The sequence below is a fragment of the Lactuca virosa genome, chromosome 5, assembly GCF_052849685.1.
Source record: "Lactuca virosa cultivar CGN04683 chromosome 5, Lactuca_virosa_CGN04683_v6, whole genome shotgun sequence".
Taxonomy (NCBI): domain Eukaryota; kingdom Viridiplantae; phylum Streptophyta; class Magnoliopsida; order Asterales; family Asteraceae; genus Lactuca; species Lactuca virosa.
The window spans coordinates 237,826,122-237,887,069 of NC_136430.1; the positions used below are offsets into that span (position 1 = coordinate 237,826,122).

Genomic DNA, 60,948 nt, shown 5'->3' on the forward strand with positions numbered 1-60,948 from the left:
ATTTTAGGGAACGCAAAAATGCGTGTCCTCTATCCTTCATTTTTTTTAACGGACGTTATTTTTAGGACACACAAAATATAAGTATCATAAATCACTACGCGTCATTGTTTGCATGTCATTAAAGGGCAGTTCTCTTGTAGTGATTTATGCAAAATATTCCGACGACCTGTCATCGGCATAGGTTTTGAGAAACCATGCACGTAAATACTTTAACATTTTGGTGTCGACAAGTCGTCGGCATAGATACCCAGGTCAAACAAAGTTGGTCAACCAAAGTTGGTGAACTCCGACGACTTGTGTCATCGACATAGATGTTTCGGCATATGGGACAATTCTTGTAGTATACAATTGAAATTTTATGTAGGAAAGATCAAAAAAAGTTCTTTTATGTAGGTTTTACACTCTAATTGCTGCCAACTGCATTATTTAAAAATTCATATAAATACGTGAGAAATATACCAAAATAAATAGAAGTACGTAAAATAACATATAAGTTCATGTAAATATGTAAAGATATATAAATACACGAAAAATATACCAAAATACATTAAAGTATATAAAAATTCTTAAAATTTCATATAAATACATAAAAAATACATTTATATATTTAAAATATATAAAAACGTAAAAGAAAAAAAAATAAAAAAACGTAAAAAAACACTAAATAAAAAAACTTTAAAAAGTACATAACTACATAAATATATATATTTAAATACATAAATAGTACATATACATTCATAAAAATACGTAGTACACAAATTTTGAGAACATTTATAAAAAAATCTCATTATTTAGGAAGAGTTAACAATTTGGTCTCATTACTTGTTGAATATGTTAAAAATGGTTAAAATAATGAAATTAGTTGTTTTTTTGGGTATTTCTATTAAAAAGATTGGGTTTTAATTGTTAATTTTTCCAAAAAAAAAATAAGATTTTCTACATATTTCTGTACATATAATCTTAAAATGGATCAAAAATAAGTTTGCACCAAAGATAGTCAATCGGCCTTTCTTCAAGTTTCCCCATAAAAGGCAATATGTTTATTAGCTTATTGTCTGTTGAATAGTGACGTAAACTTGTAGGTAAAGAAATAACATACATTCAGTGATATTGATAATTAAGGATTCAAATGCACATAAATGTTTTAGAAATACATTGAAAACATGAAGACGGAAAGAGAGATTCTTGTGGGAAATAAAAAATCTTTATTAATCACATAATCAACATAGATAAGTAAGTTACATCAGGAGTAAGTACATAGTTATAGGTTGAAACCATCGCTCCCCTTCATACAAACGACACACCCTTTCAATGTAACGGGAATGACATCTTTCTACTACGAATGTTAAGAAACTTATGTAACTGCCATAATCACTTCCAACTTGTAACTTCCGTTAGCAAGAACCGTTACTACATTGAGGCAAGCTTTACATCTTCAGCAATAAATAGAGGGAACTTGTGTGCATGAAATAAAGAGAAAACTCTTCAGAAACATGAGGTCTTCTACAATTCATTATTTTTTTGCCTTTTGTCATTTTAACATACCCAATTGCTTCAATAGCATTTTCATGTCCGTTTACTACAAAATGGAATGTTAGTGTTATTAGTGCTCTCCGTGAAGATCTTGTTGTTCACATAAAATCAGGAGATGATGATCTTGGGAACCATACCATTCCATATGTAGGAAATTACTCCTGGTCTTTCTGTGAAAAGGTTGGTGGTCACACTCCTGGTGGGGTTCAAAATTTCAGAGCTTAGATTTGTTTAACAAAGCCATTTCTGACAAATTAATTTTAAATGCGGATCCTGAACATTGTTACTGGTTTGTAAAACCTGAAGGGTTTTTTGTAAATAATATTCCAAGTGGAGGTGGGCAGTTCATTAAAGGTTGGGACTAAAACAAATATATTTCATCTTTTTCTTATTGTAGCTTGATACAATATATGATAAAAAAATTTATTGATGACATTAGTATGCTATGTATGTGTTTATTTCTTCTGTCAGCACATCTGCAAATGTTTACAAATATGCTTTCTTAGTTACAATTGTGCAAGTTCACAAATACTTTATAAAAAATGTTTGAATAGTAAAACAAAATCCTCCGTGTCATTGGTTTGCCACCCGGTCTACCAGGTAAAAATGTTGAACTTAGTGTCATGGGCGGCTGTCCACCTGGCGTGGTTGGCAAGTAAACGCTTGAAGCATTGCCTGACTTTCCATCCTGCATAAATAAACGAGTTTTGCATATATTTTAAAAAATCCATAAAATAATATATACATGTGTAAATAAACGAGTTTTGCATGTATGTGTACAAGTGTGTGATCAAATAAATGAATGTGAGTGATAGGTGGAACATATTGCTCTTTGACATGTGTGGTGGGACTAGTGTACTCGGTTCCATTTCCATTTTCCATGGTTACACCAGATGAGCCAGATGACGAAACTACCCCTTGAAAACTCCCTAAAACTTGTGGTTGGGTTCCAACAGCCTTTTTCCCTCTTCGACTAGTTTTCTAAGCAGATTTGTGACTGTAGGAAGAAACTTCATGGATAAAGACAGAATTCCTGGAAGCTGTAAGCATAAAAAAAGGTATAAGAAACAGGAAAATGAATAAATAATAAATAAATAAATTGTGAACTAAGTGGGACAAATTGTGAAGTATGTTGCTATTATATGACTTTATGATTCGATATATTTAGATGGAATGGAACTCACCATGTCATTGCTAAATAAATTCACCGGATTTGTCTAGTTGGACCCACAAAGCTTTGAAAAGAAGATAACCCACAAAAATAACAAGCAGCCATAATGGATTCCTGCAAAACAAGACAATGTGTATTGTGAATTTTGGATTTGAGTATTAACAAGTTACTTAGAAAGACAAGAAAACAAACAAACCTTAAAAGTGTCATAAACTCGTTAAATCCTAGGATGAACATAACAGCTATTGCCCATGGAGGTGGTAACATATTGTTATTTCGGTTATTAGCTTCCTGAAGAATTTTAGGTAAGCCACAAACTAAAGCAAATAACAAAAATTAAAATAACTGTCCTTTCATAATATTTTCAAAGAAATTGGGATGTGTCAAAGGGACTGGAATTTAAAGGAGTTGATTTTTTTTTTTAAATAAAAATGCTCTCACATGTTCGGATAATTCATGAGTAAAAAAAGAAACGCATACAGAGAGGCGATAGGCGTTTTATGCTTACCTGTTTTTTCAGCATCTGAGCTGCATTCAATTCATAAGTTAATTGTGCATCTACTTTGGAGTGCATAGCAGCTAGCTCCTCAGGTGTTGCATTGGCCATCTTCTCACCAATCTCTGCCATCTCATCTGGTCGAGTTGACTTCAACTGTTCTCCAGCATGCCTCAAGTCCTCAACTTTCATGTATTTCATGTTATCTGTCGCCATTCTTATCAATTCCGGATTCGACATCATCTGCAATCACCATTTTCAATACCACAAAAACAATCACTATTAAGGAGATTAATGGGTATCAACACAAGCATTTTCTAACATACAAAAATGTGTGTCCAATAGAGTTCAAAAATAAGAATATTGATGTAGAAAACTAAGCCAACCAACATTGCTTAGTGCTTACACAAACAAGTTTATAACCTAAATCTAAAAAGCAAGTTAATATCATAAAAATTAATAATTAAGTAAGTTCATACTTTGTAATACAACACTATGTAAAGAAGAAGAATAATACATATAAAAGTAATCATTAATAATTAAACATAAAACTATCAATTTGTCGACATCATTTGGGAACTTGACTTGAGTAATCGATTAGGAATTTAGGATTTAGGGACAGAGAAAAGCTAAATATTTTAAATAAGAAAGTAAGGTAATTGACAATAGAACCAAATATGAAGTATGTAGATTCAATTAAAAAGTCATGATCAAATATAAGTTTCCAATCCCCCATCCGGCCTGTCATCGCCATTATGATATGTTAGATATGTTGCATGGCCCACAACAATTCTTAAAGATTGATCTACACAACGCTTATCACCAACTCCATGACCAGAAAAACATGGTGGATCAGTCAACACTAAAGACACAGCATTAACTTTGAATATTATTGACTACAACGGATATCATTCTCTCAACTGCAAAACTAATGCTTCGTGTTTTCTGACTTGATGTTTGTGGAAATCAGTGTGGTCCTGAAATGGCGCTCGATGCATACAGGTGATTGGTTTTGTAAAGGAAGGAGTTTTCTCCTTGAATATAGGACAATATTCTCCTAACAACCCGATAGACCTTAAGTAGAGAATACCCTTCTCGGACATAAAAACGCTTTGACTTTCACAAACACTCCAACTTAAAAGTTGTAGAGAACTGATGGCAACAAGAAGCCTTCATGTTTTAATTTATTGATCTTGGTTGGCTGGAGAAACTGCTAGACTAATGCAGTTAGGCTGAAAGACAATGTCTCAATGCAATTGAAAATAAATATTAATATTATTCTTCAATTCTTTTCAGCATATAATACGATTTGGGTACATTTGTAAATAAATATATATATACCTTTTCAATGTATGACCTCACCATTTTTACAATATCTTGCACAATGCTATTAGATTGCCCCTCTACATATATCACATAGGTGAAAATAGATTACATAAACCACTAATCAAAGACAGAAGTTAACCAAAATTGCAAAATATTATAAATGGTGTAATTGTGTAAACTTACCAACAACTATTTTTGTCAAGCCAGGAAGATCAATGTGGGTAAAGTTCACAACTATAAAAGATCAGAAATTCAGACATAATAGATTGATTAGTAACTTATTATGTTTTCTAAAATTTGATGTTCATGAAACATCTTTTGTTTATAATTATATCATACCATTTGGAGAATAGATAATGAGATATATAGGAACAGATGAAATCTATTTGGTACAACCTGTCACTCTGTCAGTTTCATCAGCAATCTCCTTCCTCACAGCAGCTAAAAAAGTATATAAACTTTTATGTAGGTTTTACACTCTAATTGCTGCCAACTGCATTATTTAAAAATTCATATAAATACGTGAAAAATATACCAAAATAAATAAAAGTACGTAAAAAAACTTAAAAGTTCGTATAAATATGTAAAGATATATAAATACACGAAAAATATACCAAAATACATTAAAGTATATAAAATTCTTAAAAATTTCATATAAATACATAAAAATACATTTATACATTTAAAATATATAAAAACGTAAAAGAAAAAAAATTAAAAAAACGTAAAAAAAACTACATAAAAAAACTTTAAAAAGTACATAACTACATAAATATATATTTAAATACGTAAATAGTACTTATAAATTCATAAAAATACGTACACAAATTTTGAAAACATTTATAAAAAAATCTCATTATTTAGGAAGAGTTAACAATTTGTTCACATGATTTGTTGAATATGTTAAAAATGGTTAAGATAATGAAATTAGTTGTTTTTTTGGGTATTTCTATTAAAAAGATTGGGTTTTAATTGTTAATTTTTCGAAGAAAAAAAAAGATTTTTCTACATATTTCCGTACATATAATCTCAAAACGGATCAAAATTAAGTTTACACCAAAGATAGTCAATCGGCCTTTCTTCAAGTTTCCCCATAAAAGGCAATATGTTTATTAGCTTATTGTCTGTTGAATAGTGACGTAAACTTGTAGGTAAAGAAATAACATACATTTAGTGAGTAATTGATATTGATAATTAAGGATTCAAATGCACATAAATGTTTTAGAAATACATTGAAAACATGAAGACGGAAAGAGAGATTCTTGTGGGAAATAAAAAATCTTTATTAATCACATAATCAACATAGATAAGTAAGTTACATCAGGAGTAAGTACATAGTTATAGGTTGAAACCATCGCTCCCCTTCATACAAACGACAAACCCTTTCAATGTAACGGCAATGACATCTTTCTACTACGAATGTTAAGAAACTTATGTAACTGCCTTAATAACTTCCAACTTGTAACTTCCGTTAGCAAGAACCGTTACTCCATTGAGGCAAGCTTACATCTTCAGCAATAAATAGAGGGAACTTGTGTGCATGAAATAGAGAGAAAACTCTTCAGAAACATGAGGTCTTCTACAATTCATAATTTTTTTGCCTTTCTCATTTTAACATACCCAATTGCTTCAATAGCATTTTCATGTCCGTTTACTACAAAATGGAATGTTAGCGTTATTAGTGCTCTCCGTGAAGATCTTGTTGTTCACATAAAATCAGGAGATGATGATCTTGGGAACCATACCATTCCATATGTAGGAAATTACTCCTGGTCTTTTTGTGAAAAGGTTGGTGGTCACACTCTTTTTTATGGTTACTTCTGGTGGGGTTCAAAATTTCAGAGCTTAGATTTGTTTAACAATGCCATTTCTGACAAATTAATTTTAAATTCGGATCCTGAACATTGTTACTGGTTTGTAAAACCTAAAGGGTTTTTTGTAAATAATATTCCAAGTGGAGGTCGGCAGTTCATTAAAGGTTGGAACTAGAACAAATATATGTCATCTTTTTCCTATTGTAGCTTGATACAATATATGATAAAAAAAAATTAATTGATGACATTAGTATGCTATGTATGTGTTTATTTCTTCTGTCAGCACATCCGCAAATGTTTACAAGGATGCTTTATTAGTTACACTTAAGCAAGTTCAAAAATACTTTATAACAAATGTTTGAATAGTAAAACAAATTAGATCGATGAAAGTGGACCTATTGAACTGGAACCGGACCCGGAAACCAGAATTGCAGGATTTGAAGACCCGAAAACTGGAACGATACCGGGGAACTTCGGTTCCGGGTATCGGACCGAATAAAATTGGTATGGAACCGGTTGACACTGGAAATAGGTAATTGGAACCGGTTACAGGTTCACGCTCAGATGGACCCGAAAACCTAAAAAATGAAATTGATTTGCTAGTCTGTTTTAACCAAACTAAGTCATTAAATAGTTCAATTCCTTTAATTATATATCTCTCTGTACTAATAAAAGAATAGTTTTTTTTATATGTGTCGCCATATTAGACATTTTATTTAATGTCATGCACTTGTCAATCTATTGATTCTTCATTTTAAATTTTAATTTTTAAATTTCTCACTCTAATTACATTAAATTAATAAAATTAGAATAAAAAATAAAATAAAACTAATAAAAATTATAAAGTAGTATAAATTCACATATTCATTTGAATTAACGATTATAATTTTATATAACTAAAAAGATATCTCATAATTAATAATTTATTTAAAATAATTTATGTAAAATAAATATTTAATAATTTTGAGTTTTTTACTGTAGAAGTTTAATTAATTTTGTAACCATGATTATATGTGTTATAAACTACTATTGTTATATATGTGGGGAAACACATTACTAGTTTTTTATATGATTTACATAATTATTATCATACTTTCTTCTTCTATTATGAAAACCTCGTTCATAATGCAAAGCACATATGTTTGTTCGTAAGTGGCATAAGATTTGCTATATTTGACTTCGAGGCATGTTTTTTTTGTCCTAAAATGCACCTCCTGAATTAAACAACTTTGTATTGTTTTTCTGGAACAAAAATATTTCCCTTTGACGGTAGCCAAAAGTATGGCTAAAAAAACTTTAAAGTACATTTTTTAAAAAATTATCTTGAGAACAAAATGAGGGGTGAAGTTTTTTGGTGTGTGTGTGTATATATATATATATATATATATATATATATATATATATATATATATATATATATATATATATATATATATATATATATATATATATATATAGAGAGAGAGAGAGAGAGGGGGGGGGGGGAATGATCATTTGAGAACTCATAGTTTCCCGAAAACCTGAAAACTAAAGGTGGAACGTTAGATCAAAATTAAGTCATTAAGAACATGATCGTCATGTTACCAATGTCATTTATTGTTTATTTTTTGTGTTATAAGAAATATTAATAAAAAAGTTTACAAATTAACATTATAGAACAAATTTTCGAAATTTTTTTATAAAAAAAAATGGTTTTCGATATTTTAAAAAATGCAGATTTTTATTTTTTATTTTTAAACGAATTTAAAAAAAATGATTTTTTTTTTAAAAGCTGTAGTTTTTTTTTAATTTTAAAAACAACAAAAAAATGTATAAAATCTGGAATATTTTTTAAAAAAAAATATATCATTTTTTAACCAAAAAAATCAACGTTTCAGGTGTATATATGCATATTTTTTTTCAAGTAAATATATTCATATTCATATACTATAATGTTCGTAATTAAATCATAAAAAGAATCATTTTATTTACTAATCTCTAAACACAATATTACAAGTAATTTATTCGATACACAATAAAATAAAAAAAACAAAAAATGATACAAAGATTCAAAGTGTTATCATTTCTTCGTTTCAAGACTTCCATATTTTCTTCAATTTATCACTTTTCACATCTTCAATATTTTCCACAAATTCTTCCAAATCTAAAAGAAAATAAAAAATAATAATAAGAACACTCACAAAAATGTATGTGTGCACATATACATAATTCATATGTGATTTACATGTGAATCATATGTACTTCATATGTGATTCACTTGTGATTTATATGTGAATCATATGTAATTCATATGTGATTCACTTGTGATTTTCATGTGATTCACTTGTGATTTATATTTGAATCATACGTAATTCATATGTGATTCACTCGTGATTTACATGTGAATTACATATAATTTACTTGTGATTTACATTTGAATCATATGTGATTTACTTGTGATTTACATGTGATTCACTTGTATGTGATTAACATATGAATCACAGGCGATTCACATATGAATTACATGTGATTTACATGTTAATCACATGTGATTTACATGTGAATCACATATAATTCATATGTGAATCACATATAATTTATATGTGAATTACATGTGAATCACATGTAATTCATATGTGATTTACATGTGAATCACATGTAATTCATATGTGAATCACATGTAATTCATATGTGATTTACATGTGAATCACATGTAATTCATATGTGATTTACATGTGATTTACATGTAAATCACATTAATTCATATGTGAATTACATGTGATTCATATGTGAATTACATGTGATTTATATGTGAATCACATGTAATTTATATGTGAGTTACATGTGATTTACATGTGAATCACATCTAATTCATATGTGATTTACTTGTGATTTACATGTGAATTACATGTAAATCATATGTGATTCACTTGTGATTTACATGTGAATTACATGTGATTCATATGTGAATTACATGTGAATCACATATAATTCATATGTGATTTACATGTGAATTACATGTGATTCATATGTAAATTACATGTGTTTCACTTGTTATTACAATGTGAATCACATGTAATTCATATGTGATTTACTTGTGATTTACATGTGACAAGATATTTATGTATTTTTCTTGTTGTGATTGTTGAATTACCTGGTATATTATAATACTTTAGTGTAGTGTACTTTTCTACACCGGTCATGGTTCCAAGTTCCAACACATCTAATTAGAAAACATGCCATGTCAAAATTGTAAATAGAATCATGATTATCTATTAAAACCATATGTGAGAATTTGTAGTTGATATTTACCTCCACTTTGATCTTCTCCAAATTTGGACAGTTGTTGGTCACACATAGAACAAAGTAAAGCTCAAGGAAACACACATTAAGATCAAGTGGGGTAGTGAAATTCTTGTTCAAACCAAAAGTAATGACGTTTGGTTTGCATAATTTTTTTGAAAGGGATTGGAATGTGTCAAAGAAATTGAATTCTCTCACTTATTTGAATGGAATGTAACGTTGGAATCCCTAGTTAAAGGATTTCGTGAATTATGATTGAATTCTATCCACTCATTTGCAACCAAACACGGGATTGGAATGGAATTGGATTTTGATTCAAGAACAGGTAAAGCAGGTGAATAGTTTGAAAAATAGTTATTAACTCCTCTTGGTGTTGATGTGAATCTGTGACATTTACATAACCTAAATTAAAGATAAAAAATTAAAAAGATTAGGCAACTGACACTCGGTTCCAACACATCTATATCAGGTTATGAAAACAAAAAGTAATCTATAGTTCTATGTACAAAGAGAATATAGGAATTATACCTATTTTAGTGAAAAGTATGCTACAAAGGGATTTATTACTTTATAGAGCTACTGATTTAAAAGAAGGATTTGTAGAAGAGAGGGTGAATGAATTAACAAACTTACATACATGTATCTATATATAAATTCTTTCTGGCTTAAGAACTTTAATAGCAACTTCCTGACTACAATATGTGCCTTTATATCTGAATAAATTACAGATGTACTTAAAAGATGTAAAATTATTTGTAAATTCTAAAACAGGGTATAAAGTTTAAATACCTACAGGTCACCAAAAGTACCAGATGCAACTTTATTTTCAAATTTTAACAAACTGAAATCAATTTCCCGTACATCAGTTCCATCAGTGGGTATTTTTACATGATCATTTGAAGGCACATATTTACTTGGAGAAGGGGCAGATTTGGAAATAGTGCATGGAGAAGGTTTTTCAAGATATGATTCCCTGTGTAGAAAAGTTTAATTTTTATAAGATAAAACTATGATCAAATAAAGATGCTAATAAAAATTACCTTAGCCTGCATTATCTCCCTTGCTATTGCAGTTCTTATCTGTGTAGTTTCCTAGAAATATCCAAAATCAATCAGTAAAAATAAATTTCTCTTTATATGTTAAAACCAAATATAAGGTGATGTTTCTTTTTAAATTAACCAAAAAGGGTAAAATGGTCATTTAACATTACTAAGACCATACATACCTCATGAGGCCAACCATCTACAACAAAGACATCCAAGGAGAAGCCATCAACAGTGGAGAAAGCATGTACTTCTTCAATATTCAATCCAGCCTCAAAAAGTACAGAAGTCAACTGTAGAAATAATAAATGTGTAATTTAATCTAAATTTCTTATTGTAAGAAAACACAAGCCAAGATTGTTATAGTAGTAAACATAAATCATGCAATCATGAATCAACTAGCTAATAGCTACCCAGTGTTTAGGTGTACAATATGTCAATACATAACCTTGAAGCTAAAACCACTCAAAGTCAAAGTCAAAAGTCAAAGTCAACAAGAATATCAAAGACCTACATAGAATTGGTGTCGTACGGTCAAAGTCAAACCCACCATCTGCAAACTGAATACTCCATGCCCTGTGAAAAGACAAGGGTCATATTTTGATGCAGTCAGAAGGTATTTACATGGTTGAAAACCAGACAAATGTAGCTAAACATGGACAACCTGCAAAAGTTCATTCTATTGAAGGGTTAAGAAGGGCATTAAGGTTTAAAATTAATTTTCTATTTTTAGAAGTGAAAAGTCTTTTAAATTATAAAAAAAGAAAAAGGAAAAAACATGGCCTTATATAATTATATATATATATATATATATATATATATATATATATATGTGTGTGTGTGTGTGTGTGTAATTGTGTAACAATAATGCAGGAAAAGTGACAACAAATACTTACTCACAAGGAATTCAATTTCTATCACAAGTTGCAAGTATTATTATTATTATTATTATTATTATTATTATTATTATTATTATTATTATTATTATTACATTAATTACCTAATTTTTTTTAATATTAATAATACTGTTGATTAAAGAGTTAATTTGATTTATAGGGAAATCTAGTCCAGTTTTAAACAAACCAGTAAAGAGCTCAACAGATAAAAGGTAAAATATCATGATTCCTTCATTTATGTATCTTATCAGCAACAATACTGTTAAATTTGAAATTTGAGTAGCTTTTTTCCATGCAAATATGATAACACAGTCCACTTTTTTCATAAAAGTTGCCAAAATGCTCTGTTGATTTCAGTTACATGAGAAAATATCTCCAATTCTTCCATATGCCTCTAATAATTTAATTTTTCTGTCTGTTTGTTTTGACCAACTAATATAGAACCATATGTACACTTTCACTTTATAATTGGACTTAGAATAAGCTAATTAGTAAATATGCATCGAGCCAAGGGTAAAAGGTGGGATTTTTAATACGTGACTTAGGAGCTTTGGTCTGTCTATTGTTGAAAATGTGATCTCATGCATAGGAAGTTTAAAAGGTACATTTAGTTAAAAGAATTGGTACAAAATCTAATAAGTAATAATCAGTTGGAAAGCTGAAAATTCAGTTAATTATTTATAAAACAATATTTTTATATTTTTATCTATTTATAAAACAATAATTATTTATAAAACAATATTTTTATATTTTTATCTATTTATAAAACATGAATTTTATTTTATAAATGTATTCAACGGAATAAAATAATATAAACATATTTATGTGTTTATTTTTTAATAATTAATCCCATATAAAATGCATCAGCCTAGCCTCTCATGCCATAATATTTGCACTGCCCTGTCCCCTACATCCTTACATACTTTTCACAAAAATATAGACATAAACACTTGATTCGTACCAGAAGTGAGTATAAATGATTTGCTAATTGATATATGCAAACTTACAGGCATGTATCTATATATAAATAATAGGTATAAATCAGCAAGCATGAAAGAGTCGTACCTTAAGAAGGAATCGGCGGTAGATGATCATCGTCGGATCGAAGTGATCTACAGATGTGATTCCACAATCTATTGGTGTAATCGAACATGAAAACGAACAGCGTCGATCTCTTGGCTCGTGGATTCGCCGTCGTTAATATAGAGAACAACGACTGTGGATTGGTGGTCACCGTTGATCGCCGGAAGAGGTAGAGGTAGTGGATGGAAGGAGGAGGGAGGCGGTAGATGGAGAGGGATGGTGAGACGATCTCCGTTTGAGCGAGAAAGGAAAAAGGGGCAGATAGAGAGAAAGAAAATTTAATTTATCAGATTTAAGAAATGATTTAATTATATTTTTATTTCCTATAATATATATATATATATATATATATATATATATATATATATATATATATATATATATATATAGCTAGGTTCAAATATTCTAACTAATTATTGTACATCTATCGTATTCTATGAGAATGATAAAGAAAATATGTTGTTTGATAAGATAAATACGTTCAATCTTACATAACTATTGTCATTAACACATATTCTCACTAATTAAATCATCTATAAGGTTATTATACACTTATTATTATTATTCTCATTTCTGTCAGAATGTTTTATTGGGTCGTATTCTGTCATAATGAAAATGAGTGAAAAACGATGTATGAGAACAAAAAATAATAATAATAAATGAGAATGCATGAAATTGACGATATTCTTGTAAGGTTGAACGTATTCGCATTGCTAAACAACTTATTCTCTTAGTAATTCTCATAGCAAACGATAGATGTTCAATGATTAGTTTAAATAAATTAACCTAAGCCTATATATATATATATATATATATATATATATATATATATATATATATATATATATATATATATATATATATATATATATATATATATATATATATGCCAACATCATTACTGCATAAATGTTAAATTAACATATAAGTTCAAAATTGGCAAGATTGAACAAAAATGCAAAGTTATAAAACAAAAAGAATGGGAGCATGCGACCATAAATTTTTGTTTTTTGTTTATCTATTTATTTATTACAGATTTTGTTATTTATCTTTCATGTTTGTTTAACAAATCCAGACGATTTGCAACATATATCCATAATATACAAACATTCAATAAATATTACCAACACACATTGTTCAAATTCAAGTCCATTACATACAAAAATGAGATACAATAAACTAATATTCTTCAAAATAACACAAAAAATCAATCATCATAATCTTCTTCTGTGCCCTCGGGTTCCTCGGTCTCATCTGTTTCTTTAGGGGTATTTCCTCGAAGCATATTGGGATTAAATTGAAACTTAGATATTGGTGGTAGTTGGAGGTTAGGAATTGCGGCCGCTAATGAGTCAAAATACCTTTTTTGCATTTGTGCAAGTATTCTTGCACTTGGTGGGTTAATTCAACAAATTGGGAATCAGTCGTATTTTGGTGTTGAGATTGGAAGGATTTAGAAGCCCGTTGATTTGGAAATAAACTTATGTTCATGGTTGGTTTCCTTCCCACTTCGTGAGTATGTTAGTGTCTCGTCCCGATGGCACGACTCAGACATTAAAGCTCATTTATATCTCTGCCCTCCGTGACCACTTTTTTCATTTTTGTATACTCTTGTTGAATCTTTTCGTAAAATAAACAAAACAATAAACATACATTAATTAAAACAAACAACTAAATTAAACATTAAAATAATAATAATATACCTTAAACAAAAACTGTAATAATAATAACATATTCAAACAACGTATTAATTTCATTCAGTACTTACCCAATCTTCTTGTGCTCGACATGTACACCAACCCGAGCCTTCCTTGTAGAGCATCTGTCTCCAAGTCTCAATATGTTGTGGCTCCTATCCTTTTTGTTCCTATAATAAGCCAAAAACAATAAATATAAAGTGTTAATAAAAATTTTATATAATACAAATAAATTTTATTACCTTTAAATGACTTCTTTGAGCATATGAATTGCAACCATCAACACTTTTGTGCGAAAATTTCTCCCTACCACTTTTTTTTCCGACATACGGTCTATATCCCGGGGACAAACACAATAATCAATCATGTCATTCCAAGTATCGGTTCCCGAATTATTTGGTGGATGTCTTTTTGCAGGTTCCACACCCATTCCTTTGTCAACAGATCCATTCCCTTCTAAGAGGATCCTTTCCTTTGTCACATGCTCCATGAATCCCAAGTGCTTCGTTAAGTTCCAAGTTCTCCATTGAGATCAAATGCTCCATGCGAATGCTCCAAATGCTCAAGTCTCATTTAACAGTACTCATGAAAACATCATTGTTCTTTGAGGGTGATCGAGGCCCAAGAATCAAACAAGTTAGCATGAAAGAAGATACTTTCATAACTATTCATGGTGGTGTGTTGTATGTAGCCAATATAACATGACAAATAATATAAGTATTATTAAAGTTGTTGAATTGATTAAAGCCACCAACAATTAAACCTAGACGAACATTTCTAGGTTTCTTGGCAAACTCTTGATATCTCTAATCAAAATCTTGCTATGACTTCCCATTAAACAGATAACACATCATATAATCCACTGAGCATCCAATACTATGTTAACTTATATCTTTAGCTGTGAATCTGGAGATATACATTCATCGAATCTTTGGAGTCAAACAAAAGTACCTCAACACTTTTTGTGATACTTTCTTCCGCTTTGTAGTTGCGTCCATCCATATACTCTCGTTATGGAAAACCCGGATTTATGACAGTTTTGACTGTTGAAAAAACAGTTTTATGACAGTTTTGATAGTTTTCAGACAAAGAAGGCTTTTAACCAATTTTTGGTCAGTTTTGTGGTACGCATGAAATTCATACATCTCATTCTCTGTTCTTTTCTCTTATGAGTCTTATCCAAAATATAAGTATCATAAATCACTGTGTGTCATTGTTTGCATGTCCTTAAAGGGCGATTCTCTAGTAGTGATTTATGCAAAATATTCCGACGACGTGTCATCGGCATAGGTTTTGAAAAACCATGCACGTAAATACTTTAACATTTCCGCGTCGACAAGTCGTCGGCATAGATACCCAGGTCAAACAAAGTTGGTCAACCAAAGTTGGTGAACTCCGACGACTTGTGTCATCGACATAGATGTTTCGACATATGTGTTGGGTTTTGAGCATTCTAACACTTCCTAAGTGTACATGCAACCCTAATAAACCTTGGATCTATGTTTGTCTAAGGTAAATGCAAAATATTAATTTCCAAGGTTTATAACCTATCTAGCATGGCATGGGGTACTTTTAAACATAAAAGAACTAGATGAATTACATACCTCTTGTTGATTGCTGATTCCTTGGAGTTTGAGAGCCAAGCACCAATAATGTGAATGCCTCAAATGGAAATCACAAATCACCACAAACTTGAAAAATGTATGAGAGAGTATACTAACACTTAGAAATCGGCCACCACTATTACACACACACTAGGGTTTTATTTCATGCAACATGAGCTTGTTTATATAGTGTGCATGGTTAGGGTGAAACCCTAATAACCCATGTCTTTTCCTTTCCAATGATCCATGGGTTAAAAGCTCCATGGATCATCCATGGACTTCCATATAAGCTTAGCCCATTAACAAATGAGTATTAGCTCACACCATATAAATATAATAGCCCATGATTTAATTAGTCTTCCTTTTAATCACTAAATTAATTCATAATTAATTCAAGATTAAAACTAATTAAATAACATCACTTTATATTAATATATTATAACTTATAATATATTAATAAATCGTAAGTATACAATTCTCATAAAATTATCCATAAACAGTTTGGGTGAAGTGCAACCCAAATGGACCATGCCGGGTCGGGTCAAGTATATACCAAATAAGTTATGGACTTAGACACCTTATCCAACAGTCTCCCACTTGGATAAGTCTAATAACTGTATTTGCGTATGTTACTTCAGGAACCAACCAGCAATCGTAGCTCTCGAAAACTCTGTTGAACTATGAAGCGCCATTTTAGATAAGTGATCATATAATCCTCTGTTCTCATGATATCAGCCGGACAAATACATGGAACAACATCGTACTTATTGTCCAGCAGTTTGTTTCCCGATTTCCGATTTGTTTGACAAAGAACTAAATTGAACACATCAATTAGGTTCTGACCGGGCCCGGTACATAGGTCAAAACAAAATCATCGAGGGGCCCAGATATCGCTTCTAATCCTCCAAGGACTAGAAGGAACAGATAAACTTCGACTCATATACTTGTTTCTACTACTTGTTGAATTATACACAAAGGCACGTTTTATAACATCAAGTTACTGATGCGTTTACGTGCAATCAATGCACAACCAACTCATAGGTAACAACTCATATCTCTAGGTTTGAAGACTTATATGATATTACCGTCTCACGATCACTCGAGATAAATTCCATGAAGTGATACAAGTGAGCGTGGGTTAATTCCAATACTCATAACTTATGAGTACTCATGAATGTTGTAGCAACCATTGCTATGTCTAAACACATTTAGCCATCTACAAACTCGATTCATGACAGTCTTAATTCATACCTACTTCCAACATATGAACGACTGTGGAGTGTTTAAATAACTTAGTCATTCGGAAAGAATAACCTAGCTATTCTGGAAGTCAAAACATGCAAAGTGAAACACAATAATAATCGAATCCAATATGGTCTCAGAACCCTTTTGAATATAAATAAAACCACCTTTTATTTATCACCATATTGATTACACATTATTCATTGTATAATGTTTCAAATAATCAACTTAATACTTGAACAAAAACAACAGTCGTCCCATGCTCCTAGCATGTACACTTTGTTTTTCTAAACAATAGTTATGCCATACTCCAAGTATGCACACTATGTTTGTCTATGATCTTTACTTTGTGAAATAGATCAATTGAACATGATTTCAATGATGCTCATTTCACAATCCCAAATCCTTATTGTAAATGTAAGAATTCCTAATTCCTACCATTTACCAAAAATCTGTTAGATTTTAAACTTATATGCACTGATCCTCTCGTAATGATTATGCACAAGGTCACCAAAACCTTGTCATCAGTCATTACAGAGGATTCCAAAGGAGATCAACTCTATGGAAACGAACTCTCATATTCAAAGTACATTGCTTTGAACATCCTTCTTGCATAAAAGTTTCTAACTTTCTCATAGATTCTTAATATCCAACTCCCAATATGGAAAATTTCCATATTCCTATTTTGATTATCATATCTGAACAAGAGCTACCTCTTTTCAGAATATATCCATATGGTCCTTCCAAAATTTAACACTATACTTCCAACTGTCCCTGAGCAACCAATCTTTGGTGAGCCTTAGATAGTCCTTGACAATTGCTTAATCATTTTAGTCTTATCCAATTCTAGACTTTTCCCTTCTTAATGCTCTGAGCATTTGGAAAATTTAGAAAGGATGAATACTATAGCACATGTGACTGATCCTATACCCGAAGCATATGGGACACGATTCACGATGTCTCACATAAAGACCTGATACTGGATCAGTCTTTTGCTACAATATTTTTTATTTTCCATGTTTTCAAAAATTGACTATGAAGAGGGATGTCATGATCATAATCGAACTTGAGAACGCAATAGAATTTCCTTATGTTGAACCATTCCAACATAAAATTCATATATATATCCTTGACTAAAGATGATTAAGAACTCAATCTAAGCTTTTAGAATTGAAATGAAGTATAATTTCCTCTCCCTTAATTATAGCAAAACAACTTTTTCAACCCCTACAACTTTACGAATTGAAACTTTTGTTTTTCTATAATTAACATTGCTAACTTGCAACACTAAACATAATAATCATGCTCCCACTAACATGATGATTATCAGCATAACACTTATGCTCCCACTAGCTCTGACATATTTCCAGAAATCAGCTGGACTTCTGAAATTTAGATTCGTACACCCTTTCTTAGATAGCTCACATGTGTGTCTAAACAATTTCCAGAACTATGAAAAGGGATGTCGTAATCATAGTCTTAATTGTTTAGACCTTTGCCATTTCTCACAAGTCCATGTTAGTGTGCCGGTTAACCACACACGCTCCACTAACGACTTTGAGAATGCAAACATCACAATTGCTATCTACTTAAAATCTTCTTAGTGAAAGCATTTCCTCACCATCATTTTCATGAATCGGAGAGAAACCTTATGACACTTAGATTTTATAGTGTATGAGTTTCTATCCATGTGAATTTGTCAAAACCATAATCACAAGACAAGGTTAGTAATAAATTCAGCCTTACATGGATTGAACTTGTTCAATCTTAATTTCTTGTCATCTGGTAGCACAAGGCCCACCAATGCTTCCAAGCTGTTATGCACACAGTTTAGAACTAACAGAACTCATATGCATAGACAACTTAATAGGAACAGACACAGAAACAAAAATTATGTCAACTTAATAGGTTTCAAACCTTAAGTCGTGTGCTAGTGATAAAACTCAGGTTATACTCTTGATTAAATCTTGAAATCCTTTCAGGATCTTTAAGACTCCCATTGTCCTCTTGACATATAAGTTTCCCTAGTCAAGAACCATTCCTTGACAAAACAAATATTCAAGGGATAGTGCAGATTCTTATCAAGATAAACACTTCACACAATTGGTCTTAGTTGGTCTTTGTCTTATCCAAGACATCACAACTTACCAATTTCAAATGTACAGGAGTAGAAAACATTTTACACTACATTTGATAAGTGTTTTAAACCTTACTTTATGTCACTCAATGTTACAATCTTGGATTATGACTCTAAGAGTTGTTTTGGAACGAAGTATGATCCATCTTCTTGATTTTAACCATTCCAACAATTCATGACCCCTCATCTTAGTCATAACAATGTACTAAGATGTCCTTAGAGTATGAATTTGTGATATGGTTTCATAATCATTTATCATAAAAAACATGTATGATCCATCTTCTTGATTTTAACATTCCAACAATTCATGACCCCTCATCTTAGTCATAACAATGCACTAAGATGTCCTTAGAGTATGAATTTGTGATATGGTTTCATAATCATTAAGATGATCATAAAAACATGATACTAAAGTACTCTCCCATCTTTTCAGATTTGAGAAACTTTTATCTTTCTGCCAAATTTGATTCTTCTCATCCGTTCTGCCATACATTGAAACTTTTCCAATGTTACAGAATTATACTTAACCTTATAAGTATAACCATATTTACTAATCTTTAGTAAATCATGACGAATTGATCTTTGTGGTGGACCTTGACCAGCACACACCCAGTGTACCTAATTCCTTAGTCCTTCAATTGACTCACATATGCATGTGATCAATGAATTAGTCTCAATTTTACAAAGATGAAAATTCTCATTCATCATACAATACAACTTGTATGATTCCAAGTTTCTGTCTAACTGAAGCTTGGGTGATGAGAACCTTTCCTCATTTGGTAAATTCAGACACTACCACATATGAGAGAATCAAACTCATATTTCCAATATTGCTAGAAACATACAAACATCAATTTTCCATAAATGCCATTGTAAGGGGATATAATATAAAATAAACTAAACAAAACTTTTATTTCTTTATTAAAATGCGGAAAAATATTCCTTACAATGCAACTTTAAATGAAAACTATGCTATTACATATTTCTTAGCAATCTATCATAACTTTTAAGTAGTGGCTCAAAAATCCGATCCTCGAACCATGCGATAGAAATCCATCTTCGTGATCAGATTCAACACACTCTTCTTTTAACCTTCATTTTGCTCGATCCTGCTAAACATCAAGATGCAACCTAGTCACATCATGTAATAAGAATCAACAATTAGAAACTAACAAAGTTAGATAGTGGACTTACCTGAAGTCGAGTCAAACATTTTGTCTCTACCTGCTTTCAAATATTTCAGGTATTCAGGGCAACTTCGCTTCCAATGTCCCTTCTCATGACAATAAAAACATATAGACTCTTTGGGAATGGTACACGAGACAATCACAGACTTAGCCTTTCCCTTTACCTTTTGGTCAACCGGGTTGACCAAGGCCGATCCCCTTCCATTGGGACGAGAAAGCTTTTCTGGACTTCCAATGTTACCATTGTCCATGTCCATGGAAGTTTGAGAAATAGATTTTCCATCAATATTTGCTTGACCATTGCGCCAAATCATTGCTGATTCAGCAGCAACAAGCAAATAAGAAAGATCTATTAGGGTTATGTCGGGATCTGTCATATGGTAGTCTTTAATAAACTCACTATATGACTCAGGAAGTGACTGAAGAACCCAGTCAACAGCGAACTTCCTTGAAATAACAGCACCCAACATTCTCAACCTGTCTATGTGTGACTTCATTCCTAAGACATGAGTGCACACAGGTCTTCCATCTTTATGTTTCATTTCTAGTAGAGCTTGAGTGATCTTGAACCTTTCAAGTCTTCGGGCTTGTGGGTCAGGGAGAATAAATGGAGGAGGTGGGGGGAGTGAAGCATGATGTTGAGGGACATCATCTTCAGGAGGAAAGCTTGTTTCAAGCGATTTGGGAAGATCATAGTTGTCTGAACCAGACATCTACAATGGGAGAAAATCAAGTTAGTTGATTCAAGTCCTTAATATAACACCCAATATGAAATATTAAGGCTAGGACCCAACACAATATTTTATAACTTGGAAGAGGGATGCCGTAATCCAAGCTATAAAATATTTGAAGGTAGGGGAATGACGATTCACCAATTTCCACCATGAAAAACGAAATAATTTATTAGGTTTTAATTGGATTTGAAACTCCTAGATCTTTTGAGATTCATTGAACTTTTCAATGGCATGTTTCAATCTCGATTGTGCCCTTCAAGTTTTGTGACTGGGATGTCGAGGATCACAAAACAAGGTGTGAATAACCATGCAAACTCACTTGGTACCCTTAATATTATCACCTAATCGATGTGCCGGTTAACCACACACGCTCCACCGATCTATGATAAACATTAAGTCATCCTTCGTGATCCTTACTAGTCCATGTTAGTGTGCCGGTTAACCACACACGCTCCACCAACGACTTGGTAAGGTACAAAGTGTGAATTTCATGGGTTAGCACCATATTCACATTTTCCTAAAGTAACTAAGATTGGGAATTTATAAAAGGTTTAGTTACTTTATAATATTCATTATACTTTTAATGAGAATTTAAAGTCATTGTCCTACCCGTTCGGCTAACGACCCTCCACCGATCAAGGAAGCGGTGGGTGAGAATGGACACCCATTAAGTTGCCATTTTATAGGCAACAACCTTATACCCCCCTTATAGACCGGCTTCGTGAATGAGGCCTACTAACGGTAAAACGATTTGATCTTATACATATATATAATAATTAACCATTAATGTTATAAATAGTATAAGGGTTGAATTTTAACTTTTAAAACTCTAAGGGTTTGGAATTAAAGTTTATTAAAGTGTGTGAAACTTTACAAATTCCAAAACTTGAGGGCAAGTTTTGTAACTATCCAAAACTTTTCATTTCATAACTTATGAATTAAAGGTTCATAAAAATGAAGACTCTTCATTTTATGTAACTTATGTGTTTTAAATGTGTGTTTAAAAGAAGTGACCTTTGGAAATCCATAACTTGAGGACAAATTATGGATTCCATTAAAACACATAAATGATCAAGAATTAATCCTAAACAATTCAGCAAATAATTCCTATCATCTTCTAAATTCATAAGAACATGAACATGATCATCAAAGTTTCAAGAATTATATGAACACATACAAAGCATGAAATTTTGATATAAGCTATTGTAAATGGATTAGAACAACCATTACACCAACTAAAACAAGTTTTAAAACACCAAAACAGTTTACGGTAATGTTTCTAGTCCATTTCCAGCAGCAAAAGTCGAAAATCTGCATTCTGAGGCTCCTACTCGCCGAGTGCACGAACCTACTCGGCGAGTAGGATGAGTTTACACATGAACTCGGCGAGTCCCTCCATGGACTCGGCGAGTTCATCAGTCAGACAGCAAAAAATCGACTTTTTATCACTATTTTGCATCAAGTATCAAACAAACAAGCCTAGTCTCTGATACCACTGTTGGGTTTTGAGCATTCTAACACTTCCTAAGTGTACATGCAACCCTAATAAACCTTGGATCTATGTTTGTCTAAGGTAAATGCAAAATATTAATTTCCAAGGTTTATAACCTATCTAGCATGGCATGGGGTACTTTTAAACATAAAAGAACTAGATGAATTACATACCTCTTGTTGATTGCTGATTCCTTGGAGTTTGAGAGCCAAGCACCAATAATGTGAATGCCTCAAATGGAAATCACAAATCACCACAAACTTGGAAAATGTATGAGAGAGTATACTAACACTTAGAAATCGGCCACCACTATTACACACACACTAGGGTTTTATTTCATGCAACATGAGCTTGTTTATATAGTGTGCATGGTTAGGGTGAAACCCTAATAACCCATGTCTTTTCCTTTCCAATGATCCATGGGTTAAAAGCTCCATGGATCATCCATGGACTTCCATATAAGCTTAGCCCATTAACAAATGAGTATTAGCTCACACCATATAAATATAATAGCCCATGATTTAATTAGTCTTCCTTTTAATCACTAAATTAATTCATAATTAATTCAAGATTAAAACTAATTAAATAACATCACTTTATATTAATATATTATAACTTATAATATATTAATAAATCGTAAGTATACAATTCTCATAAAATTATCCATAAACAGTTTGGGTGAAGTGCAACCCAAATGGACCATGCCGGGTCGGGTCAAGTATATACCAAATAAGTTATGGACTTAGACACCTTATCCAACAGTCTCCCACTTGGATAAGTCTAATAACTGTATTTGCGTATGTTACTTCAGGAACCAACCAGCAATCATAGCTCTCGAAGTCTAATAACTATTGTTTTCACATGTTTGTTATTAGTATATAGTGCCTAAAATACCCCTATAGTATTTTAGTCTTTATGTTCTGTTCTAATGTTCTTCTGGGTATGTATGGTAAGTTTTAGACATGCCACAACACCACTATCACTCCCAAACACATGTTGGTCATATCTCAAATCAATATAGTTGATCAGGCTATATTAATTCCAGATATGATTACATAACTGTCCAGGTTTGACTGTAGTGTTCAACATCCAAATACTTTTAAGTTCTTATGACTATGATATTTTACTTGTAGGTATGAGTGTTAGTATACTTCTTGTAAAAATACTTAAATTTTTAAAAGTATACTTGTAGTCAGAGCTCTTAGCCCCAAATATATTTATAGTTTGTATATCTTTTATGGATTGATATACTGAGTTCACTACAAACATTGCTCTGATACCAATCTGTCACACCCCCAAACTAGACGGCGGAAATGTCCGGGGGTGGAGGACTTCATTTGTAATATCACAACACATGCAATATAGTAATCAAAGTACAAACAACCATTGTATTAAAAAGTATAAATATTCACATGTCTTTCACATTGTATAATGAAACTATAAAGTTTTACAAAGGAAGAAGACAAGACATAAATAACTCCATCTTCTCAAAAGCTCGGGGTATACCTGTCTACTGGTTCCCTGAGAATACAAGTAATTTGAAAAGAGAGTATCAACATAAAGTTGAGTGAGTGCATAAGTTTTTATGTATGTAAGAATATCTTCTGTTGCTTGAATATGTAAACTGTTTCCAGAAAATCCTATATTTTCTGTTGTATATAAAAAGTAGTTGTATTTGTATAAAATTGTTCTATTTGTAAACCAATTATCTGTATTTGTAATCTTTATGTAAACTTGTATCTTGTTAACTGTATCTTGTAAACTGTATCTTGTAAACTGTATCTTGTAAACTGGTACTTTGAAAATGTACTTAAGTTTAGTTAAATATACACTAACGTATTGTTAATATCTTTTAAATGAGTTATTATAACCATACTAACTAGATGGCCTGATCCAACGCAATGAATGCGCTGAAAGCTGATGATAACAATTGTCACTCACAGGCATGTATGCCTGACTGTAGCTAGCAGTCCGAGTGCGGGATTGTCAATCCCAATATAGATCTATACACCCATTGTTTCCATCCCCTGCTGGAGACTTTGGTTATAATATCAGGACTTTACTATATTGTTTAAAATGAATTAAACAAACTGTACTACTTGTCTCATAAAAGCATATAAACATTACATGTATATTAGTTATGAAAACCCCATCATTCTGAAGTAAATACTTGATAGTATGCTCTTGAATTAGTACTCTTAACAAGTATCTGAAAGAATGTATATCCTTGAATAGTTTTGAATCAATCTTTGTTCTTGTAAAACAATGTACTCTAGTATGCTTGATCATGAATTATTGTTCTGTGAATCATAAATTATACCTATTATAATTTATATGTACTTTCTGTATTGATACTTAGTATTAATGAATACAACCCCTTGCTCAACTTGTTACAAAAGGGTAATTGAAGCTAAATGAATAAACTTTTATACTTGTATACATATATAATATATATAAGTAAAATTTAAATGACACTCGGACAAATAACTAATACTTGTAATCCTACATCCAAACAAGGAAAAGGAACCAAAGTGGGTTATCGGTCCTAAATCTTTTAAATCTTATTTATATAAATATATGTATACTAGTATGATTTTTGGGGAAAATAATAAGTTTATAAAATATTTAAAAGAAGTTTCATATTTTGAAATCTATTTTGGTGACTTGTTGTCTTTTTGAAACAATCACTTAAAACCACTTCATTTGATGATACTGAAATTCATTTTGATAAGATGTTTGAAACCATTTGTTTTGATAACTGTAATCCATTTGAAATCATTTGTTATAACACAAAATCTTTGTGTTAGACTTGTATTCCCCCCTTAAAACAATAAAAACTATGAAAATACGGGGGTATGAACTCACCTGTAGTGAGTGATACGGAAGCATGTTTCGAAATAGGATGTAGAGTGTCAGGTGAAACCTTGAGCACACAAAGATCCTAATAAACATATAATGAAATGTATGTGTATTTGATTAGTGTATAAACAACTAATTATAAGGGATAACACCCTAATAAACTAGGAAACTCTTAGATTGAAGGAATACAATCACATATGATTGCATAACTAGGGTATATGGCCACCCTATAGAGTTTACGATCCAAATGACATGACCAAGTGAGTTTACGGTCCAAGTGGTTCGCGGTCCAAGTGTTCACGGTCCATGTGTTCACGGTCCTAGGTGTTTACGGTCCAATGACCTTACGGTCATGGAGTTCACGGTCTAAGGAGATTCAACCGCAAACTCACCAAATCTTTCACAAATGATGGTTTTCAAGGGCTTCAATTAAAGACATCGGATTCTAGGGACCATGCTTAGCCTTAGGAAGGGTAAAGACTATAAGAACACCCTTTATAAGGGTTTACGGTCTATGAAGATGCACTAGACCGTAAACACCTTTTGTTCTTGAGTTTCTTGATGTTTTCTAGGTGTTTAACAACTGATTCAAGTATATAACAAGCCATGGGTAGTATACTTACCATTTGAAGGCAAATGAGGGTGTTTAAGGTCCAAAAACACTAGTGTGTGTTCTTGGTGTTCTTGGTGTTCCTTGAAGATCTAACCAAAATAGATGATTTCATGGATTAAATCAAAGGGTTGTACTAGATAAATCTTAGTATCAACAAATCAAATTTAAAGAATTCTTACGTTTTTGGAAGATCAAGATGAAGATCCTATGATACATGACAGAGAAATTGGGTTTCTAGACTTGAAATGGAAGAGAAATAATGAAAAATGAAGAAAATCTATATATGTATCCGAGGGTTTACGGCCGAGGAGTTTGCGGTCCAAAGTCGGCAAGGCGTTTACGGCCGAAGCCTCGTTTACGGTCTGCGAGGAGTTTACAGTCCGAGGAGTTTACGGCCGTAAACTCTTTGCGGTCCGAAGCGAAGGGATAATTGCGAAGTTTCTCGTATTTTCAAGCCTTTTCCTTTCAAATTCAATTGTAGATATTTTAAGGATTTTAACAAATAAAGGTTATTATTATTATAACCTAAATAGAAAACTCAAACAATAAAAAGGGTTTTAGTTGACCTTTGTTTGACTTTGGTTGACTAGAGTTGACTTTACAAACAGAAAATAACGGGATGTTACAGCTGCCAACTGCATTATTAAAAAATTCATATAAATACGTGAGAAATACACCAAAATAAATAGAAGTACGTAAAAAAACATAAAAGTTCATATAAATATGTAAAGATATATAAATACACGAAAAATATACCAAAATACATTAAAGTATATAAAAATTCTTAAAAAATTCATATAAATACATAAAAAATACATTTATACATTTAAAATATATAAAAATATTAAAAATATTAAAAACAACGTAAAAAAAACTACATAAAAAAACTTTAAAAAGTACATAACTACATAAATATATATTTAAATACATAAATAGTACATAAAAATTCATAAAAATACGTAGTACACAAATTTTGAGAACATTTATAAAAAATCTCATTATTTAGGAAGAGTTAACAATTTGGTCTCATGACTTGTTGAATATGTTAAAAATGGTTAAAATAATGAAATTAGTTGTTTTTTTGGGTATTTCTATTAAAAAGATTGGGTTTTAATTGTTAATTTTTCAAAAAAAAAAATAAGATTTTTCTACATATTTATGTACATATAATCTCAAAATGGATCAAAATTAAGTTTACACCAAAGATAGTCAATCGGCCTTTCTTCAAGTTTCCCCATAATAGGCAATATGTTTATTAGCTTATTGTCTGTTGAATAGTGACGTAAACTTGTAGGTAAAGAAATAACATACATTCAGTGAGTAATTGAACCGAAGCCTCGTTTACGGTCTGCGAGGAGTTTACGGTCAGAGGAGTTTACGGCCGTAAACTCTTTGCGGTCCGAAGCGAAGGGATAATTGCGAAGTTTCTCGTATTTTCAAGCCTTTTCCTTCCAAATAAAGGTTATTATTATTATGACCTAAATAGAAAACCCAAACAATAAAAAGGGTTTTAGTTGAACTTTGTTTGACTTTGGTTGACTAGAGTTGACTTTACAAACAGAAAATAACTGGATGTTACATTACCCCCCCCCCCCCGTTAGAGAGAACTTCGTCCCGAAATTAGAGTTTAAGCAACTAAGCTATTACAAATAACTAAGTAAAAAGATGAGGATATTTCATTTTCATTTGATCTTCGCGCTCCCAAGTGAATTCAGGTCCTCACTTGGCGTTCCTGCGAACCTTCACTATTGGGATACGGCTTTGCTTCGTTTGCTTGACCTCTCGGTTCATGATTTCTACAGGTTCTTTCACGAAGTTGAGGCTCTCGTCGATCTCGATCTCGTCGAGTGGGATAACAAGAGTCTCGTCGGACAGACACTTTTTCAAGTTTGAGACGTGGAAAACAGGATGTATGTTACTTAGTTCTTGAGGTAGACGGAGTTTGTAAGCTACGGGACCAATTCTAGCAAGAATCTCGAATAGTCCTATATACCTTGGATTTAACTTGTCACGCTTTCCAAAGCGTATCATGCCCTTCCAGGGTGAGACCTTCAACATGACGCGGTCAACAACCTGGAACTCCAAAGGTTTTTTTCTTTTGTCAGCGTAGCTTTTCTGTTTATCTCTGGAAGCTTTAAGTCGCTCCCGGATTTGTACGATTGTCTTTGTGGTTTCACGAATGATTTCCGGACCAGTGAGGGTACTGTCAGGAATTTGGCTTCTAGCTAGCTGTGTGTCGCCCACTTCAGCCCAGCACAGAGGGGATCTGCACTTACGGCCATAGAGAGCTTCGAAAGGAGCAGCCTTTATGCTAGGGTGATAACTATTGTTGTAAGAGAATTCGACAAGGGGTAAATGAGTATCCCATGCCTTACCAAAGTCTATCACGCAAGCTCGCAACATATCTTCTAAAGTTTGAATCGTCCTCTCACTTTGTCCGTCGGTCTGAGGATGGTAGGCTGTACTCATGTCCAGCCTAGTTCCCAAAGATTTTTGTAAAGACTGCCAGAAGTGAGAAGTGAATCTACTATCTCGGTCGGAAATAATAGATATTGGAACACCATGCAGTTTAACGATTTCTTTGAGATAAGTTCTTGTTAACTTCTCTATCTTGTCTGACTCTTTGATTGGTAAGAAGTGTGTGGATTTGGTTAATCTATCGACGATTATCCAAATAGTATCATAACCACCCGATGTCTTGGGTAACTTGGTTATGAAATCCATTGTAATCCGCTCCCACTTCCATTCAGGAATTTCAGGTTGTTGCAATAAACCTGAAGGTTTCTGGTATTCTACATTCACCTTGGCACAAGTAAGGCACTTGCCCACAAAGGTAGCAATTTCGGCCTTCATGTTTGGCCACCAATATAGTTTCTTGAGGTCCAGGTACATCTTGTCTGAACCTGGATGAATGGAGTATATGGTTTTATGGGCTTCATTCATGACTACTTCTCTGTAACCACCAAACTTAGGTGTCCAGATCCGGTTCATGAAACAATAGACTCCATCATCCCTGACTTTGAAATTTTTATCCATTCCTCTCAAAGTTTCACCTGCCATGTTTTCAGGTTTTAAGGCCTCGAGTTGAGCCTCTCTGATCTGTGTGGACATATGTGAATGGATTGTCATGGTCAACGACTTTACTCGGCGTCCCGAGTATTCTTTTCTGCTAAGGGCGTTAGCTACAACGTTAGCTTTACCAGGGTGATAAACAATCTCACAATCGTAGTCGTTCAGTAGCTCCACCCACCGTCGTTGTCTCATGTTCAGCTCTTTTTGATTGAAGATGTGCTGGAGACTTTTATGGTCCGTGAATACTGTGCATTTCGTGCCATATAAGTAATGTCTCCAGATCTTCAGAGCGAATACCATTGCTCCTAGCTCAAGATCATGTGTTGTATAGTTGACTTCATGTGTCTTTAGCTGTCTTGAGGCATAGGATATCACCTTTCCTCTTTGCATAAGAACACATCCAAGCCCTTGATTAGAAGCATCACAGTACACTACAAAATCCTCTGTCCCTTCAGGGAGAGACACGATTGGTGCACTACACAAGGCTCGTTTCAGCGTTTGGAACGTTGTTTCTTGTCTTTCTCCCCAGCTAAAAGTTACATCCTTTTGCGTCAGAGTGGTAAGAGGTTTAGCTATTCGAGAGAAATTCTGGATGAATCTGCGATAATAGCCAGCAAGACCTAAGAATTGACGAATTTATGTAGGTGTTTTGGGTGCTGACCAGTTTTCAATTGCCTTTATTTTGGAAGGGTCGACGTGTATTCCTTCTGAACTGACCAAGTGACCTAGGAAATCAACCTTTCTGATCCAAAATTCACACTTTGAAAACTTCGCATAAAGTTTCTCTATTCTAAGAGTTTGCAAAACTTGACGAAGATGTTGGCTATGATCCTCTTCACTTCTTGAGTAGATAAGGATGTCGTCAATGAAGACTATGACGAATTTGTCCAAGAATGGACGACACACTCTGTTCATTAAATCCATGAACACAGCAGGTGCATTCGTCAATCCGAATGGCATCACTACGAATTCATAATGACCATAACGAGTTCTGAACGCGGTTTTGGGAATGTCATTCTCCAAAATTTGTAACTGGTGATACCCGGATCTTAAGTCTATTTTTGAGAAGTAGCTTGCACCTTGAAGTTGGTCGAATAGATCGTCTATGCGAGGCAGAGGGTATCGATTCTTAATGGTAAGTTTATTTAGCTCGCGGTAGTCTATGCACATACGGAACGATCCATCCTTCTTCTTCACGAACAAAACCGGTGCTCCCCAGGGTGAGAAGCTTGGTCTTATGAAACCTTTGCTAAGGAGTTTGTTAAGCTGGCTGGACAATTCCTGCATTTCTGAAGGTGCAAGACGATAAGGAGATTTGGCGACAGGGGTAGCCCCTGGAATTAAGTCGATTCTGAACTCGACTTGTCGTTCGGGAGGCACTCCTGGAAGATCATCAGGAAAAACGTCGAGAAAGTTACAGACTTCAGGAATTTTCGCGATGTCTTTCACTTCTTGCTTTTTGTCTACAACATGAGCTAAGAAAGCACAGTATTCTTTACGAAGGTACTTATGTGCCTTGATGCAAGAAATGATTTGGAGGTTCGTTCCAGGTTTGTTGCCGTAAATAATAAGAGTTTCATTAGTTGGTAAATTCAGATGAATGGCTTTTTCATAACATAGGATGTCAGCACGGTTAGGACACAACCAATCCATACCTATTATGACGTCGAAACTCTTGATAGAGACCGGCATAAGGTCAATTGGGAACCAAAAGTTATTCAAGGTAAGAGTACATCCTATGTATATTTCGTTGGTGGATTCAGATTTCCCATTAGCCATTTCAACTGTGAATGTTTCTTTTAATGGTTGAGAGTTTTGATTTAGAAAGTGTTTGAAATTATGGCTCACAAAGCTCTTCTCATCACCACAATCAAATAGAATGCATGCATAAGTGTTGTTGAGAAGGAACGTACTCGTAACTAGTGGGATTTGCCACTGCTTCTTCCTGGCCCAAAGCTAAAATTCTCCCCACTCCACCTGCATTTCCAGCTTTAGGACAAGCTCTCTTGAAATGACCCACTTCACCACACTGATAACATGCTTGACCAACTCCAGCCTCAGGTACTTGATTAAGTGGTTGGGGTGGTGCTCTACAGAATCAGGCGGTATGCCCTTTGTTGTTGCAGTTACGACATTGCATTTCCCTGCAAATTCCATTATGGTGAAAATTACACTTGTTGCACTTCGGAAGATTACCAGCATAAGGCTTGGCTGGTGCTGGATTAACAGGAACAGCAGCAGGTACAGTAGCAGCATTGACTGTAGCCAGTTGTTGTTTCTTTGAGGAATCATGTGAAAACTTTCCCTTCCTCTTGTTCCGACCCTTCTTGTTGTTGTTGTTGTTATTGTTATTGTTGTTGTTTCCCTTTGGTTGTTCTGGTGTAGCAACCACCGAGTGTTGATGGATTCCATGATCAATAAGAGATTGTGCCAGCTCTTTGGCACTGTCAAAAGTAACAGGCCTTGAAGCTAAGACACTATTTTGAATTTGGGGCGAGAGTCCCCAAATATATCTCTCAATCTTTTTGCTCTCTAGAGCAACCATATCCGGGCAAAGAATTGCCAGATCACAAGATCTACTAGTATAGGTTGATATATCAGAACCAACCATTGAGAGACCCCAGATCTCCTCCTCAAATTTCTGAACTTCGCCTCGCGGACAATACTCCCGCATAAGCATACCCTTGAAATTTTCCCAGCTGATCGAATTAGCCACTATCAGATTAAGTGACTTAACGTGACCATTCCACCACGTCAAAGCTCTTTCCGAAAAAGTGCAAGCAGCGAACTTGACTTTGCTGTTGTCAGGACAGGAGCAGATTTCGAAAATTGCTTCTGTCTTCTCTATCCATTGCCTTAATGCCATAACTCCTCCAGTTCCATTAAAGGTCCTGGGTTTGGCATTGGTAAAATCTTTATAAGTGCATTCTCGCGAATACCCATGACCTTCACCCTGGTTAGGGGGATTTGTACCAGCTCCTGAACCACTAGCTCCAGAAGTATTGATCTGAGCCATAGCAGCAGCTACAGCCGCTGTGACCGCCGCTTGGAACATAGCGGGGTCGAATTGAGGAGGTGGTGGCGGAGGTGGCACCGGCGGTTCATTAACATTTTGACGTCTTGGATTTCTACGAGGAGGCATCTTTTTCTATAAAAGTCAAAAGATACAAAGATGATAAGATATCAAGAGTGAATATGAATTCTGATATCTCTGAACTAAAACATATAGTTCGATATGAATCTTGGAATGAATTGGAAATAGAAGTCTATGACAAGTACAACTTGTAACTGAATAGTATGAAAGTGAATGGTTATTTTTCAATTACTAAGAAAATGCATGTCAATTACATTGACATATTGAATACATAAGTCTGGAAAACTTGACCCTAGACAGGTCTACAATACACCAAATTCTGAGAAAAATATCGACATCATACAGACCTATCAAAAATAAATTTTTTTGTGGTCTTACTGAAAAACTTGAAAAATAACACTAAAACCTATCCATAGACTTAACTATAACCAAAAGAGTGAAATAGGAAACGAGTGGAGTATCTCCTAATGGCGATGGGTATCATTGTCTCCAAGAAAGTTTTCTGCAAAATCATTATCTAAGGGAATTTCATGATTTTCTTCTGGTTCTGCATCTTGTTCTTAATTAGGGAAATAAGGGTCTCCGGGTATGTGAAATCCAGCCATTGTTATCTAAGCGAGAATATGGATAAGAGATATAGAATATAGTTAGTAACGATAAGTTTCTACAAGAAAGACCTACAATTAACAAATAATGTACTAAGTACAACTTGTTCTAGATATTACTATAATTATAAAGTGTATATTAATTATATATAACTTGGGTATAACTGACTTTCGATTATATGACCCGGCTCTAAGTCCACAACCAAACAAGGAACAGGAAATGAAGCTAAATCACATATTCTAAGTCTATATAACTTTAATTATATATAATTGTAATATACCCTTAATATTTATAGTTCTACCCTTAATTGTTCTATTGTTTTCACATGTTTGTTATTAGTATATAGTGCCTAAAATACCCCTATAGTATTTTAATCTTTATGTTCTGTTCTAATGTTCTTCTGGGTATGTATGGTAAGTTTTAGACATGCCACAACACCACTATCACTCCCAAACACATGTTGGTCATATCTCAAATCAATATAGTTGATCAGGCTATATTAATTCCAGATATGATTACATAACTGTCCAGGTTTGACTGTAGTGTTCAACATCCAAATACTTTTAAGTTCTTATGACTATGATATTTTACTTGTAGGTATGAGTGTTAGTATACTTCTTGTAAAAATACTTAAATTTTTAAAAGTATACTTGTAGTCAGAGCTCTTAGCCCCAAATATATTTATAGTTTGTATATCTTTTATGGATTGATATACTGAGTTCACTACAAACATTGCTCTGATACCAATCTGTCACACCCCCAAACTAGACGGCGGAAATATCCGGGGGTGGAGGACTTCATTTGTAATATCACAACACATGCAATATAGTAATCAAAGTACAAACAACCATTGTATTAAAAAGTATAAATATTCACATGTCTTTCACATTGTATAATGAAACTATAAAGTTGTACAAAGGAAGAAGACAAGACATAAATAACTCCATATTCTCAAAAGCTCGGGGTATACCTGTCTACTGGTTCCCTGAGAATACAAGTAATTTGAAAAGAGAGTATCAACATAAAGTTGAGTGAGTGCATAAGTTTTTATGTATGTAAGAATATCTTCTGTTTCTTGAATATGTAAACTGTTTCCAGAAAATCCTATATTTTCTGTTGTATATAAAAAGTAGTTGTATTTGTATAAAATTGTTCTATTTGTAAACCAATTATTTGTATTTGTAATCTTTATGTAAACTTTTATCTTGTTAACTGTATCTTGTAAACTGTATCTTGTAAACTGTATCTTGTAAACTGTATCTTGTAAACTGTATCTTGTAAACTGGTACTTTGAAAATGTACTTAAGTTTAGTTAAATATACACTAACGTATTGTTAATATCTTTTAAGTGAGTTATTATAACCATACTAACTAGATGGCCTGATCCAACGCAATGAATGCGCTGAAAGCTGATGATAACAATTGTCACTCACAGGCATGTATGCCTGACTGTAGCTAGCAGTCCGAGTGCGGGATTGTCAATCCCAATATAGATCTATACACCCATTGTTTCGATCCCCTGCTGGAGACTCTGGTTATAATATCAGGACATTACTATATTGTTTAAAATGAATTAAACAAACTGTACTACTTGTCTCATAAAAGCATATAAACGTTACATGTATATTAGTTATGAAAACCCAATCATTCTGAAGTAAATAATTGATAGTATGCTCTTGAATTAGTATTCTTAACATGTATCTGAAAGAATGTATATCCTTGAATAGTTTTGAATCAATCTTTGTTCTTGTAAAACAATGTACTCTAGTATGCTTGAATCATGAATTATTGTTCTGTGAATCATAAATTATACCTATTATAATTTATATGTACTTTCTGTATTGATACTTAGTATTAATGAATACAACCCCTTGCTCAACTTGTTACAAAAGGGTAATTGAAACTAAATGAATAAACTTTTATACTTGTATACATATATAATATATATAAGTAAAATTTAAATGACACTCAGACAAATAACTAATACTTGTAATCCCACATCCAAACAAGGAAAAGGAACCAAAGTGGGTTATCAGTCCTAAATCTTTTTAATCTTATTTATATAAATATATGTATACTAGTATGATTTTTGGGGAAAATATAAGTTTATAAAATATTTAAAAGAAGTTTCATATTTTGAAATCCATTTTGGTGACTTGACGTCTTTTTGAAACAATCACTTAAAACCACTTCATTTGATGATACTGAAATTCATTTTGATAAGATGTTTGAAACCATTTGTTTTGATAACTGTAATCCATTTGAAATCATTTGTTATAACACAAAATCTTTGTGTTAGACTTGTATTCCCCCCCTTAAAACAGTAAAAACTATGAAAATACGGGGGTATGAACTCACCTGTAGTGAGTGATACGGAAGAATGTTTGGAAATGGGATGTAGAGTGTCAGGTGAAACCTTGAGCACACAAAGATCCTAATAAACATATAATGACATGTATGTGTATTTGATTAGTGTATAAACAACTAATTATAAGGGATAACACCCTAATAAACTAGGAAACTCTTAGATTGAAGGAATACAATCACATATGATTGCGTAACTAGGGTATATGGCCACCCTATAGAGTTTACGGTCCAAATGACATGACCAAGTGAGTTTACGGTCCAAGTGGTTCGCGGTCCAAGTGTTCACGGTCCATGTGTTCACGGTCCTAGGTGTTTACGGTCCAATGACCTTACGGTCATGGAGTTCACGGTCTAAGGAGATTCAACCGCAAACTCACCAAATCTTTCACAAATGATGGTTTTCAAGGGCTTCAATTAAAGACATCGGATTCTAGGGACCATGCTTAGCCTTAGGAAGGGTAAAGACTATAAGAACACCCTTTATAAGGGTTTACGGTCTATGAAGATGCACTAGACCGTAAACACCTTTTGTTCTTGAGTTTCTTGATGTTTTCTAGGTGTTTAACAACTGATTCAAGTATATAACAAGCCATGGGTAGTATACTTACCATTTGAAGGCAAATGAGGGTGTTTAAGGTCCAAAAACACTAGTGTGTGTTCTTGGTGTTCTTGGTGTTCCTTGAAGATCTAACCAAAATAGATGATTTCATGGATTAAATCAAAGGGTTGTACTAGATAAATCTTAGTATCAACAAATCAAATTTAAAGAATTCTTACGTTTTTGGAAGATCAAGATGAAGATCCTATGATACATGACAAAGAAATTGGGTTTCTAGACTTGAAATGGAAGAGAAATAATGAAAAATGAAGAAAATCTATATATGTATCCGAGGGTTTACGGCCGAGGAGTTTGCGGTCCAAAGTCGGCAAGGCGTTTACGGCCGAAGCCTCGTTTACGGTCTGCGAGGAGTTTACGGTCCGAGGAGTTTACGGCCGTAAACTCTTTGCGGTCCGAAACGAAGGGATAATTGCGAAGTTTCTCGTATTTTCAAGCCTTTTCCTTTCAAATTCTATTGTAGATATTTTAAGGATTTTAACAAATAAAGGTTATTATTATTATAACCTAAATAGAAAACTCAAACAATAAAAAGGGTTTTAGTTGACCTTTGTTTGACTTTGGTTGACTAGAGTTGACTTTACAAACAGAAAATAACGGGATGTTACAGCTGCCAACTGCATTATTAAAAAATTCATATAAATACGTGAGAAATACACCAAAATAAATAGAAGTACGTAAAAAAACATAAAAGTTCATATAAATATGTAAAGATATATAAATACACGAAAAATATACCAAAATACATTAAAGTATATAAAAATTCTTAAAAAATTCATATAAATACATAAAAAATACATTTATACATTTAAAATATATAAAAATATTAAAAATATTAAAAACAACGTAAAAAAAAACTACATAAAAAAACTTTAAAAAGTACATAACTACATAAATATATATTTAAATACATAAATAGTACATATAAATTCATAAAAATACGTAGTACACAAATTTTGAGAACATTTATAAAAAATCTCATTATTTAGGAAGAGTTAACAATTTGGTCTCATGACTTGTTGAATATGTTAAAAATGGTTAAAATAATGAAATTAGTTGTTTTTTTGGGTATTTCAATTAAAAAGATTGGGTTTTAATTGTTAATTTTTCAAAAAAAAAATAAGATTTTTCTACATATTTATGTACATATAATCTCAAAATGGATCAAAATTAAGTTTACACCAAAGATAGTCAATCGGCCTTTCTTCAAGTTTCCCCATAATAGGCAATATGTTTATTAGCTTATTGTCTGTTGAATAGTGACGTAAACTTGTAGGTAAAGAAATAACATACATTCAGTGAGTAATTGATATTGATAATTAAGGATTCAAATGCACATAAATATTTTAGAAATACATTGAACACGAAGACGGAAAGAGAGATTCTTGTGGGAAATAAAAAATCTTTATTAATCACATAATCAACATAGATAAGTAAGTTACATCAGGAGTAAGTACATAGTTATAGGTTGAAACCATCGCTCCCCTTATACAAACGACACACACTTTCAATGTAACGGGAATGACATCTTTCTACTACGAATGTTAAGAAACTTATGTAACTGCCATAATAACTTCCAACTTGTAACTTCCGTTAGCAAGAACCGTTACTCCATTGATGCAAGCTTTACATCTTCAGCAATAAATAGAGGGAACTTGTGTGCATGAAATAAAGAGAAAACTCTTCAGAAACATGAGGTCTTCTACAATTCATTATTTTTTTGCCTTTGTCATTTTAACATACCCAATTGCTTCAATAGCATTTTCATGTCCGTTTACTACAAAATGGAATGTTAGCGTTATTAGTGCTCTCCGTGAAGATCTTGTTGTTCACATAAAATCAGGAGATGATGATCTTGGGAACCATACGATTCCATATGTAGGAAATTACTCCTGGTCTTTTTGTGAAAAGGTTGGTGGTCACACTCTTTTTTACGGTTACTTCTGGTGGGGTTCAAAATTTCAGAGCTTAGATTTATTTAACAATGCCATTTCTGACAAATTAATTTTAAATGTGGATCCTGAACATTGTTACTGGTTTGTAAAACCTGAAGGGTTTTTTGTAAATAATATTCCAAGTGGAGGTGGGCAGTTCATTAAAGGTTGGGACTAAAACAAATATATGTCATTTTTTCTTATTGTAGCTTGATACAATATATGATAAAAAATTTATTGATGACATTAGTATGCTATGCATGTGTTTATTTCTTCTGTCAGCACATCCGCAAATGTTTACAAGGATGCTTTGTTAGTTACAATTAAACAAGTTCACAAATACTTTATAACAAATGTTTGAATAGTAAAACAAATTAGAGATGAAAGTGGACCTATTGAACCGGAACCGGACCAGAACCAGAATTGAAGGATCTGAAGACCCGAAAACCAGACCGATAATGGGGAACAGGTTCTGGTTTGGTTCCGGGTATCGGATCGGATAAAATGGGTAAGGAACCGATTGAAACCGGAAATAGGTAATTGAAACCGGTTACGGGTTCAGGCTCGGATGGACCCAGAAACCGGAAAAAATTAAATTGATTTGCAAGTCACTTTTAACCAAACTAAGTCGTTAAATAGTTCAATTCCTTTATATATATATATATATATATATATATATATATATATATATATATATAAGTCCTTTTAATATGGTTTCTCCTAAAACAAATTGACAGTGTTCAAAGACTTCCACGTATCCCACTCTTGAAACGTCGCATTATACCAAAATACTGATTTAATCTTTCTCCACCGTCGCACCATTCTAACGCTAAAGGAAAATCTAAAAACCTTTCTACTCTCCATCTTCCGTCAAAAGCATCCTTCTTTCCAACAAGAATCCGACTAACTTCTCCACATAAAGAAGAAACCCTAAGTAATTAGTAATCAACAAAAGTAGACCACTTTCTTCAATGCAAGGTTTTCAAATCGAAATTAAAGAAGAACGATCTACTGCCACCACTTCCTTCCGTACAGGTACATTAATCCAACAAGTCATGACCTAAATGTTTCCTTCGATTTTCATCAGTTTGCAATTAATCCAACCGAAGGATTTCCATGGGAAGTTCAGATTTGATTTAACAATTTCATGACCTAAATGTTTCATCTCAACTTGATATCATATTCTACAAGTCAGAATGAACATTGTCTCACATATTGTAAAGCCAATAACCGTTAATCAATTAAAAAATTCAACAATTCGCTAATTCCCGCTCTACAAAGTATTAGCCCAATCTTCATAAAGGTTCGTTTTGTTTGTTTCTGGTGTGATTGCAAATAACAGATCGTGTTCAACTTAAAAAAAAAAAATTCCAAATGCCCTTGACCATGCATATCGCGTCTTCTATTGCTAAGTTTGTGCTTAATGAAAGACAATCTGGTCAATCGTCTACAGATGTACTTGATTGTGTAAATTGTTGCTTATGTTGCTATGTTTCTGATTTGTGAACTTACAATCAAGTCAACTGGTTGGTGCCCTGTGATTGAATCTGCACATATAGCACCAACTCATATATTCAGGTTATCTTCATCTGTTAAGAAAAACAAATGACACTTTAGATGCTTAGAACCCAAAACGTAACAGTCTACGATCATGCCACAATAAAACATAAACTTAATATATATATATATATATATATATATATATATATATATATATATATATATATATATATATATATATATACATACGATTTTGGGAGTGTATCGTCGGAGAAAACAAAGAGGTTTCTGGTTTTTGGTTTTTTTAGATCCGTTATAGAAACATGGTGATGAAATCCAATTATTTCTGTTTTACGGAAACAGTTTTCGTTTGCGGTTTAGATCTGAGATCCATTCAGTAGCCCAAAGCGAAAAATTTCGGTTTCCGGATGATTTTCGCTATGTATGATTTGGAGGAGGAGATCTGTTAAACAGATGCAAATCCGTTGAACTCCAACAGGTCAAGAACATTTTTTTTTCTATATCTTTGTTGTTTGTTGTACAATATCCAGAAAATTGTTTTACAACTGGTTAAGGTTAAGGGCGAAGAAGACGCTGGATGATTTAAAAAAAAATCTCGTTTTACAGCTCGATATCGTTGTTGGTTACAGAAAATAATCGCCTTTTATTATTATTATTATGATTATTATTATTATTATTATTATTATCGATTTTCGTCTTCAAATCGTGTTTTTTAATTTTTAAAAGTTTGTTAGAGAGTTTTAACTTTCGTTTGGTTTGTTTGGTCAAAGATCGTGAGTTATCGATTTCGAATTGTGTGTTCCAGATCGAGACAATTCCCCATCATTGTTGCAAGTTATTTTTGAATTTTTGGAGTCTTGAGATTTTTTATCTTTCTCTCTTGATCTCCCTTTGATGATCCTCTAATTAGTCACTGGTTTACAGGCTAAGGGACGTTAATAAATATTTTTTGCTTTCGTTTAAAATAAATATTGATAATAATATATAAATGAATAAGTAAAATAATAAAATAAAATTCGCAAATAGCCTTAATACATCTATGGCAAAATGATTTAAGATATTATTGCTGCTGTGTTCCATATTTAGTTCCATTAGGTTAGGCGTAAGAAGTATTCTTCTTTGCTATCAAATTAATTGATTTAACTTTTAATTATGGAGTGCAGATATGGATTTTTAAATCATGATCGGAATCACTAGCTAGAAAACTAAGATTGTATTGTATGCTGGGTCTTGAAGCAGAGAATGGAGTTTGATCAAGATAATGTCAGACCAGTGGTAGAAGAAGAAGTAGAAGATAGATTGAGCAGGTTGCCAGATGAGGTTATTCGTAATATCCTGTCTTGTATTGACATGAAATTTGGTGTTCAGACATGTTTGTTGTCAACAAGATGGAAGCTTGTCTGGACATCAATCCCTTGTCTTAAATTCTCAAGTCGGAAATTTGGTTGTTTACAAAAGTTTTCCGAATTCGTGACCAATGTTTTGTCTAAACGCAACAATCAAATACAAGTGTCATCCATCAACCTGCTATTTTCCCATAGACAAGATTATTGTGAAGTTATAGTGAGAAAGATTGCAAATTATGCCTTCTCTCACAATATCCAACAACTAAATGTCGCTGATGATGATACTAATAGGCTCCATGAATTCCCTGCTTGCCTTTTTAGCTCTCACTCTCTAAAACATTTTACACTTTGTAACTGTTCTATAATTTCACCACCCGCAACGCCTTGGGATTTTCCAGCTTTAACAACTTTGCATCTCAGTTACATCGTATTAATGTCTAATAAAACCACTAAAGACTCTGTACATGATAACATTTTCACCAAGTGTGTCAACTTAAAAAACCTCACTGTGGAATATTTCCGTCTCATGGGTATGAAGGTATTTGACATAGTAGCCCCTCGACTTTCTAATCTAATTCTTATCGAGGGAAGAAATGTAAAAGTCGTCAATGTGATTGCACCACAACTTGAGAATCTCACAATAATTGACACCTCATTGGAGTACTTGAATGCTCCGGCAGGAGTTTCATCTTTGTGCTACAAGTGTTATTCTGGTCCTCCCCTGCAATTGTCTAAAGATGGATTTCACTCCCTAAACCAAGTCAATATCTGCTGTTTGGGTTGCTATCCAGTATTTGAAGATGCTCGCAAAATTATTAACATTCTTCAAGAGCTCCATAGTGTCAAATATCTAACACTTAATGTGCAAATTATTGAGGTATATATGCATGTTGATTTCATTTCAATATGTGCATATATATTTATATATATATATATATATATATATATATATATATATATATATATATATATTTCATATGCGCGCTTGCAGTGTATTTCCTCATTTCCGGATTATTTATCGCACCTTCCATCACCTTTTGGCAACTTAATTTGCTTGAGTATGGACTCTCACATGAATGAGGATGCATACAAAGTAAGAATGTGTAGTGCAGCTAGAAACTTCTTGTTTGACAACTCCCCAAACGCGACGTTCACCATGGACTTACCCGAGGTACCACTTTTATAGTTGTATATTATGACATCGAGTTTCCGTTTAATTAACTTTTTTAGTTAGGGTTAGTTGATATTTTTAATTTTAAACCTAATAGGAAACGCCTGGGCTCGCTGTTACGCCGATTGACTGGTGGAGGTATGTACGTAAGTACACCTTCACGGTGTCAACAGCTGCCATTGTAGACAATAGTCATGTATTTAAGAAGACCAAGAAGGATAAGAAGAAAAAGGAGGAGGAGAAGAAGTTGTCACGTCTGGATGCCGTCATGGTGATTCAGAGGGCTTTCCGAGCATATGTGATCAGGAGGTCCCAGGCTCTTTGCCTGCTACGTGAGCAGGCTGTTGCAAAGGGAGAAGTGCTTAAGGTCCTCTGGGCGTGTTGATCTAAAAGGAAAAAGCATGTATAGCTTCTTGGTGTCATGATTATGCTGAATTATAATCTTTTATTTATTTATTTAGGTTTAAGAAAATAACTGTTTGACCGAAGTTTGATATTGGTGTCGTTGTTTGTGCCTTCTCTGGTTCCATGCTATGTTAAGCTTGTAGTTGTATTCATAAGCTATGGCTACATCGAGTCTAATACTCGTTTGCATATCCATTTTCGTTTATCTCATCATGGAAAGCTCAAATTAAGCTCGTGCATCCCTAAATGAAATAATTTCTTATTCTATGGTCAAAATGTTAGATTTTTGGTCTTCACCACTATTAGGGTTTGTGAATATTCACCGTACCTGGTGATATTGTATTGATCTTTATAAATAATACAAAGATTACAAGATAAGGAAATAACAAACTTTCCTACTAATATAAGCTATACAATATAAATGCTATACTTATCATGATTCTGTTGAATCATGTCTATTACCCCCCCCCCCCCCGCAAGCAAAGTGGCATTGGTCCAACACGAAGCTTGGCTCTAAATTCTTCAAACATCGGACGAGGAAGACTCTTAGTGAAGATGTCAGCAAGTTGGAGATGTGAAGGAACAAACTTAGTATGAAGTTTCCCAGAAAGTACCAATTCCCTTACAAAATGGTAGTCAATATCAATGTGCTTGCCTCGTTTATGTGAAACTGGATTTTGACCGAGGAATAAGGCACTTTTGTTATCACACAAAAGAGTAGGACGTGATGTAGATAAAACATGCAGTTCACGTAATAAATGAGTGATCCAGATTATTTCATCCGCAGTATTACCTAAAGCACGATATTCTGATTCACAACTAGACCGTGAAACAGTAGGCTGCTTTTTGGCACTCCAAGAAACGAGATTACCTCCGAGAAACACAGAGTAACCATAGGTGGAACGACGAGTCTCAATGCGGCGTGCCCGGTCAACATCAGAGTAACCAAGAATAAAGGGCGTGTGAGCATGAGAAAAGGAGAGACCATAAGACAATGTCCCTTTGACATACCGTAGGATGCGCTTAACAACCTGAAAATGATCTTGAGTGGGAGCATGAAGAAATTGACTAACCTGATTAACAGCATATGAGAGATCAGGTCGAGTAATAGTCAAGTATTGAAGTGCACCAACAAGAGAGCGATACATGGTAGGATCATGAAAATGAGCACCAGTAGTGGTAAAATAATCGGATGTGGAAAGAGGAGTGGCAACTGGTTTGGCGTCCAAAAGTTGTGCTTTTGCAAGTATGTCATGGGCATACTTAGCTTGACTTAGAAATAATCCAGTGTCAGAATATGAGACTTCTAGGCCAAGAAAATAATTTAATTTGCCCAAATCCGTAATAGAAAATTCTTTATGAAGACGAGAGATAAAGTCCTTAATAGCAGCCGGGTCATTACCAGTCAAAATGATGTCGTCAACATAAACAAGTAAATACAGAATGCAAGAACCGCGTTTGAAGATAAACAACGAAGTGTCAGCATGGCTGCAAACAAAACCAATAGTAACCAAAAAAGAGCTCAAGCGTTGAAACCATGCCCGCGGAGCTTGCTTTAAACCATATAAGGCCTTTTTTAAATAACAAACATGGGTAGGAAAACGAGTGTCAATGAAACCCGGAGGTTGCTCCATGAAAACTGTATCAGTAAGGTCACCATGCAGGAAGGCATTTTTGACATCTAATTGATGAAGAGGCCATTTGTGTAAAACCGCAAGTGAAAGAACAATGCGAACTGTTGAGGCCTTCACTACCAGACTAATGGTTGCAGAATAGTCCAAACCAGGTACCTGTGTAAACCCTTGGGGCGACCAAACGTGCTTTAAATTTATCAACCGTGCCATAAGCATGAAATTTCGTCCAAAATACCCATTTAGAACCCACAATATTAGAATTTTTTGGCCTAGGAACAAGTTCCCAAGTATCATTTTTCTGAAGAGCGGCCATCTCATTACACATGGCTGAGTACCAAGCCGGGTCCTTAGAGGCAGATATGAATCCTCTCGGTTCTTTAGTGGTAAATAAAGTATGATGAATAACTGAAGAGGATAAATGAGATAAATCAACCCGGTATTTTGGTTTAAAAATACCATGTCTGGAACGTGTCATCATTGGATGACCAGGTGGTTGTGGAGGAGCAGCTTGTTGCGGTGAATCAACGGGTGGAGGTGGTGGCTGATTGACGGGTGCGGGCTCATCATGGGCAGGTGTAGGCGGCGTTGGTATAGGATGCGCTAGTATAGTAGTCGCCTGTGTTGGGCAAAGAGTACATGGCGCCGAGTCGGTTGAAGATGACTGTGGAGCAGCAGGTGCCGAGATAGGTGATGAGGGAATCACCTCATGAATGGAAGGAGAACCATCATTATATGTAGAAAGGAGCAACTGAGCAGAGGGCGTTTGTGATGAAGATCCAGAGTATGGAAATAAATTTTCATCAAACTGAGCATGACATGTGGTATAAATCCGACCAGTAGAGGGGTCTAAACAACAATACCCTTTATATTGAGTATTGTAGCCAATAAATACACATGGTGAACTGCGAGGAGCAAGCTTATTTGAAGCATAATCTCGAAGATATGGATACACCCGACAGCCAAACACCCGAAAATTCCCATAATTTGGAGAGAGTTTGAGGAGAAGCTCGTATGGAGACTTGTTATCCAGAAGAGGTGTAGGCAACCGATTAATAATATATGCAGCAGAACTGAATGCATGTGGCCATAAGGTTGCGGGTGCGTTGGATTTAAACATCATTGCTAATCCAGTCTGGGTGATATGACGGTGCTTCCTTTCAGCACGAGCATTTTGTTGAGGCATATAAGGACATGATAGGCGGTGATGGGTGCCATTATTGAGAAATAATGTGCGTACACGTTCATTGACAAATTCAGTGCCACCATCGGATTGAAAAACCTTAAGCGTGCATGAGAATTGTGTTTGGACGAAAGTGACAAATGTAGTTAAAACATCATAGAAATCCGACTTCTTTTTCAAAGGATATAACCATGTGAATCTTGAGAAGTCGTCAATGAAGAGAACATAGTATCTATACCCATCAGTAGATATGACGGGAGATGGCCCCCATAAGTCACAATGAACCAAGTCCAAAACACATGCAGATCGTTCAGAATTGAGGGTAAAAGGCAATCTTTTACTCTTAGATAATTGACAAGAACTACAAACACTTGGCGATGGCAATACAGAAGTAAGAGACAAGCAACCAAGTTTATTTAATAACGAAATAATGTCAAAATTAACATGCCCTAAACGACTATGCCATAAATCATAAGATGCTCGTAGTCTTCTTGAAGTAAGATTTGCGAGAAAAGCATGCTTCCCTTGATCAAGTAAAAATAAACCATCCTTACGTCGCCCTCTTGCTAGAGTTTACTTTGAAAACCGATTCTGAATAAGAAAGGTTTTATCAGAAAACAAAACATCAACAGGATTGTCCTCGGTGAGCTTGCTAACCGAGAGCAAACTTTTAGTTAAATTAGGGACTACAAGAACATCGAGTAAATTGATTTGTGGAGCCATATGAGAAGTACCAATATGAGATATGTGAGATGTATGACCATTACCAAAAGCAACATGATCATTACCCGAGTATGTAGATGAAGAATCCAAATGAGATGAAGTGCGAGTCATATGAGCTGAGGCTCCAGAGTTAACAAACCAGTCAGGTGTGGAGTCTGAAAGGTTGCACTGGGCATGAAACGATTGAGCCAAATTCGCATCAAGGGCTGGAGATGGACGCGCAAAAGAATGAAGATCAGGACATTGGTTTGCATAATGGCCTTCTTTGCGACATAGCTGACAGTGCGGTGGCCGCCTACCACGACCCCGACCACAAGAGGAGGCTCCACGGATGGAAGATCGACCACGACCTCGATTAGAGGAAGTGGTGGTGTTGAATGCGACAGGGGGTGTACTCGAACCAGACAGTGAGGAGACAAACAATTCATGACTTTCAGCTTGTGATACAAGATCACGAAACGAAGGAGGAGGTTTAATGAGGCGTTGTGCAATGGAGAAGGTCTCAAATGTGGGACCAAGACCACGCAAAAACCAGTGGGTTTTATCAGTGACATCAAGAGGATGTCTAATGGAAGACAACTGATCACAGATTGCCTTATACTTTCTTGCATATTCGGTAACAGTAGAAGAACCCTTGGAGATGTGTCGAAGAGAATCCCTTAGAGTATGCAGACGATCAGTAGAGTCATTGTTGTAGATTGCTTCCAAAGCAGTCCAGACTTCGTGAGCAGTTTTTTGATCTAAGGTCTCGGCCATAGCCTCTTCAGAGAGAGAGGATTAGATGAGGATAAGTTCACGTTGATCAGAGGCTACCCAGGAAGTGTAGGCCGGATTTGGTGAAGGATCGCTTGAGCCAGCAATAGTGACAGTGGTAGAAGGGGCTGTAATGGAACCATCAACATATCCAAGAAGATTCTGGTAGGATAAGAGGGGAAGAATTTGCTTTTTCCAAAGGAGATAGTTGGTGGAGGATAGCTTAATGGTAAGCATATGAAGAAGAGTAGAGAGGGGAAGGGTGGCGTCGGCCATGGTGTGATCAAAGATGAAGAGGAAAACGATCAAGAGAAAGGCCGGCCAGGAAGAGTTTAGGCTGATACCATATTAGGGTTTGTGAATATTCACCGTACCTGGTGATATTGTATTGATCTTTATAAATAATACAAAGATTACAAGATAAGGAAATAACAAACTTTCCTACTAATATAAGCTATACAATATAAATGCTATACTTATCATGATTCTGTCGAATCATGTCTATTAACCACTACAACACCGTCAAACAATTAAGTACTTAACATTAGCTTGTTCCCATACCCAACCTGTGAATCAGGCTGCTGGCCTGATCAAAAGAAATCAACCTGCAATAGTGAAATACATGACCTGGTCTAGGCCTTAGGCCCTATTGATTTTGACTTTTGTGATGCAGGAGGATAGGATTGTTGTGTAATGTTGCATTTGTGTTTTATTATGTATAGCCTGTTGGAACTTTGTTCGACAAAAATACATGTGAGATTTGTCCCAGTATAGGAAGAAGAGAAAACCTTCTTAAAATCTCACATATAGGAAGAAGAACATATAGGAAGAAGAGAAAACCTTTTATTCTTTATAAGACTTTTCCTACTCATTTAGGACTATGTAATGGGTTTAGTATCTTGGGTTTAGGTTTGGGTTGTGGTGTTGCAATATTTATTATATATATTAATCTTTATTTATTAAATTTTGTTAATTATAGAATTAACTGCTTGACAGTTTATTTTTATTTATTAAATTTTGTTAATTAGAAAATTAACTGCTTGACAATTTTTAGCAGTTATTTTTGGTTGATGTTTTACAACCACCATTGGAAGCCTATAAATATTTGGATTCTGACCCGACATAATCCGGAGGCTAATGAAACACACACATTCTCTTAAAAATTGTTCTTGATATAACATGGGAGCATGGTGATCTTCGACATATTCAAGACTTGTTTTTGAATTGATTGTTGTATCCTCAAGACAGACCAATACCGGACAATTTGTCTTAGGACACTGTAATTCGCAGGCATCAATCTACATATTTTCGTGGTTGTAAATCTGTTTTATACATCAACATTCAAGTATGTATTATGAATTTTGAATCCTTAATATATATATATATATATATATATATATATATATATATATATATATATATATATATATATAGAGAGAGAGAGAGAGCTAGGTTCGGGTGTTTAAAGTAATTATTGTGTTATTGTATGCATAAATGTGGGCCAATCAATATTTAAAATAAAAATAAATAATTAAATAAATAAATAAGGGTAAATAGGTAATTTGATAATTATTTTCCACAAATAATATCCTATAATTATGGTAACCATTGACTTCAGCTACCTAGGTTTTGTCCATCCATCGTCTGCTTTTTTAAAACCACAATGATGAATTAAAGGGGTGTTTGGCTCGGTGACTCTTTGTGATCCTTCTCCCATCGCCGGCAGCCCCAAAAGCAACAGCGGCAGTGGCGGTTGACAGACAAGAAGGAGGCATGAAGGCAGGGATTTCTTTTGATCCGTTTGTCGATATGTCGCAAGGAGTGGGGGGAGAAGCATCAGTCTTAGCTAAGAAATCGCAAGTAGAAAGGGATGGGCAATCGATCTCCGGAGGACTCCTCCTTGGTCCATCTGCTTCGTCACCAGTGATCACGAATCAAGGAGGAGAAGAATCGATCGACAAAAGACGGTAAGGGATTTGTTCTGTGGTGTTTGATCGAAATCAGTAACATACGAGAAAAGGGAAAAGGATTTCGGCCCTCCGACGATTGCAGGTAACGGATGGGGGTTTCTGATCCGATCGGTTCTTGGCTTTCCCCTCTTCTGTCCGGCAGCCAAACGCAAAAAGGGAAGGGAGATGCTAGCAACAACAATGACGAATTAAAGGGGTGTTTGGCTGGTTCTTCTTAAATAGAAAAATGAACGGGAAGCAACAGGTAAAGGTTTCTCTTTCTTTTGTTTGATTTTTAACGGAATTGAAGGAGAAGAACAACACAAGTTCTTATTCTCCTCTTGGTTTTGATTGATATCAATTAGGTGTTTGGATTGGGGCTTGGTCATCGACACAGGAAGGGACTAAGGTGGATAGTGATGTTGAAAGTGAAGGTAGTTTGTCACTAATTTCATATCAATTTTACTTCTTCTTATATGATAAAAATCAATTTGTTTATGTAGATGATTCAATGGATGATATTGGTGAGATTCCAATTCTATTGGAATGGAATAACGAATTCCAATTCTGTTGGAATGGAATCACGAATTCCAATTTTGTTGGAATCACAGAAGTTGATGTTTGAAGAACGGATCACAAAATTGAAAGTGATTCTAAGCAATATTATTTTTTTAGAATGTATTAGTGTCGTTGTTAGATTTTGATGTTTTCTTTCCCGTTTTGAAAGTTTTTTAGTTTTATTCTATAACAATAAATGTAATTCTTAACAATTGTTACCCGTATTCTATAAGAAATAATGTATTTTTTGTTTTTATTCTTCAATTGATTGTTCAAGAATTTGTTATTCTACAAGAAGTTTTTAAAGTCATGATCAACAAATAGGTTCAAGAATATTTTTATTATTTATGGTTCAAGAATATTTTTATTTTTGAATATACTCATAAACATATTCTGTTAGAATGTCCGAATTAAAAGAATTATAATTCGTAAAATCGGATTTTTAAAATTAATAGAATCTATGATCCCTTAAAAAATGTTATTTTCCTTTATTAAATTTATATTAATTGACTAAATTACCCTTGTAATTAATTAAGATGATATTTTTCAATTATATTTAATTCAATAATATATATTAATCACTTTCTTAAAATAAGTAAATTTGATTGGCCCACATTTATGTATACAATAACACAATAATTACTTTGAATAGAATAACTTAAGCCTATATATATATATATATGAAAACCCTTTTTATCTCCGGCCTCCTAAATCAAATTCACACGGTTCCAAGATCGACATGTAACCTACGGTTCCAAACGACGCCCTGGACATTCCCACCGCCTCATTTTTCATTGTGACCTATCGATTGATAAGTGACGAAGGTAATCAAAATCATTTTCCTTTCATTACATATCCTTTTTGATTTTCAGTTTCTTAAATAAGGGTTAAGGGTTCACCGAGTTCCACCACCGCTTCCACGTTTTCATCAAAGGTATGTAAATTTTGAAATCCCAATTTCATGTCTTTTTTTCGGATTTGAAAGATTGAAACCGTCATCCCTTTTTTGTTTCTGATTCGTGAGATTTTCTCTTCTTGGGTTCATCATTTGATTTGGGCTAAATTGCATTTTTTTTGCTTGTAAGTTGTTAATTCCTAGATCGTTGGTCTTTAATTTTTACACAAGGACCTTAATTTGGGTTTGAAACTAATAATTAGACTCTATTTTAGATTTCGTATTGTGTAGCTTGATTATTTAAGAGAAACAATGGATACGAACAAAGTGGCATTAAAACATGGTTATTCTCTATTTACTCTTTTTCCTATGCATACGCGGAAATTGATTTCAGATTGAAGGTTAAACTTCTCTTGTTGTAACTCTTTTACGAGTTCCACACTTTTCTCCAAGCTTTAGTGATTAGTCATGATTAAATATAATTATTGGAAATATTTGATATCTAATGAGTGTTCTTTTCTATATTGTCACAGGTCTTACATGAATTGAGTTACCAACAACTTTTAGCGGATTTATCAAGCAATGGAACACAACTCATGGATTTGGAAGCAAATTAAAAGTAGAACGCAGGAAAAAAATCATATAACTAATCAAATACACTATGACTTCACAAGCCAAAATAATCTTATCTTTATAAATAGTGAAAGAAAATGTAACATTTGCTAACTTATTAAAGGATGTTATTATTTGCCTTTGTGGTAGAGCAACCTAGCAAGTCAAATTACACAAAGTGCACATGTTTCCAAAATATCGTTGGTGATTTTATTTTAAACATGGCGTCTCTTTCTTGGTTTATTTTTAGAGCCAAATGCAAAACTTAGGAGCGTAATTTCGTTTATTTCTCTATTATAGCACCCCCCCCCCCCTTCGTTTATTTGCTCAGCAAGATGCAAACCATATGCACTTAATATAATTTTAGTTTTAATATGCAAATTTTAAAGCTCTTGACAGTTTAAGAAAAAGCAGTTAATGATCTTTCCCGTTTTCTATTATAAAACTTTTTATCTCTACTGAATTTTTCATTTTCTTTTTCACAATTTGATGTTGTAAAAGTAGGCTGTAGAGGCCCATGTGATGCTACTCAATCAATTTCATATCTTCTATCCAAATATAATGATGTTGAGATATACTTTGTTTTACTAGTGGTTGTAAAGATGAAGGTATGCAACAAAACCTTATATCAAACTCTATAAATATTTGTGCGTCCTATGTCGTGACCTTTGTTGTTTAACCCACATGTCACAATACCACATTCACTAACAATGTAGTAATAATGAATCAACTTAATTCAATTAAATAAATAAATCAATTTGTTATTTGATGTTAATATCAGCACCAAATATGTTATGACAGATGCCGGAGATAAAACTCTTTAAAGTCCCACTTTCTTCTAATTCATGCTTAACTTTTTAGGTATTGTAGAAGCAAGAAGCAGTGAGCATAACATTAAAGACCAAGGGGCAGTTAAGGAACAAAGTGGATGAAGCCTAGAATAGATAATTCAAAGATGATATTTCGTGATTACTCTGGATATCCCTAGAGTGCTCTACAAATGAATAATAGGTTTTCAATAAGATGAAAAAAACTATCAAGAACTAGCAATGGACTTTCATGTATTTCTTGATTATAACAATGTACTTTCACATTTATTTCTTATTCATACATTGTAAATAGAAAATACACCCATTTATACTACTTAACTTTCACTTTTTTGGTTATTAGGACAATATGGCACCATATATATATTAGACATCGATACAAGAAATACTCAAATTATACTTCATGGGTCGTGCTTAGCACGGGCCTCAAACATACCTAGTATATATATAATACTATTGACGATTGTGAGTGGAAAAACCGTCGTCCAAATCCTAGCCCTTAAAACTCCTACAACTTTCAATCAGAGCTGCATAAATTCAAATATGGCGGTTGTTTGCAGTTCAGTCGATCCGGTTCATCTTCTTCTACCCACGATTCCATTTCTACCCACGATTGTGTCCATGCCTCTATTTCGATAACTTCTTAATCAGTTCGTCCTCATCCACCTATATATTAATGGCTCGATAGTTTCTCCTCCCACGTTCAATTGGTGTTCAGTTCCTTCCAAGACATGGTAGTTCTCCTTCAACCAAAATAACGCATGACTTCCTCTTCCCGATGTCTCATATCTGTAATCGGTTTCCTCCTCAACCTCAAGATGAAATCTCCTTCCTAACTTCCATTCGGTTCAGATCAACAAGATTTTCAAAGATGGAATTGGTCTCTCTCTTTCTCGAGTAAATTGTTGCTATATTAATTTAGGTTTTCAATTATTGTTCCCTGGTTGTTGAATTTTGCTTTGTGTTTCATTTATCCATGAGTTTTTATGTCCAATGGCGCCCGGGCAACAACTATCTGCAAATAAAGTATGCAATTTCACTATATTATGCATCTATTTAACTATTTGGTTTGTTTTCCCACTGATTTGAATGGAATTTGTGTCTATTGAATGATCCTTTGTATGTTTGTGTCTCGGAATTCTCGATTTGCGATAATTTTCAACAATATACTCAACTCCAGGTAATCTTTTTGGTTTCTTTTTTTATTATTGTTTTGTATTGATAAATAAACACATGTTCCTTTTTATTTTGTTTGAATGGCCCTTTGTAAGTCCAAAAAATGGAGCTTGGTTTTGTTGAGTTCCCCTTTACTCTCAATTTTGATTTCTCGAATTCCGGAACTTTACTCTCAATTTTGATTTCTCGAATTCCTTTATCCAACTTTTTGAGTGTTCGGTCAATTGAATTGAAGATTGTATAGCCAACTGGAGTTCAATTCACTAAATTGTGGGGTTTAATTCACTATACAGGTACCCTTCCATGATTTTGATTCCATTTATATGTCTTATCTTTCATATTTGCATTTTTTTCCTAGTATGATCGCTTGTGTATCTGCCATATTTTTAATAAAAATATAAAGATTTAGATCAGTGTTGTGCTAATTGATTATCTTTTTGTTGTTTTTTCATCATACCTTATCTTTATTATATGTTTTGTGGGATGAAGGTTCAAATCTTGAAGCTTTTGCAGCCAGGAGCTTCTACCCTTCTTTTTTAGAAAGTTTTGTTTGATTACAAAATTCAATGCATTGTTGACCGTATGAAGTCTTAAAATGGCCGAGAGAGCGTTTGTATCCTCGATTCAGAAGACAACTGAAAGTAAGGAATGACACTACATGAAAAAGACAATTATTAGTTCATAAAACATCCTCGATTCTCAAAACATCTCATCAGTTGTTTAGTTTTTGATGAGTTCTTCATCTTCTAAACCTGTAAACAAGATTATTGGCTCTTGATAGAGGGGAATGACTCTATAGGGAAGAGACGATTAGCAACGGCAATTGCAAGGGACATGTTTGCTTTTGCTTGATTTGCTTTTGTGCTTTAACATGAGGGGTTCTGTTTCAAGATGCAAAAATCATGAAAGGGCATTAAAAGGTTGAGAATATTGTTGTTCTGGTGGAAGGTGCTGATTTTTTTATATGGGAAGTTCTTCAAATCTTCAATTGGTGGATTTAAAAAAAGGAAATTTGGAGAAAATGGTCGAAATTACATTCTTTTTGAGTAGGGGTGACCATCATCATCTTGATGATGACAAAAGAAGTTGGATTTCACCAGCCCATGAAGGGTGAAAATCTTGATTCTTCGGGGAGTTCCAATCAACCATCTTGCAAAAATATGACAATTTGTTTTATGTTTTGGATTCTACATCAAAGAGAGATGCCTAAAGATCTGTATTTGTTTCTGTCGATCATTTTCAAAATGGCAATTCAAAATGCCTAAATATGACAATTAGTATTGTGAATTCTCGTGAGGTATACCTACAAGTTTTTTATTTTTTTTCTTTCATTATATTTGATCTTGAATTTTGCCTTTTCAACATTTTGGGTACTTTTTACTGATTTAAATGATTCAATCCATGCATGTTCATCCTCCTGGTACTTCCCAATTGTTTAGATGGTTTGAAATGTGACCAACAAGGTATTGTCTGATCCATAAGAGGTTATGACTTATTGTTTTTAGTTAATGCAAAAAATATGGTCAAATGTGCAAAGAAGGCCTGAAGATGGAAGCAAACAACTAAGAAATCTATTGAAGAATTCATGACATTATCCATTGGATTCATTATTGGTCATCATCTTTTTCTATAGTAGTCTTGCCGACAAGTTCAAGCTGAAGTTGTAATCAATTTCTTAAAACCACAGGTACCTCTCTAAATCTCATTACACTAGGTTTGAGACAAAAAATTTATAGATACACATTTTCTATAATAGATACAAATCTTATTGCTAACTATTTTGAAGTTTTTACATTATAGGTACTGATTTTTGGTGGAATGGTAATAAGCTATGTAAAGACAAGTCAATGATAGTGGCATTGAAGTCGTAGAGGTACTTTAAATCACATGTTACTTATGTTATATTTTTTATGAGAGGTGTTTGTAGGATATTTTTGTCATAAAAATCTATCAGGAGTAATAATTAATCAGTTTGTTTTTTTTTTTGCATTTTGCTAAAATCAATTTGATTTTTATTATTATCTAATTAATTTAGAAACAAATTACATTTGTCATTTGTGAACCTAATCGCGGTAACATCAAGTCAATAACTTATAGTTATACTCTACAATTACACGGTATCTTTGAAGAAACATCTTTCTTTCTTCATTGCCTGCTCGCTGCTCCATATTCTCATATATCTGTGTTTTTTTTTTTTTTTTTTTTTTTTTTTTTGCATTCATCACTTTTCTATGGTGCTTTCATCATATGTTCTCACAGATTTGACATAACTTATTAAAATTTGAAAAAAAAAACACTAAATTTAAAGATACCATCTATATGTGTATGTAATCAAGTTTTTGGTGGTTATTTTGCACTGATACTTTGAAAATGTTACTTATTTTGCAGTGAAAGTACATTCAAACATTTCATAGGCATCAAACAAAGTCGATAGCCAATTTAAGGAAAAAGGTAATGGAAATTGGAAAGTGACTTTTGGTTCATTTATCTTAATATATATTTGTTTTAAATTCTTTTTTTGTCGTTAGATAATTGAGGATGATGCTCGGTTTGAAGAAGCCAAAAGCAATCCAGACCAAGAGGTTTGTTTGTTATAGCAATGTCCTTTAAAAATATAATTAACTTAGAATTTTTCGATAATAAGGGACCAAAATTGTAAAATACTTTAATTTTAAAAGTGTCAGCTAACCGTTAACCTTTTATAATTTTTTTATAGCAATGTACTTCCAAATACTATTAACCTTTAATTTTTGGATACTCAAGGGGCCAAACTGTTATTTTCTCTATTTTATAAAAGTTTCGTTTAACTGTTACCTTTTATAAGTTTCCTTATTATAGTATTGTACTTCAAAAGTACAATTTTATAAGTTTCTCTGTAATAACAATGTACTTATAAAATACCGTCAAACCTTTAGTTATTAGAAACCCATGGGCCAAAATTGTAAACTACTTTCATTTTTATAAGTGTTAATTAACTTTGAAAATGTCGTCAACCTTAAATTTTTGGATAGTTACTACTCAGGAACCGAAATTGTAAATTACTATTATTTTTATAAGTGTTGATTTAACTGTTAACCTTCTATAAGTTCCTTTGTTATATCAGTGTACTTCCAAAATATAGGTTTTGGATACATATGCACCAAAGTTGTAAATTGCTCTAATTTTTATAAGTGTCAGTTAACTATTAACATTTTATAAGTTTATTTGTTATAGAAATGTACTTTCAGAATACGGTAAATCTTTTTTTGTACATTATAGCATCTTACTTTAAATGCAAGTAACTTGTAATAAACAATAAAGGAAAGTAAGTTGCTATTTTTGATAGTTAAAAAAAGAAAGATTCTTTAAACTAAATTCAGATGAACACAAGGTATAACATCCTACTTTTTAATCTTTTTTCCAGCATTTTAATCCTTTCTTGACATAAATATAATCATTTTTTGACAGTTCAGAAATATATGGTATTTTTTCAGCACTTTGATCTTTTTTTTTCCTGCTCTTAGATCCTTCTTGACAATATTAAAGGGTGCATGAAGTCAAGAGTTATGGATGCTGCCATGTTATCATAGATGATTTTGTAATTTTATTCTTCGAAAAAAAATCCATAATAGTTTCAATTTTCTTTTATGGTATTGTCTGTGTATGTATGCATGGTTGTGTGTGTAATTGTATGTGTATGTTTCTATCTGTGGCTGCATGTGGCAGTGTTTCTGTATGTATAGCACATGTTTCAGCAATAGTAAGGATTTCATAATTATATCTATGATCTTTCCTGTGTTTGTCTCTGAATCACTCATCCCCCACTATGTCAGCCCTATCTCTTATTTTCCGGTTTTCCCTATGTTAGATCCTTATACATGTGACAATGAAGGGTAATGCGCAGCCATATGAAGTTCTACACAATGATTTGTTTATTATGAGTTTTATTTCTTTATTTCAACCAGGTGCAAGGAAAAATTATTTAATGATATTCAAGGACAATGTATTTATTTTGAGTAAGAAAAACCTTTTGTTACTACATTCAGTTGGTAAAAAATAAAATCGATCTATTTTTCTAAAATCCATCGACCCGACCAACGGGCGGGTATAACACTAGTTATATATGTGGGGAAACACATTACTAGTTATTTATACGATTTACATAATTATTATCATACTTACAAAATCAATCAAAGGACCCGGTTAAATCAATTATATAACCAGGTTTGCAACCGGGTTATTATGCCAGCGAGACTTATATGAAATTTTTCTTAGAACCCGGTTCAGTTATAAAAAGAGCACGATTCCCATCTAAACAACCGGGTTGTATAAGGTTTATAGCGGCTCGCTTTTGCATAAGCAACCGGGTCATATAATAACTAGGGAACTGAATTCTTTTTTCACCTATCAAAACCTGGTTGTTATACAAGCGTTAATGCTTGGCTTAAACCCGGTTTCTAGATAAAAATTGGGTCCATTTGTACAATAATCCATGTTTTATATTATTTTATGAAAATAACAATAGCAATGTCAACACAAACCGATCTATCGTTCATTTGTTAGATTGCTACTTTTGCATTTATGAATAAAAAGTCCCGACATAATTTCCAAACAAATTCCTATACATATTAACATACATCAACACTAAGATCCAATAAAGCATCTAAAAAATTAGATGTTCTCTTATATATATATACCCAGTTGAGAGGATTTTGAAATCAACTTCTTTCCAGCTTCCCACAAGTACCAATTCGGATGCATTCATTTTTGCTGCTCACTTGAACATCATGACACATATAGTTATATAAAGTTAAATGCCACCATATCATAGATAGGGTTATCAACAAAATACTACTAAAGCTTCATATACAATTACCTTCAACAAGAAGGGATGTCAGTTCTTCTACCATCATGTCAACGAAATCTAAGAATCACAACACATTGACATTTTATTAATAACATCATGTGTCAATTATTCAACTACAGATACACTTGTTGGTATTTGACTGTAATTGTTGGTATTTGACTGTAATTGTTGGTATTTGACTGTAATTACATAAAAGGATAAAGCTAATAGGAGTAAACATTACATAATGATTAGGATTAGAAGAAATATATTGTTGTCATATCGTTTATAAAGTTTTATTTTAGAGTAAAGGATAGTAGAGAAACTCTGGTTGGGATCTCTAGACAAGTTTAAAGCAATTTAGTAGTTCTATTAGGTCTTCAAATTGTCATATGATTTAGGCTTTTGCACCAAAAATTACATGTTTTGCACTCGTTTACAGATTGATAGGAAACACGAACAACCACCAACCCAATAACGGACCCTAAATTAGAATGTGCATATATATTAAACCAAAACAGAGGATAGATGATTCAAGTCATCTAAATAGATTCCAAAACCTTATATGCATAAAGAATGAGTTTCGGTCGAAATTATACCTCAATGGCATTGTTTCAGAATACTACGGTCATCGATTGGTATGGCTCTAATGAGAATACCAGCGATAAAGCTTTGAATTCACAATGTTTCAGATTATTGGAGTTTTGGTGGTCTCTAACTTCCTAAGCTTTTAATGGGAGTTTTCGCAGAAGGTAGCTCCGAAATAGTATATGGGGTCAAGTGGTGGCATATCGAAATATCGAAAATTGATAGACGAGATACCAAATTTTAATGGCGGGATGTCAAAAATTAAGACGATGTATTTTTTCCATCCCACACATATATTAATATTTATCCATTTTTTTTATATATGGTAATATATCAATGTCTGATTTTGTTTTAATCAATGTTATTTAATTTTCTTTGTAGCTTTAATGTTATCCAGTAAAAAAGTCTGGGCTCGCCCCGGATCGGGTTTTTTTTGTGTTTTTTGTTATAGGTAGGATTCTAATTTTACCTTTTTTCCAATTAACGCATTGTACTTTGAAAGGTTTATAAAACTGAGATATAATAATAGGCTCTTATAACTTTTTTTCTTCAAAAACTACAATTAAAAGTCAAAATAGGGTAATTTAATAGGGTAATATGTTAGTTATTGTATGTGGGCTTATATAACATTCAAGTTTTGGTAAGTTTCCCTGTTGGTACTTAATGCAAATTCCTTTCAATTTGGTCCCTTGGTTAGTACGTGGGGCGTACTCATTGGGTACGCTTAGCGTACTAGCCATAAGTTGGTCGCATGATTTAACCACGTACGCAGGGCATACCTGGAGTACGCATGGTGTAGGTCAGTCTGAGACAAACCCTAATTCTTAGGGTTTGCATCCTATTTAAACCTCATTATAGCCTAATTTGGTCATGCTTAGCTAGCCTCCACCTCTCCTTGTCCTAGAAACGAAACCCTATAGTGATTTGGTGAGTTTTGAGCTTGATAAAGAGATTTTGGTGTCTTAAGGTGAAAAAGAAGAAGAAGAAACCCTTGAAGAAGTTGATTGAGCTTGTGGATCCAAGATCACTTCCACATTTGCAAGCTTTTTGTGGTAGAAATCTTACACCTTTGAGCTCTTTTATGTTAGATCTAGTTAATGGAACACTTGTGCATCTTTTTGAGTCCTTTGTATTAAAGGAGATTTTTTGATCTACTCCAGAGGAATTGGATGTCAGATCATAGCTCCATTCAGTCCCCAAGTTCATAAAATGTCAACTTCATGGAGCACTTGGACCCAAAATGTCTTGGCCACAAAATTGGTAGTTTGGATGAGCTGAGTTTTTCGACCAGTGCATTTTATATGCCATGGTTCGAAGCAGGGATCTGGATTTCACTCAACTTTTCTTTAATCTACTGATTGAGTGCATCAGTGGCAACAAGCGTCAAACATATGTGCCATATCCTCGCTGGCTTGCTTTATTTATGGCTTACACTAGTAAGGGATACAATGTTAATCAAGGAGCATTCATACCTTTCCCTGAATAGTTATGTAGTCATATGTGGGGCCAATATAACCTGATCAACTATATTTGCCCGAGATATGACCAACATGTGTTTGGGAGTGACTGTGGTGTTGGGACAAGTCTAAAACTCACCAAAACCATATACAAATGAAACACATAGTTAAAATACTATAGGAGTATTTTATGGTTCTATAACAATGCACAGAGTTATCACTAGTAGTACAAATCCTCACAATTGAAAGACCTGCAATTCCTTTGTTATATTAGTAAACTTTTATTGTAGGTCTCTATTTTCATTGTAGGATTCAGTTATATCTTGCTCGAAATTGTTCGGTTCATGATCGTATAGGAGGCTTATCGTCATTTTCCTCTTTTATCTTTTTAGAGAAAAGATGCATCCCAGAAAGAGACCCAACAAAAAGAGCAACGATCATCCGCCGCCACCACCTCCTCAGTTCGATCCTGCCATGTTCCAAGCAGCAGTTACAGCCGTTGTAACTACCGTGATGGCGCAAATTAATCCTGGTGGCTCTAGCGGATCAGGAAGTGGTACCCATCCCCAAAATCTGGATAGTGGTCAAGGACACCCGAAGGAGTGTTCCTATAAAGATTTCATGAATGCGAAGCCCAAATCCTTCGACGGCAATGGAGGTGTCATTGCCCTAACCCGGTGGTTCGAGAAAATCGAATCAATCTTCGAGATTTGCGCATGTCCTGAGGCAAGCAAGGTGAAGTTTGCCGCCTGCACCTTCACCGACAGAGCACTGACTTGGTGGAATAGCCGGGTCAAATCCCTAACTCTGTCGGTAGCAAATGCCATGGTTTGGGAGAGTTTAAAGGAGTTTATGCTTGCTGAGTACTGCCCTAGGGGCGAGATGCAGAAGTTGGAGCATGGGCTCTGGAACCTAAAGATGAAGGGTTCCGACATTGCCACCTACACAGCTAGATTTTGGGATCTGGCTCTTCTCTGTCCGGGGATGGTCACCCCGGAAAGCAAGAAAATAGAGAGGTACATTTGGGGATTGACGCCCCAACACAAAGAAGTGTTTTGGCTGCTAAACCCCTCACATTCGACAGCGCCAAGTGTTTAGCGCAAACTCTTATAGATCACGGGGTTGATCTTGATGAAGTGGCAGCCGCTCCCGAACCACCAAAGGTGAGTGGTGGGAAGAAAAAGTTTTGGAACAAGCATAAGGGCCAGTCTTCACAGGAGCCCTCTAAGAAACAGCAAGTAGTAGCAATTCATGCTGCTACCACTCCAGCCGCTGTTCCTGCAGCTCAGGCACCTGCCAGTAGATATGCTGGTACCCTTCCAGGGTGTGACAAGTGCAACTTTCATCATCACGGACCCTGCCGTGATCTGCAATGCAATAGTTGTGGTAAGAAGGGGCATACAACTCGATTTTGCAAGACACCAGCCCAA

The 60,948-nt window shown here is 33.7% G+C and overlaps 1 protein-coding gene across 1 annotated transcript; it reads left to right on the forward strand.

The window, feature by feature from the left end:
* The first annotated feature begins 39,805 nt into the window (after nt 1–39,805).
* On the forward strand, nt 39,806–42,329 carry LOC145116053 (F-box/LRR-repeat protein At3g26922-like). The gene is made up of 4 exons (XM_079052417.1): nt 39,806–39,897; nt 40,659–41,642; nt 41,757–41,936; nt 42,034–42,329. The coding sequence occupies exons 2-4, from the start codon at nt 40,662–40,664 to the stop codon at nt 42,319–42,321; spliced, it is 1,449 nt and encodes a 482-aa protein (XP_078908543.1). The 5' UTR covers nt 39,806–39,897; nt 40,659–40,661; the 3' UTR covers nt 42,322–42,329.
* The last annotated feature ends 18,619 nt before the right edge of the window (nt 42,330–60,948 follow it).

Bases quoted from the DNA above. Each gene is read 5' to 3' on its own strand.
- LOC145116053 (XM_079052417.1), top strand. From the start codon at position 40,662: ATGGAGTTTGATCAAGATAATGTCAGACCAGTGGTAGAAGAAGAAGTA. The intron at 41,643-41,756 runs GTATATATGCAT...GCGCGCTTGCAG, and splicing joins TTAATGTGCAAATTATTGAG to TGTATTTCCTCATTTCCGGA. The intron at 41,937-42,033 runs GTACCACTTTTA...TAAACCTAATAG, and splicing joins TCACCATGGACTTACCCGAG to GAAACGCCTGGGCTCGCTGT.